Raw genomic sequence first — 72,089 nt, forward strand, 5'->3', positions numbered from 1 at the left:
ACGTCTTATTGTTACTGTTTGCAGATTTGCATTCTTTGCAGCCCACTGTTCAATATCCTTTTCATTTATACAAAAGCAGTAAATTATACCAACAGCAATTGTCAAATATACTTGACAAATATAAATGTACATTGAAACATACGGAGATAACGAACGGTATTTAAGATCAAAAGTGCATAAAACAATACAAAATAGGAGCATCTAGTAAACACGGACCTCGAAAACATCAGAGGCTGGATCAGGTGCCATCCTTTGCCGCCATGTAAAAGGTGAAGGCAGATAACAGTAATAAATTGTAAGAACGCAAAACCCACAGTAAACAATGCAAAAAATACAGACCCCTGGATACACCAAAGGGGGGATCATGTGCCTTGGAGAAGTAAGGATCTCCTGTTGACCGGTCATACTCACCGTGAGCCCTAACATTTGACCTACCTTTTATGTACTGAGTACTCTTTTAGTCAAAGTTACTTTAAAAGCAATGACCTTAATGTGGTATCAAGTACAATGTATGTCAGTTTATAAAACGACATAAGGAAGTACATACGTCAGTACCCAGCCTCGGTTTAAATATTGGTCGGACTCGTTGCATGCTCTTGCCTATCGAATAAGTAGACATAAACACCATACATACATGCAGGTGATCTTGGAATATTACTACATAAATAATTGGTTTAAAATAAGCAAACAAGATGCGTTTTTACATAAAGGTTGCTGGTCCTTCTGATGAGACCTCCAAACCGAGGCCCCGTGTCACGGCAGGCATTGACAAGATAAAGATCACTGCTCATTGGTCCTGAGTGTCGAGTAAAAGTATATGTTGACGTCTCTATTTATGAAAAAATTCTTTCATACGTTTGTCGTATGTTAGCTATGTCAGCCATTATCATTGATCGTCAGTGAAATGAAGACCGTCTGTGAATTTGTCATATAGTTTAGAACTAAGTCGGCCATAATAAGTACTTAAAAATCCAAATGAGAAACGGAATGACAAACTCAGTTTTGTCTTTAATTTAGAAATCACAAGGATAGTACAAGTCGACATTATATACTCGTATATATGAGATCAACTATTGTGAACTGAAAAAAATGTCCTCGATACTTATAAATATCGATGTAGGCTACAAGGGTTTTCTTCTTTTTATGTAGAATAAATTTTGCTTCATAAGAATGTACGATACGATTTGTGAAATCTACTAATAAATGCCATTGAATAAATGATTATAGGGAAAAAATGTAAAATATACATATATAAAAATAGAGGGGAAAGCGAAATATCGAATATTGTAACGTGAAACATGCATATGTAATTATATATATGTCAATATTTGAGTTTGTCGCCGTGATCAAGTTCATGTCATCATTGCGTCATACGTTTATACTGTAGGTATCCCATTACAACAAACAAAGCTTGTAGCTAAATTCCAGGGACGATCCATTTTAATTTGTCAAAAAATTCATTCGCTACAATCATTAAGTTTATATTTTTTAACAACATCAGCATTTGACGACGTTTTATTAACTAACAACAGTTATTGTCATTCATCTGCTGAATGAATTTAAGTAGAGCGAGGTCAACGTTACCGCTACGTTAATTGCCAAAATTTTCAACTCATTACAGCTACAATGTTCAAAATTTTATCTTTTCTGAAATCAGCTTTTTTTTTTATCTATATACGACCTTTATGGGACATTATCAAGAACTGAACCTCAAAATGGAAATTTCAAATCTATTTGACTGTATTTAATTATTTTATTCATGTAAATATGACTTTGTTATTTTCATGGTTTTGGAGTGAAAGTTCGTATTATCATTTAATTCGCATTAAATTACCAATTCGGATTACCAGTCATTGAAAAAAAATACAATTCTTTTATAAAGCTAATGATGAAGTAGAAAAACAGATGAAAATTTCACTCGTAGAAGCTCTGCTGATCAATGCAGATGCCGAGTAGAACCTAGTAATAAGCTTGATAATTGCTGTGAAATGTCCTTTACTGAAATACATCTACATGCATAGCGTAGATCAATGGACTTTGAATTTAGTAATAGAAAGGACAATGCTGTATATTCGGTTTATCATTCTCACGATCCAGTATAAGTTGATACCGGGGTATTTCTCAAAATCTCAGAGGAGACATATAAGGTTCAAACCCTCTCCCTTTGTACAGGATGACAATAAAGACATTAACATAAGAAAAGGTAAAACTGTATGAAGAATAGAGGATTTGAATAAAAGGCCAACAGGCAACACTCACTTCACCTTGCACGACCTGCTTTTTTCAGAACTAAAATTTTTAAACATTTTCTTTGTTCTTAACTAAACATGGATTGGTGCTCCAACAATCATGAGGTTATTATGGAAATAACGAACATTATTTAACATCAAAAGTCCATCAAACAATACAACTTTGTAAGCAGAGCAAACACGGACCTTTTGAACATCGGATGATGCATCAGGTGTCATGAAGGAGTGAGTATACCCTGCCTATCGGTCACAACCCCGTCTGCTCCTTGCCATGATTGGGAAATAACGGGAAAATCCGTCAATCTTTTGGTGTGTAAATAATGGCCTAACAATTAGTATGAAAAAAGTCAGTCAGTAATTGATTTAATGATAGATTGTGTTTGCTGACAAGGTCATTGTAACGATCATATAACTTACGAAATGATGACTTTAATGAGACTGCTGATATTCTTGTTTTATCAACTTGTTTGTCAAAAACTTACCTCGTTTAGAAATTGTTCATACGTAAAGCGTATAGATATAACGAAAGCTGATTCCACATTTTTTTTAATGTTTCCGTGCTTTATATCATTAGAGTTATAATGGCTATGCTTTCCCACAGGATAAGGATTTTTAGAAGTTTGCAAATTGTGTTTTTTACAAAAATATATTATCTGAATTTTCACCCACCTTTAAGCCAGGGTCTATAAAATTTATATACTATATGCTTAAGTGGCTCTATTACTCTTTGAAAGATATCTTTGAGAAGTTTCCATCCTCTGGAAGAGCCATCACAATGTGCTCTAATTCGTTTCTTCATAGAAGGAAAGATCAGAATAGAAATAAACGTCTTATTTTCATGGATGATACATGATAACCTCTGAGGTTTCGAAATTTCTAGACATCGGAGATGATCTTGCAATATTCACGGAAATGCAAACCTTATTTCTTAAACAATTACCATTTTAAATTGTTGTAAAAGTATAACACTTGAATGTAAATTGTCACTTCGGCGATCTGTTTTGTAAAGTTCATTTGTTGTGACCATTGTTCTACCATACAATCATTTAATTCTAAATATGCCACTTATTCATTGTATACTGGACAATTGAGGGTATATAGAGGAGATATCAAAATGAATACGTTCACTTTTGTTTATATCTCAGGTAGATGGAAATGTGTGCGGGACTGCCCCCTCGGTTTTTCAAACATAATATTCAATGTATTACTATTAATAATAAACATGTTCTTCAGAAAAGTATGTCCCCTTTTTTATAGTATAATAAATTTACACAATGTTATTATTCAAATCTCTTTTGTTGGCTTTAACATTGACAAGTGTTCAAATCAATTCATTATTTTTTAATGGTCTTACCAAGTCGTGTATCATGATGATATTGAAGGAGATATTAACGTGCACGGCATCGTGTTGATTTCTCACAGGTCTGACACTGTTTCTGTAGTTCTTGAACAAGGAGTCGTGTAAATTCACAATATCATCAGAAGACGAACAAACACAGTGATGGACTGTTAAAAAGAAAGAAAAAGAAGAAATTTGACCACTTTAAGCTTTACACTCGTATCAGACTAACGATTTATTTTAAGAAATAAGAATTTTGCAAGATTTCTTTCTCTTACTGGTAAAAAGTGAATTGAAGACTAATGTGTATAGTGATTAACTTTCCCCTTGAAGCCATGGGATCGTGATGATACCTTTCATAACGTCGGAAACGGTGACAGGGAGGAAATGAAGTAAAAAAAAAATCAAAGGTTTTCCTTTTGTTGCCCATTGACAGTCATGGCAAATAAAAGAATAAATTGAAAAGAAAGTGAAAATTTAAAAAGTATATATTTATTTCTTATCTCTATGCCACTTCTTTTTTCTAATAACAGGAATAATGATTTCAAAAATCTTTTCTCTGATTGAACAGGTCTTCCAGACATATTTTGAAAAAAAAATTTTTTTTGTCATATTCATGATTATGGGTCAGTAAAAATGAAAAGAGATACCTAATTTTCAGTTATGCCACACCTGTACTTTTTTCACAATGAAATGGCAAAAGATGAAAAAAAGTATCAAGACAATAAAAGAAAATGAATAATACGTAGATTATTAGAATTTTAAATAAATAAACTAAATATTAAAACTTTGATGCAAAGTACATATATATGAAAATTAACTTTTAAGTTTCTTCTGATATCCAAAGATGCGTACTAGTATATTAACGATAGTTGATAGATTCAAGGTCCTTCCACCCCCATAATTATAATAATTCAAAGTACAAATATTGAATTTATTTTCATTTTAAATAGTTTAAATTGACAAATTAAAACAAAAAACGTAAAGGTCGTCATATTACTTAAGATGGGAGATGTAATAAACAGAAGTATATGTCAACATAAAATCAAACATTTTTTGTAAAGTTTTATAAAAATAATGTAAAAACTATTTGAAATTCCTAATTCCTAATTCCGATGCTGAAAGTTCCAAAATACTTGCTACTTATAAGCTACTTTTGAATTGTAAATATCAAGGAAACTATTTTACATTAGAAGTACAATAAAGAAGATTTATTACCATTGTCAACATTTTTAAAACTTGAATAATTGATAAATTAAAGAAAATACTAGTATTTATATTTTAAGATGTTGCTTCTACTTAACAATACTTATCATTATACCTATTGAAAAGCATTCTTACAAAAGATAATGTTCTATGAATTAGGTATGAATCTAATGGCATCACAGGGGGATGAAAATACCTTTAAAATATTAATATTGTATATACCGGTATCTTTGTTTTGAGATAATGATTATAATTAAATTTTGTTGCGGTTATAAATTTAAACATTTGTAGAGAAAAATGACAAGAAAACTTTCAAAACTTAATTGGAAAGCTTTGTAATTTAGTGTTCTTTCTTAAAAACTATTGCTGCTTTCGCAGTTGTTCGTGGCATGTCTGAAAATTGGTACTGTGTCAGAATAAGTTGCCAGCCCCAAGAATCTGTGTCTAGTATACCAGTATATATTCTCTAAATGCATACTGCACTTTAATTAAAAAAAAAAAGTTTTGTATCTTAAAAATAATTTCTATGTAAAAAAAACTTACCGCCATAAAAAATCGAGAAACTGACAATAAGATTCCGTAGGTTGTTAATCCTAACTGTGGAGACGACCATCCTTAATCATAACACGTACATATCCAAAGAACTTTGGCCAATTTGGTAGAATCGTTATCCATACCGATCAATAGCACGAAGAAATCTTTTCCGTCACGAGTAAATGCAAGAAAGGCGCCAATTAAGGAGATTTTTTTTTAAATAAAAAAAGTATTCTAAAAAATAAGAATTTTTCGCACAGCACACTGCCTACATAGAAAGGGTTGCCTGGCAACAATATTTTAATTGATAAAGCCTTTCAGGTTGTATTAAAACAATTCTTGGGAGAAAAATAGTGTACGTGTTGTCGCTGAACTAAAAGCAAATATATATATTGGTAACAGGCGACTGATCATTATATAGGAGTCCTCTTTAGTGCATCTTGGGATCCACGTGTCAAAGAATGACGCTTTGTTGAAGAACACTTTTCTACGAAGATTTTGTCAACCCCCAAACACGTGACAGTCTCATAGCAACATCTTACTCGATTTTATCCTACAAACCGCTTCATAAAAAGGAAGCTTTATTTCATATGGCTGTTTTCGATAAACTAAATGCAATGTGATTTTAAAAAAAAGATTTTATATGTATTATTTCAACCAACCAAACTGTATATAGAAAGGCAAATTCTTCTTCTTCTTTTTTTAAAATGTTTTTTTTTTGGTTTTTTGTTTTTTGTTTTTCTTTTTTTTTTTTTTTTTTTTTTTTGGTTTTTGTTTTAAGCTCCACTAGTCAAAGACTAAAAGAGCTTAAAAGATAGTAAAATGTCTTTTTGTCTGTAAACATTTTTTCAAAATTGCTACTCCTCCCATTACTCCCTCTAAAGTTTAAGTCTGATTTTAATATAATTAAGTTCAGTAAAGATACAAAATTATATATACACGTATATATACTTATAATATATGCCTTTAATTTATTCAATGTGTTGGTACGGTAACCAAAAATTGAAAATTCAGTAAATTGTTTTCAAAACTCTACTTCTCGTAAAGTTAAAAAGCTAAAATAAACAAGTAGAATACACTGAGAAACACATCTATATATAAATCGATATTTGATTTCGATAACCGGTTTAGCCATGGTATCGATTATAGAAATTTTATTGAATTTCAAAACGCTACCCCTCCTATGGTTTAATTTTGTTTCAGTATAACTAAGTACACGGGTAGTCTACACTAAGATGCAGAATGATGCTTATTGGTATTTTATTTCGATGACAATGGTAACCAATAAAGAAATTTCACTGATTTTCTTTCAATGAAACATATGGAGATTATGAACAGTATGCAAGATCAAAAGTCCATCAAACAATACAAAAAAGGGGTAGAACAAACACAGACCTCCAGATCATCAGAGGTTGGATCAGGTGTCATGGAGGAATGAGCATCCCCTGCGGACAGGTCACACCCGCCGTGTGTTCTTGTCTCGAGAAAATTCGTCGTAAATTCACTGTATATATAATGGACTGACAATTAGTATGAAACTTCAGTCACCATGTGACTCAATGATAAATTGTACCACGTATTTGCTAACAAGGCCAATTTATCGACCATAAAACTTATGAAATGATGACTTAAACGAGACCGCTGATATTCTTGTTTCATCAACTTGTTTGTCAATAATTAACCTCGTTTTAGAAATTGTTAATACTTAGAGCATGTTGTTGCTTGTTGAATCAACTAAGATACTAGTAATATCAACTCTGTATGTAGGTGATGAAGGTATATATCTGCTTAAGTAAGGGAAGTTGACGATTGAAAAGTTAAAATAATCACGTTTACCATAGATTTTTGTTGTGAGAGTACCATTAACGTCTTTTTCAAGTAAAATATCCCAATTTGAAACAGATGTGTCAGACACCGTGGTATCTTTTGTCTCAAACTGACCAGGATATATCACATCGACATAAAAATGGAAATTACCATTGACAATACTTCGTCGAAATATCTTAATATGGAATTGAAGGCCATAGCAAAGTGCATTCTTTTTTTCACGTAAAAGATTTTTTTTACAAATTCTGCATGCTTCAAATGAATTCAAAAATTCATACAAAATTAAGTGTGCTAATAACAGGGCGCAATTGGTACTGATGAAAATTCCATTAAATTGTTGGAACACCTGGTCTCCAAAAAGCATGTAGGTATTGTCAATCAGAAACTAGTATTATTTTAAATCAAGTTTCGAAGTAATTTACAAATGACCAATGACAAGGTAAATAAATTTTCGAGTTCCATTTATATTGAAAAAGCAGTTGTCAATGATATCAAAAAGCCTGGACTTTAAAGTATCTGAGGGAATGGTTGTGTATAAAGTGAAAAAAGTCTTAACTTTTTAAGCTTTTGATTTTGGTAAAATCTTGTGATTTCCCGACCAAATTTTACAAATTGTTCAAAAGTTCGTTGGAATTTTTAAGTATCCACATCTGATTATTACACCTCTTCGTGAATATATTGTTGAAGAGTAAACTTTAAGTTTCTCCTTCACTGCTGTTAATATCTTTGAGAGGAGTAAAGAATGAGGCTTGGTAAAGCATTCACTGGAAACCTCTATGTATCTTTATTTGTTAGGATTTTCATGAAGTTTCGAATTCGTTATATCTAATATACATATGGTATAAATGCAGACTTCTCTAATATCTTTTCAACTTAGCGTTAACTTATAGAGTTATATAGTATATCTATATATCGAAATTTGGTAGAAATATTAAACGATAGATTCAACAACAAATTTACTTTTTGTTTTGAACGCTGGAAACCAATTTCTCTCTATAAAATAGGTCCAGTCCCTCTGAATAACTGTGGTGAAGTGCAATTGAACCCAACAAGCGAATCTTACATCTCAAGGCACTATTTGTCTCTGCAAGGTGAACTTTGTTACACAAATCAGACGCCTACGTTCTATAATAAATGGACAAGTTGTTGTAATTAATTTGTACTTTTATGAAAGAAAATTAATCTGAATTTGCGGGGAATGAAGTAAACCAGAGAACTCTAATGATTGATCAATTTATTATCCTATATACATTTGTAAGTTTATATGGAATATTTAAGCAAATGAATAACCATTAACTAAGTCAACAGAAATTATTTCCAAACAAGAAAAGGTAATTTTGAAGAGAATATCAATTTTATATTGTAGAAATGTTTATATAAAATGTTTACAAATGTACTTAATTTTTCACAATTTCAATCCCTAAGGTGAAACACGGGGTCATAGAGCATGCTCAAGGTAACAGAATTACATTGTTCTCAAAATTTTCCTTTTTACAATGTAGATTACTTTTGATAAAAATGTACAATTTGTTGAACCTTCTTGTATGTTCATCACTGTCATCGATATTGTCTTTTACTTTCCATAACTCTCGCCTGGAAAACTACGTTATCCGGACTGTGAGCGATGTAGGCCCGAGTTCTTGTAAACTAGAATGCTACGCCTCCTCGGATTGTGCGTCCGTTAACTACAAATGGAAGACTTATTTCTGCGAGATAAGTGCCGACGACAGGGCATTGGGTACAGTGCGAACGTCTAAGTCTTATCACTACTCATCCCTTGCCGACATTAAACAAGTAAGTTATTCTTGCACATCAGTATAAATTTTCATTTAGAAATCATTGCTCAATGTGGATTTGTGGATTCCTAGGACAAATGATATGTCAAGAAAGGGAAGGCGGTAAGGCCATGGTAAATTATTTCTATGCTTAACATCCACTAATTCATCTTAAAGTTACCCTTCTATCTGATTAAAAGAAACATCTATAAAACAATTTCAAAAAATATTATAAATACACCTTTGTATTAGCTAATTAATGGGAAAAAGTCATGCATTGTAATTTACTTTTAAATTTTCAGAATTTTTTTTTATTATACACACAATTAACTTGCTCCAAAATAATAGTGCGAAAGTTCGGTCACCTTACATGTAATTTTTGACTGATAGATACCTGTCAATGTATAAAATGTCCAAAATATAAATGTACGATAGACGAAAAAAAATTGATACACTTGTTTTTGTTTTTCAATGGATTTTTATATTTAAAAAATCTGCCGCTTGGGGGCTTTAAACAAGGAATTAGTTTACTGTGGACTTATCAGTTAAGGATCACTATAGTGCTGAATTCTCAACAATCCAAACAGTCTTTATTTTTATAGCTTTCATCAATGATTCATTACATTTGTACATTCTGATAATATAAATCTAAGAACTTTATTAAATTTAAACTAGGAAGACTCTTTAATACAATATTTTTTTATGAAATATAAGGAGATAACAAACGGTATTCAAGCTCAAAAGTCAATTTGATAATACAAAACGGAGCAGACCAAACAAGGATCTTCAAAATATCAGTTGGGATCAGGTGAAGTATGCAGATGATGAAGGTATATTGCTGCATGAGTAAGAGAAGTTGACGATTGAAAAACTTTTTTTATTCTTGGTTGTTTGATTACCATTAACGTATTTTTCAAGTATAATATCCAAATATGAAACAGATGTGTCTCTGACTTTGTGGTATCTTTAATCTAAACCTCACCGGGATATATCGTATCAACATAGGAAATGAAATAACCATTGTTAATTGACAATACGTCGTCGATATATCAAAATATCGAATTGAAGGCCAGAGAAAGTGTGTTCTTCTTTTCACTTATAAGATTCTAGGCAAATTCTGTCTCATATGAATACAAAAATAGATCTGCTAATAACAGGCCTCAATTTGTACCCATGGAATTCCAATAGATTGTTGAAAGACCTAGTCTCACACACAGACATTGTCAATCAAAAACTCAAGAATTTTTTTTATGTCAACATCAAAGTACTTGTAATTGAATGATTTTAAGAAAATAATTTTGCAAATGACCGATGACAAGGTTTTAATTTATTGTAAGGGAATGGTTGTGTATAAAGGTAAACGGTTTTGAATGCATTATGCAATAAATAAATACTGCTGAGGAAATTCGGTATTTATACGCTATTTCGGTGCAGAACTATTATTTATTTTAAATTTTTTTCACAGGAATTTGAGGACCCCTGTGATGGCATAAAATGTGGACCACAGAGTAAATGCGTCCAAACATTTAGTGGAATTCATTGCATTATTTCAGGTATGGTGCATAAAGCTGTAAAAATGGACGTCACATTGCTAGAATAATTCTACATTAATACTACAGAAATAACGATGAAAGAAAAAACTCTTTATCTTGTAAAAATCGCCTTTATCTTGTAAAGATCATAGTAGCAATACTTACCATTAGGCCTAAATATATTTTAATACATATATTTGCAATTAAAAAGACACCTATATTTAAACTTAGAATGTGGGGAACCCTATACCGTGTTCAATTCAAACACGACTTTCCAGTCCAGTAAGCGGGCCTTAGGTACAGTACTTACCTATGAGTGTAACAATGTAACGTGGCCAAGAGGTGATCTTACCTCCACATGTCATCTTAACGGAAGTTGGTCCAATGTCACGGGGCGATGCCAAGACAAGGGTAAAACCATGACCTCCTAAGTATCATTATTTACTTATGTCATTCACAAATGAAACATACATTATTTTAACAAATCTTTATTATAAAGAACCATGATAATCGGATACCAGTGTGTAAATATATCGAATATGTTAGATCGAGTTTATACTACCAATGATAATAAGATATTTTACTTACTCTCAATCACTTTTAGAGAAATTTGTAAAGAAATAAATCTAAACTATAAAGTTTGTTTTTTGTTTGTTGATATGCGGATTAAAGAATTGCACCCATTTAGAAAAAAAAACATAAGTCTCTTACACGGATAATTATGTATAATTGTTTTTCTGCAATGTCGCAATGTTAATTCCTACATTGATTCCAGACGAATGTCCTGATACATTCCATCATAATAAAGAAGACAGACTCTGTATATACTTCTCCAATGAATTAAAGACTTGGGATGATGCTGATAATGTATGCAAAACGTACTCACAACGACTTATTAATATCAACACTCCCGCACAAGTCACTTTGTTAAAGAATTACATAAGAAGTAAGTCAAAGTCAAGTTTGTTGTTACTAAAAAAATTGAAAGCAGATATAGTTCCAGGTTGAATTTTTTATCAGTCTTAAGAGATCCATCATCATGTTGAAAATGTTATCATAAATTTTGCATTAACCTCTCCCTAGTAAAACCACAATGACATTGCTTTGCACACCAATGCAGAGTATCAAATAAATCTGAATACGTGAAATATTGCAATCATTTTAGTGGTGTTGAACCCTATCCATTTTCTCTTTCAGATTTGGTTCTTTGAATATGCATCATATACATTTAAATGTCGAAAAAATGGATTTAGTTTCATCAATTGCTTACAGATGTATTAAGTTGCAGATGTATCAATAAAATTCTGTAAGGGTGATTGATATATAAAAATGCACAGCCTTGATCTACACGTATCCGCCTAAAAATATTGTATCTACGATTCAGGTCTTTTTTAAAATGACAAAACTGTTTTACTTAACAAAATAATTTAAGTTAGTTTTGTTTTGAAGGCTTGGGAGGTGTGGAAGACACTGATGATATTTACATTGGAGGGAGGCTGGAGAGTGGTGTCTATAAATGGGTGGCCACAGACGAGGTCATTGACCCCTCTGTATGGGACGATGGGTATCCGAATTCTATGAAAGTCTGCACACAGTTCCATGACACTCAACACCTCAGAGACAAAGAGTGTACAAAGCTTTACAAGTTTGCCTGTGGGGCATTTTATTAAATATTGATGAAAAAAAGTCGATATATCTGAATTTCGAATAGAAAACCACAGCCAGCGTTTTCTTCTCAAATAAATTTTTAAAAAATGAATTTTGCAACAAAGGAATAAAAAAAACAATCGATTATTAAAGGAGTGTATAAGTACCCTTTGGAATTCTGATGGTTTGTTGGAAGACTTTGTCTCCGAAGACGACGTGAATGTTGTTAATGATGAGCTCCAGCATCCTTAAAATCAACTACTGAGTATTTGAGTGTTGAATTAGATTAATTTTAAGAAAACTCTTTTGATGATGGCCAATTAAAAAATCTGAAAATTCCCGGGTTTCATTTTTACTGAAGAAGCAATTGTTTTTTTTATCAAAAGGTCTAGTTTTCAATCAATCATGAAGGAACTGTTATAAAATTAAAAAAGTGTTTTAAAAAAGTCTTTTTACGTTTTGATGTTATTTTTTAAAAAAATCAAATTTTGATTTCAATTTCTCTGAAATTCTTTGAAATTTTTGGAAGTGTTTCATCACATTGCGTCTAAAGTTTCTCCCCAACAAACATGGAGTAAAAATATGATTTTAAAAGAGCATTTGTTGAAACTGGCAATGCTTCTTTGTTTTTTAAGATTTCAATGAGTTTTAGGAATGCAGATCACGTGAGACAAATAGAACTTTAAATTATACAACACTGAACTTTGATTTTGTTGATTTTCATCATTAAAAACTGAACTGTGAGTATAGTATTTTCAGAGGTTAAAAAAACCCAAGATCTTCTATAATACAGCTTTATGCTGTGTGAGCCTTACAAACAAAAACAGCATTGTTACTAGCTTTGTCTGCTGGAACCATAACATTTTGTTCATGTAGTCTCTTTCTTCGATTTCTCTCGAGATCAATCACCTCCGATTTTTGACGCCAATTTTAATTTCCAGCGTTAAATCATTAGCCTGATGATGTCATAACGACTTCAGTAGCATTGTGACGTCATCAGGATTTCAGCTCATTCTTGCAGTATTATCTAACTCCAAAGAAAATTCAAACCTTAGAAATTATAATATACATCAGTATAATAAAACACTTATCCACTGGTTGTGAGTGGGATAGCTCTTTCATCAAACCCTTGACAATAAATTCGTGATAGTAAATATTGTCCTAAATTAAAAACTACTACTACTACTACTACTACTGTGCCTTACTATTTAATATATAGTAATTTATATCATATACTATATGATAAAGTTTAAAAAATAAAAAGAATTGATGGATTCAAAATTGTAAATAGGTGTACATGTATGTAACTTTTGATTTGTAGTTTAGTTATATAGTGCTAGTTCTTTTGTGTTTTCCCTATTTTTTAATTTTTTTTTCTTTCTTTTTTTTGGTCTCAAAGAAGGAACTGGTCGTCCCAAAATTTTGGGAATTATTTATCGTGCCGTTGTTAATTATTTATTTCAGTGTTTTGAATTTGTAAATGTACACAAAGCCATATCTGAATCAATGTGTAACAAATCTTGTACCGAATGTCCTCAGTTATTATACATAAATATACAGTAACCCTCACCTTTTTTCATAAGGTATCCTTGTTGTGTTTAAATAAAAAGTCGAATAAAAGTGAGTTTTGTTTTGATTTATTTTCATACAAAGTAAAAAATAAAAGCTTAAAGATTAATGTAAAATAAAATGAAGCAAAAACATTCAAAGTTCTTTGAAGTCTAAGAAACAGCATCTTAAAAATTGAGCCAATAAATATCTATTTGAGAATTTGAGTTTCCTGTAATCTAGCCTACAATTCTAAAGCTTATTACATGATATGAAATTGTAACAATGAAACAAACTTTTACACTATGCGTTATAGAAAAAATAAAGTAATAAATAGAACTAAAATACCTTTTAAGTATAAGAACATGCATTATGTGCCTCAAAATGCCATTGGCATTTCCTGAAAATACATGTATATCAGATTTCGTAATTTACCCATTTTTTATATGACTACAGCTGAGCGTTTTAGAAATATAATGGGCTAATAAACGTAAGTTTTTGATAAGGCGACATTTTAATGAGCATTTTTAGTTATCAAGTGCTGCTTCTCAGTCAGTCTATGAAGACTGGACTTACCAGAAGTAACATTGGCAATTGTATTATCACACATTGAGGTAGTTTTACTTTTTCCTATTTAAGGGACTAATCAGGAGCCTTTTTGGCACAATTTTACTTAGTTAACACAGAAATTAACAAAAATCTTATCAACACACTATTTATTTATTTAATTTTTTTCCACTGAAGCACATGTCAAAAGTAATAAACATCTATACACCAAAAAAAAAAAAAGACCACAACATGTTACCATAAAAGAGTTTGTAATAAATTATTCTCCTTTTTAAAGGTAAAAAAAAAAATACATGTAAGAATAACAATGACTTTATACTCCATTAAGATCACAGAGTATAAGTTTAAATATATATATTTTTAAAAGCGCAATGAACACTTAAGGATAAATAACACAAACAAACTTTTTTCAGAAATCAGCATTATTTCTCATAGATTCACATTTAAATTGACAACCTAAATAATGTTTACAAAGTAGAGTGGGAGTATTTTATAAGATTTTGTCATAAAGTTAAAAAATTGTGCAAAATTTTGTATGGAATTATATAGAGTGCAAAATAAAATCTCAAATCTAAGCACCAAGGAAAACCTACGATTTCTTTATATTTCAGGGATTTATTATTTATATCAATACAAATCAAAATCAGTCAAAAAATATATATCAACCCGCACATCCATTTTTTGTTTGTGGTAAGTACCCTTAAGTATGTCAACAATAACGTTATTATCATACATTAATAAACAAGGTAGTCTGTATGCTAAAGCATATTACATAAGCTTGATACCTAAGATAAAATTAAATGAACGCAGCTAATTTGAAATTGTTCAAGCAATAAAATACAAATTGATACAATTTATATTCAAACACTTCATGCACACTCTGCCAACAAACGCTTGACTAGCTTTAACATTCAAGCACCAGAAGTGGGCACCGGCATTCTATTTGGGAAGGTAACATGCCACTATCGTAAAGTTTATAAAAATTCACAGCTTGATGCTTTCATGAAGTTTTGCTTATTAGTAGGCTCTTTTGAACAGCCATTGTTACTTTTTCTGTAATTAAAGAAAACAAACTAAACATTAAAATAAAGACAAAGTAACACTATAGAATGACATTTTATATAGCAATTATTAACATATTATTAAATAATAAAAAAAATCAACGTCAAATAAATTAAAACCTTTATCACCATAATCAATGTATCATTTATTCGTTAATCATAATCCAATATTTTTAATATAAACATTTATTTTCTTTTATATATTATTATATAAAAATATATATATGTCTTTTTATCAACAGTTAAAAAGTAATTTCGGCAGACATTGTAAGCTTTGACAATCAAGAAAAATAAAACTTCTAAGAATGTTTCCAACTCGATAAAAAGGCGAATGAAATCTTATGTTAGATCACTTCCTAGTAACTTTTAGATGACATATATGGAGATAACGAAAAGTATTCAAAATCAAAAGTTCATTCAAACGATGGAAATCAGGAGCAAAGCAAACATGGGCCTCTTAAACAACAGAGCATGGACCAGGTGATATGGAGGAGCAAGTATCACCTGCCGACCACATACACTCGCCGTATGCTCCTCGTCGTAGTCCGGAAAGAACGGCAAATCTGTCTCGACATTTGTGTAAATAATGGTTTATCAATTTGTATGGAAAACTTCAAACATCAGTCAGCATTGACTTACAGATAAATTGTATTTGCTGACAAGGTCATTGTATCGATCCAAAAACTTATGACATAATGACTTTAAACGAGACTGCTCAGATTCTTGTTTTATCAACTTGTTTGCAAATAAATTACCTCGTTTTATAAATTGTTCATACGCAGGACATGCTCTTGGGTATTGAATCAACAAGAAATTTAAACCTTATATGCAGGAGATGAAGGCATATTGCTGCACTGGTAAAAGAAGTTGACACGTTGAAGAGTTACATGTAAAGTCATGAAGTTTATCAGTAAGTTTGGTTGTTGGATTACCAATAATCTACTTTTCAAGAAAAATATCCAAATGTGGAAAAGATGTGTCAGAGTCTTTTGAATTTTCTTAGACTCACTGGGATATATGTTTTTTGACATATGAATGGAAATACACTGCAACTATTGTTGATAATGAAATATGTCAAATTGAATGCTACAACAAGTGTTTTCTTTTAATTTTTGCATGTATAAGATATTTAGTAAATAGTGCTTCATATGAATACAAAAATAGCTTAGAGGTCTTCTAATAAAGAGACATAATTGACAATACACATGCGATTCAACATTTAAAATCATTAATGGATAACATACATATATTTACTATGTCTCAAAATATATAACTATTGCTGCCTTGTCTATGACAAATTTAACTAGAACTGTCCAATAGGGACAAATACCCCCGCTGTGTTTTTTCAGAGTAGGTGCCAATTCACAAATATTTTATGGATCTATTAAGAGGTGTTCACTATTGTCTTAAAACAAATTGGGTGAAAATATAATTGCATGCTCGTTAATTTTTTTCAATTTATGAATCTAAGGTGCAACCAAATAAAACATCAATACTAATACACTGTAACATTTTTTTTAATTTCATTAAAAAAAGAAATTGCAATTATTTGTCATGCTACTCTGAAAAATAATTGTTGAAAAAAGAAATATTATACAGAATCAAATTAATCTTTATAACTTTATATCAAATTCATTTTAAAAATAATAAAGTGCCCAACCACAGCATGATACTCCAGTCAAATATTGTTCATTCAATTAATATAAACAGTTTAGAGTGTGAGGAAATCATGGCAACCTTTAAAAGGATTTCCATAATTTTTCTTATTCCTTTTGATATTTGTTTACACATCTCCTGTGGTGTAAGCATTAATTATAACAAATAATCATCAAATGGTTGCATTATACCTTGACAAATGCTCCTCCCCCACAAACACACACATATGCATATATCTTTCATGTGGGACATGATGCTCTGAAATTTGTTACTTGATATTTTAATTTTTTTTTTAATATATCAATTTAACTAATTAGTATTAAAAACTTAATCAATAACAAATTGATTTTAGAAATAGAAGGCTGGCCATCAAATGACATATGCTATTTAAACTGACCAGCAGTTCCTCTGTCTAATTCCCAAAGGACCTTAATCAGAGATAACAGCTAACAGAAATGATTGAGACAGCTAGCTTTTCTATATTGAACTCATTAATTAATCTTTGACTGGATGCATGTCCACTGATAAATGCCAAGGGATGCAATTTTCTGTTATCAAAATTCTCCTTGACCAGTGCTTGATATAAATTATACCCTTGGGAGAGGTAGATTATCTCTTATAAAATAACATTTGACATGGATTGCTGTAAAGTAAATAATGAAAAAATATTATTTTCTTAATTTAACATTTTTTAAACAGGGATACAGAAACACTCTTACATTTTTGGGATTGTGTAATTCAATAGTAAAAGACATGTTTCTTTTTAAAATTTCACTTAAATTAAAGGTCATGGTGACCTTAAAATAGGTTGTGACAAACCTTCTACCCAAGATGCATAAACTGTCCAAGTTTGATGATTGTCAGTTTAATAGTTTTCTAGTTAAGAGCCAAACAAAACCATAAAATAAAAAAGAAAAAATGCCTGTAAAATGCAGAAAAATTATCCAATCATAATGAAAATATCAGGTGCACAACTTCATATGATGAATAATAAGTGTACAAATTTTCAGACAAATCCATCCCATAGTTTCTGAGAAACGGTCCGGACAAAATCTTGTCTACAGACGGACGGACAGACAGACGGACATGCTGATTCCAATATACCCCCCTAAACTTCGTTTGCGGGGGTATAATAAAAACTTACTGCTTATTCGTTTGTATGCTTCTGGTTTAGACTTCCATGAAACACCGAACCAGTACACGGGAGCCCCTGCTGCTATTATAACTAGGGCCAGTCCAATTCTCTCCGGCTTCTGATAGAGCGCAAATAGTAGCACCAAAAACTGGTACAGTAAGACAAAGATGGCGTTCACTAAAGACGTCTGCAATCAAAAACTCATTATAATTCAGATTATGTGAAAGAAGTAATCGAAATTGCATACTACGAAATTATTTCCTTTTTTTTGAAAGATATGAGAACGAAACATAATATCTGAAAACGTCATCTCTCAATTGACAGTATCCTTGACAATGAACTTTTAAAACCAAGTACTAGTATTTACTCAATGACTATCCCACACCAATATTGTGAAATATGGATGAACGTATAATCTTTTAACCAAAATAGTCTTCCTAACATTAATGAAGATGTCAATGGGAATTAGGAAGTTTATACCTACCTTGTATGGTCTTGGAAGTTTTGGTTGTTTCCAGCGAAGATAAAGCAATGCTGAAACTACAAACAACGTCATCACAGAGGAAAAAGCCTGGATAAATTGCATAAATATTTCAATACCACCTGAGAAGAGCATCACAGCACCCCATGCTGCCTGAAAAGTAACACTTATTATAAGCTTATTCTCCTTATAAATTGTACATTTCCAGCTAAAAAGCAGCTCTATGCAACAGAAGATTAAAATACCGTAAAAATAATACGAAAATTGAAGAATAAAAGCAACTTCAACAGTGGATTTAAAATTAAAGAATACCAAACTTCTTTAGGATGACGGGATTATAGAACCTTGCTTAAAGATACTTTACTCTGAAAGAAAAGCTTCCAAAACACTGAAACAGATTACCTTAAGAAATATAGCTGGCCATGGAGTTAAATATTGCATGTGAAGCATTCCAAATATGGTTGGCATATGGCCATTTCTAGCACCAGCGAAAACGACTCTAGAATGTCCCATTATGGACGCATTTAGGACACCCACTGCGGACATCCCGACCAATATAGACACGATAGGAGAAAGGAACGGAAAGTGGACTTGGGTAAAGGTCTACAATAACAAATAAAAGGGGTGGGAAATCCGACAGAAAGAATACATAGGTTACCAATATTTATTTATTTGAGTTTGTTTTAATTTGAATAAAACAAATTCAAGCTCCGCCTATTAGTATAAATATTAATATTTAATGTTCTTTTCTAATGAAGTATAAGAACTTACGAGTGCCACAGCATTCGATGAAACGAATTGTGTAGGAGTGAGAACAAGAAAATACGAGATGTTTACGAGAACATATTGTACTATGACGATTGTGAAGGAAATGTACACAGCACGTGGAATGTCTCTATAAAATAAAAGAATTGATATACATGTATGTTCAAAAAGAAACATCGACATTATTCTTTTTTATGTAATACGCAAAACCTGAGTATATAATATGACAACCTGAATTTCTCTAATGTTATTGTGTATCAATATAAATTGTCTTCATGCCCAAGCTTTAGAATTTACCTTGATGGTTCTTTAACTTCTTCCATCAAACCACAGACGATTTGCCTTAAAATGTTAAAATTACTCTAAAGAGAACCCATACATTTCAAAATACTTAACATTGCGCTAATTTTTTTTCCATTTCTTTTCTTGTAAATTATATTATCAGGAATAAAAGTTTTTTTTACTGCAAACTCACCAACCCCCATACACAAACAGAGAATAAAATATGCCCAGTGCTATGGAGCCTGGGTCTGTAGAGGTGTTCTCAAAAACGTCTTCAAAGTTGCTCTTCGTTTCATGTCCTAACAAACAGAAAGGAATTGTATATACCTATTTACTGAAACAATAAGTCTGATACCGTTCAAGTTTAAAAATCACCTTTTTAATTAAAGATAGTGTTAGTAAAAAGGAAGGAACAAAAAAAAAGTAATTAAAACCTGTATGAGTTGATAGGAAACTTGAAAGATATCCTGTTTAGATTAAGAGTACAAAAATGTAGTTGTGCAAAGGGAAACGTTTATTGATTTTAGGATCAAAAAGGCAATGTCATTAGTTACATGTTTCACCAGAAAACCTGAAAAGTTTTATCTGTAAGTATATATAGGATACAAGAGAAAAATACATTCTGGTTATGTTGATATAAAGTATATAATGACTGGAAATTATTACCTTTACTATTTAACAGCTGCATTCTAACCATAGAACACACAGTTATGTTAAAACTGTTTCAATATAAGGAAAAAACAATTATCAAGGATTACATATAAATGCTAGTATTTATGTACAGTCCATGGTACTTTGTTGGGGTTTTCTGTACATGTACATTTCTAGTTTTATCCAAAGATTGTTTACCTTGTTCACTCAAAGTCTGTTACTTTTTGTGGTTTTAAAATACAGTAAAAATAGAATCTTGGTATAAATTTATTACTTTTGTAAAATCAGCAAAAACATATATTATTAAAATGAACAAATTAAGCATGTATGTGCATTTATAAACATTTTTAAAGCTTAGTACATCTGAGAGCATATTTTAATATAAATGTTAATGGAAAGTGTTCCAATAAGAACTGTGTCAGCAACAAACTGTACAATATACCAGTACACAATGACAAAAATGCACATGTTAGTGCAGACATTTTACCCAGTATTATTTCAATTAGAACTGTGTCAGCAAAAAACTAAAATATGCCAGTACACAATGACAAAAAATGTACATGTTAGTGCATATATTAAAACCAGTTAGGGACATTGTTCCAATTACAACTGTGTCCGCAGAAAACTAAAATATGCCAGCACACAATGAAAAAGTTGATTTACCTCTGCTAAGAACCACTACTCCTAGGGTAATTATGAAGATAAGGCCCACAACTTTGCTGGCTGTGAGAAATGTCTGCACTTTGGTGACATACTTCATGTAGATACAGTTTAAAACTACAAGAGTGGCTGCAATAAAAATAAACCAAAGTTTATCAGTGATTAAGTTTCTCTAAAGTTTCAGAAAAAAAAATCATGACATCTGCTGCTCATTGGAATTTACACTGTAACAGGTAAATGAACATGAAATTTCAATTGAAACATGAACATTATATTTCTGGTACCAATCTTTCCTTTATACTCTCTCTCTCTTTCTCTCTCTCTCTCTCTCTTTCTTTCAAACAGATAGTATAAAAACATCTTGTCTCTGTATATTATAAATCTGATTATTAGCATAATTAGCAAGTGCAAAATAAATGTTGTGAGCTCAAAAGACATACATACAGTCATGTAAAAAAGGGGAAAAAATCAAACTGAATTCTGCACAAATGGTCAAAAAAATTTTTGTTTAAGGCTGTTTAAAATTAAAACTACGTTTAACGTCACCCGCGCGCGTAGGTTTATGAGAAATTCGTCTTTGAAAAAAACAAACAATTCGGAATTCCGTATGTCCGTTCCGGTTTGGTTCTTCAATTAGCGACTGAATTCTGCTTCCCGTAGTGACAGAAAATGTGCTTTGATAGCTGCAGTTACGGCAGTTTGTGTCTTATTAATGAAAACTAGAGAATTAAAGAGTTTGGGACCATAAATGTAAGTAAAAAATAGATTATTTTATGATTATATTAATGACAAAGTCTTGTTTGTTGATTTTTTTTTTGTCAGTCTTCGAATCATATGTACAGACTGACAGTGACAGACTCTCAGTTCGTGATTCTATTGGCTGAACTTTTCATTGTATTTTGGAGAGAATCGAAAAACTTTTTTTACTGAGTGGAAACTGTGTCAAAAACCAAGATTTATATACAGTGAAAAGCATCATTTAAATCTTACTAATATGTTTCATATTAAAAATATTTCTGTAAAAATCGAAAGGAACAGTAATGAGTAAAGTAATTGATTTCTTCATAATTTATGTACCTACAAATAGCTACAATTTTTGGGAAAGATAATATACTTGTCATAACCATTTGAGCAGGGAGAAGCTTACCGAAGATAGGGCCTTTCAAGTGAAGGAGAGTAAGGAAAGTGGTTGGGGTATTCCAAGATGTGAAGAATCCTGTCTTTTGTGTGGAATTCAAGGTATTAAAGATAATCTAACAACTATCAGTATGGTCCAAATATTAGTATTCACACTTTCAAAACTTAATGCTAGTAGATCTAGTACTAAGAAAAAATACGACATAATTCAATTTGAGGATATTTCAACATGAACACTTTTAAATATTGTCATCAATAATTTTGATTGTAGATATTGATCAACTTTTCCCACAAGAAGAAGCATTTGCCTCCAGGGTACCATGGACGTGTGGCAATATAAATCCAAAGGACAACTGAGGCCTAGTTAAAAGCCACTTTCCTGCACATTCAGTCTCAGACTACATTGTTTGCTAACAATAGGACTCAAACTGATTTACATACTAAGGAAAAACTCTGCTAGGGAAATTAATCTTAAGTGTCATATCAATTAAATGCTCTTATTACTTAATTGTAATGTTTTTAATGTACTGAATAGGTTGATTTGAATAAATTCACAATCGTTTGAAAATTTTGTTTGTTTATTTTTTTCCTCCCTCCCTCGTAGGTTTTGAACTTTAGATGTGACGTTAAACGTAGAATTAACTTTAAACTGCCTAAAGGTACTTGGACACAGATTTGAAGTTAATTATTTTCTCATTTTTTCTGTATAATATCACGAATTATATATTTTAATAGCATTTCACACAAAAATTAATTAAAAATCTTATTTCGTTTAAAAGTCATTAAAACTTTAAATTTTTTGACGGGTTTGATTGACACATCCTTGCACTTTCACAAATTTTAACTTTATTCTTAATCCTTAGGAAAAGTGGCAATTTTGATGTGTTTTAATGAGAAATATTAAAACTTTTATCAAGAAAAATAATTTTATTCAGAGTAGAAATGTTAGAAAGCAAAACATCTTCACAAGTATCGTCATTCCGAACTAAGAGGTGCGTGCAGAATTTAGCAAATCGAGCACACTCGTGTTATGTACACAGTTTTTGTAAACAGGGCTCGAGTTCTGTTATTTTTTATATACTCAACAAAAAAAGAAACGCATATTCATATTAAACATGATAATCTAAGTTTTCAGTTTAAACCTTAATTTTTAATTTAAAGTGTGTTGTGATAAAAATCAAAGTCGTATGTTCCAAAGTGTTCCAAATTGACAAGTTAAGCTGATGTCATTGACGTCGCCTTCAAATTGTAGAGGCATACGTCTTTACCAATTCATATGTCCTTTGCAACCTCTCAGCGCTAACTAGTGGATTTCCAGTGTACGGTCGTCGTACACGAATACCAGCTCCTCTCAGGCTTTTCCGAACAATTTGTGCCTTCTATGCTGATTTCAGCAGTTTGTATACAACAGTTCCCAGCCGTTTGCGCAGGTGATAATGGAGGATGTGATGGTACTTTCTGGGGGTGGTAACCCGCGAACGGCGAGTTCTAGGTCTGTCATCTCTGTTCCTAGCTGGTGGAGACGTGCATTTAACTGCTGCAAAGTCGATTGATGTACACCAAATGCAGTTGCAACTTCCAGTTGCGTAGTTCTGGTTAGAATCATTGATAGAGCCTTATTGCGTTCATCTTTGTTTAGGCGTGGCATTGCAGCATCAACATTGCAATCAAAGCAAAAATATGGGTTTAATAGGAGCGTATATTGTTTCTCTAAATCCTAAATTTCATTGAAAATAGACCCTCAATTTACAAGAAATCATGCAAAACACTATTTTCATAAACATTATTGATCAAGGGAAATAATTCAACAATTGGGGTTTAAAAGCCCATGGTGTACATTAAATAGGTCACAGGTATTTAATGATAAAAAAGATAATTGTTCCATATACTTTTTCAAAATTTATTTGATGAGTTAAAATTATGCGTTTCTTTTTTTGTTGAGTATATTTCGAATTCACCGGGTGCGTTCAATCGTCACAGTCTGCTTACCACAGCTGCACGGACTGACAATATATTGTGCGTTTGTTTTGCTTTCGAACGTGTCTACTCTGAATTTTCTGGATTATAGTATTAATATTTTTCATTTATACAAAACGAGATTGCCACTTTTCCTAAGGATTAAGAATAAAATTAAATTTGTGAGAGTGCAACGATATGTCAATTAAACCAACCGAAAAATTTGAAATTTCAATATCTTTTAAACGAAATAAGATTTTTAATTAATTTTTGTGTGAAATGCTATTAAAATATATAAGTCGTAATATCATAGAGAAAGTAATAACTTCAAATCTGTGTCCAAGTACCTTTAAGTTCCAAACATTTCTAAACAGTGATCCTCACAACATTCATTTAATATTTTGGAGGCTGTTTGACTGCACTGACATTAATATCATTGGTTTGGCCCATGGATATCAGCCTGGGTAACACACTCTACAGAGCACCTGAGTAGTGATGCAGCATCCCGGGTTCGATTCCCGGTCCAGTCATACATTTTTTCCTTTACACTTTTGGGAATTTACACATCTTGAATTTTTTTTCTTATCTTTCAGTCAATTACATATAGCCTTTCAATGACAAGCCCAAAATGATTGGTGCAATGAGAGAAAGCAAGGCTAAGAAAAAAAAATTTGCAGTTTTTCAGGCGACTCACATTTATGGGCATGACTCCACAATCAGGATGAGGATGTTGTGAGGATGAGAATTAATATGTTACATATGCAGGTTCCATGTGTACTAATATAATATAGTTGATGTGATATCTCTGTCTATAGTGAATGTGGACATGTATCACCTTTCACCTTCCAGTAATGTGCAGAATGAAGATTTACATCTAAGTTAGAAATATTTATCAATGCTTTTGGTTTATCAAGTAAAAAATTACAACGGCACTCACCCAAAAAGTGGTATCTTAAAACATATTAATTTATCTTTATAAAGTTTTGTGAATAAAATGCTTTTAGGTTTGTAAAAATGATCAAATGATTATTCTGCTAAAAGTGTGCATACTTACTTAGTATCCAAGCACCAAGAATTTTTACACCAAGAGCAGGAGGCTCACAATCAAGTGGGAAGAAAGGTTTCAGAATGTACACAGAAGCTGTGTAACATAAATATGCCCAAAACGGTCCGATTATCAATACTGTGTATCCCCACATGATGATAAACCCTGACATTCCACCAAAAACATTGGTGACATAAGCATAGGGACCACCAGAAGACGGAAAAACAGTAGCAAGCTCGACAAAACAAAGGCAGACACTGATGTTTAACAAACCAGCAAATACCCACACAATAATCGTTAATCCGATCGATCCGACTGTAGAAAAAATGACACTTGGTGAAATGAAAATAGAGATATGCCCTGTCACAGCAACCAGGACTGCAACACAGTGCAGCAAGTTTATACTCTTTTTCATTCGAATTTCCTGTGTCTCTATTTGAACGTTAGTTTGATCTGCCATTTTACCCTTTTTTACCCTTCTTCTAATAAATGTATAATAGCCAAATGATATCTTTGTCCATATTTTGACCTGTATGTCAAGTGTCAATCCACTTATCTCATTTTATCTCTAAAAATCCCATAGCTGTGTTGGCTTGTCATAAAAATAATCACACCAGGATGTATGAATGCGTCTCAAAGTAACAGAATGATTCACGTTTGGAAATGTAGTATCCGGCAAGTAACCTTTACCCTTGATTTATAAATAGTTAATTTTACGTTTGCATAAAATGGATTTGAACCTAGAGGAGGGTTTCTGGAATGCTACAGGTAAGTATTTTACTTAATTTATACAAATTACTAGTACCTCTCCCCCTTTTCGCGAGAGACTGTCTATGTAGGGCCTACCTTTACGACATTGTTCATTAGACGAAAACCCAATCTGATTTTAATATATTTAGTTGGTCCTTTAAAAACTTTGGATTTTTAGTACTATTGCACATTTATAAAATAACAGTAATATTATTTACTGCATCATTGCACACTGTAGCAAGCAAAGATTCATCTGATTATAAACCGTTCACCCACTGAGTAAACTTACAGGTCTAAGTACTAAGTGATAACATTGATAATGTAATACACTATTAACAGAACTTTATTTTTCAGTAGAGTTTAATAATTTATTTATCATATTTTTACTTATAATAAATTTATATAAGCTGGGGAGTGTCTGTTATCATTGATTTCAACCATTGTGGATCTCGGATCGAAATCTTACTTGAAAAGAATTTTATTTAGATGTTTATAATTTATAATTAGTATATTATACAGTTATGGAATGGGTACGAGAGAAATAGCAAATTTATGGTTCCCCGAGGGAGGAAACTATTCCTGCCGAGGGGAACCATAAATTTGCTATTTCCCGAGTTCCCATTCCATAACTGTTTTATTATACCGAAACAATCATAGGCAATTTAATATTTTTTTTTACCAGATATTCCGACATTTAAAAAAAAAAACAATTAGTATGAAAAAATCAGCCAGCATTTGACTCAAATGATACCGGTAAATTGTATTTGCTGACAAGGCCATTGTATCGACCATTTTTTTTTATTTCTATATTTAATTTTATCTCGGACAAAGAGATTGGAACTGTAAATATGAACAAAATAATCTTTTTCTTTTCTCTCGAAAAAAACCTAAATGACCACATAAAAAAACTTTTTAGCATATGGAGAAAAATAAGAATTGTTGTCCTAGACAACCATTTTTAAGCGCTAAGCGCAGCGCAAAGCGCTTTCTGTCGCCGTAAATCTACTTCCGTTCCGGATCCAGTGCCACTAAGCAAGTTAGATAACTCCACTGGTTTTTCTAAAAATATGCAACTGAAATCCCCAACTCTCTTTCGGCTATTTTTGTGTAATACTGAGTTACGTGCAGTTCTAATAATAGGAGTCAATTAGTAGGTAAAGATATGCATGCACATGGTACGAAAATCCACTGTTAGTTGTAAGGCTTATCTCTATACATTGTAGTTCATTTTAAATCGTATCGGCACTCATCACCACTCATCACATGTGTAACATGTTGTTAACAGTTGCTGCATTTATGGCACAAGTATTTTATTGAAACGGTATATTATATGTTATGCGCATTTACTGCAGTGATCAAATAAGTGCATATTTTTAAAACTAAGATGAGATTTTGACAAGTATTTAATTCTTCGATCTGGAATTGAATTATTTAGCAGCACTTATGAAATTGAATTTTAAGGTGCATATGTACGTTCTATAAACGTATATCCATATAAAATATTGTTTCTTCTTCTACGCGTAGACCCTAATTTCAGGCAATGCTACTAAAACAAGTCTTTCTTTTATCACCCTTGCACCATGCAGAGAGCTATTAATGAAGTTGATTTTCGCATCGCAGTATCAATTAATAACAGACTGGAATGCATTCAAGGACTGTCTACACTTTGTGTTGTACTCTATACTTTTACATGAAGTAAATAATTCGCAATGAAAGGCATGCAGTTTGAGGCTGTGGGTACATGTAGGGCACGTGGTGGCTGTGTGCTTTAAAATTGTGTGTGCAGTGCGCAAGATATGGAGCAAAATGAAAAAAACCTTAATTAAACTTTCTTAACAATGGACAGGAAAAGCGCCGTTAAATTGTAAGCAACTAGTGCTAATTGTAACGGGGACCGTTACAGATGTTCCCCAAACGCTCCCCAACTACCTTTTGGTGCCATATTCCCTGTAAGCTTCATTAAATAAGACAAACTCTATTCATCTGAGATTTTAACAACATTTACAAAGAAGTGTACAAAAATCATTTAAACTTTAGCATTGCACGCGTGCACATGTGAATGCATTTCCGTCATGACCATATCATCTTGTCTTCACAATCTGTATTTTTAATACACTGAATATTAAAGTATTTAATCCAAAATTATTTAAAAAATACGCTCATTCAAGTGTATGTTTGATTTTACTCATTTCACGTGCACGCACGTGTATACATGAGCATGGTGACCATACCTTCTTGTAGAAGTCCATTACATCTATCTATGTTCCAAATCCCATCCTGTTTGGTTGAAAACCAAGGGAGTTATAGCTGTTTAAAGTTTCAGCCAATCAGATTGCAGCGCACGTGCATGCACGTGTTTTCATGATAATTGCTTTATTTCATGTTGTAGGAAATCCTAATGCATGGCTATGTTCAAAATTTCAAAGGATTTCGTCAAACAACAAGAAAGATATTGAGACTTTAGTTGCAGTCAATCAGAGCGAAGTGCACGTGCATGCGCGTGAGATCTTGCTATTTTCACCATGTCGTCATGTCTATACTACTAATATATCCTCACATTATGAGTTTCAAAGCATTTCATCTAAAAATAGAACAGTTGTGGCTATATCTACTATATTGGTCATTTCACGTGTTGCACGTGCACGCTCTTGCAAGCACGTGCGCGCAAAATGACCTTGATTCCGCAAATCTACATAACATGTCTACTAACCCTAAAAAGGTTTTACCTACATCGGACGTACAGTTTACAAGATCATTCCCGGACAAAAAAGTTCCAGGAAGAAGAAGAAGAAAAAAAATAATAATAATAAGAAGAAACAGAGTAAAAACAATATGTTCCCCAACTTCGTTTGGGGAACATAAATAGTGTACCCGGTAATACTTGTATTAGGAAACAAATAGTTATGTAAAGATGTGCGCGTGTTGTCGATTTGACTGCTAAGCAACTTAATGAAGACTACATAAAAACAGAATAAAACAATGTTGTATTCCCTCCTAAAACTTTATAACTGCTTGAGATTGATTTACCGTATTTTGCTTCTTGGTCTGCTGAATTATTTATCTTGGAAATAGTAGAAATATTACGGGCAATTGTTTTCGGTTTTCCTTTTCAATTTACACAAGAGTGCTATGGATATTTTTTCCTCTATACACACTTTATGCTTTATGCTTTAGTTAATTAAGAATTATGTAAACGTCGGTAAAAAAAAAAACTGAAGCATTGTGAAGTATTTCAACAATAGTCCAAGAATACTTTTGGGGGTTAATAACATTTTTAATCCAAAGAAGAAAAGTACGAAATTTTTAATTTAAAAAAGGTATTATTCAGATACACACATGTTGTGAGATCAACAGAGAAGACAATTGTTTGGTTGCAAATACATTTATAAATCATGTATATTAAAACCGGAGTTAATGGGATAGCAGCGAATGTTTTATCATCAAACGAAAATGACAAAATAATAATTAAAATATTATATTTTTATACTCAAAAAGGACGTTAACTCTACGGATCCTCGTTTCATTGACATAGTTTAGTCACTTGACGTTGTTACAAACATGATGCCAAAAATAAATAACTATGCTGCACAGCGCCATGAATATGAGGTGTTAAAAATGTATCATTCACAGCTGTAGCTTATTTTAAACAAAATGTAATATATAGTCTAAGTTTTATTTATCATTAATAAATACTGGTCAGTGGACGATCGTGGCGATTGTGTAAATATATTACACAACCAATTGATGTATTTCTTGTTAAATCCTTTCTATAAAACAAAATTTATAAACCACTTACGAATATGTAAAAAAAAAAAAAAAGAAAAAAAAAGAGAGAGAGAATTACTAAAAACAATTTAGTAAGAATCCTTAGTCTAGTATTCGATATTTTTGAGAGGTTTTAATCAAAACTCTAACAAATAATCATGTTATCAATAAGGAATTTTTCATCGACGCAATAAACAAATAACATCTTTATTTTCTAAGTGTAGTTTTTAAAATTCAAGTACTGTCATGTTAATTGTCATGTTGTAAATTTTGTATTTACTGCCACCCGGTAAATTCAAAATTTACAACATGACAGTACAGTCACTAACAGCCAATCTTCAAATTGTAACACTCGTTAACACGGAATGAATTCATTTTTTTAAAACTATCACCATAGCATTTTAGCTAACGGTGTTGCAAAAAATGAGAGGAATTTCAGCAACATTCAGCGACATTTTCAAGTGTTCAAAATTATTTATACGTATACAGTCATGTGCATTTTCCAGCAAATGTATAGCTTTATTTATAATTCTAAATTCTAAACCTCTTTTAGACTCCTATAAGGCGATTGAGAAAGAAAATATTTTTACAGGTTTTATTTTAGAAATACATTGCAGTTTGGACTCAATATCTGTCATTTAATATATTTGGGGGGGGGGGGGGGGGGTTCGTTTTTTTTTATAGAAACGGAGAAATATTTTCTTTCATTTTCATGTATGTAAAATTGATTGATCTTTTGACAGAAGAAACGGCATAAGGCAATCATGCCACTCGTTCGATTTCGACAGCGATGGAGTCAATAAAAGTGTAATTGATGCAAATCACCCATATTCCCAAAACGCCGGCAAGACAATTTACGGCAGCAGACTTCTGGGGGTGGATCCTAGGTTCTTAGCTTTCTTAGTTAGAGAAAAAATAAACGTCTACCCCAGGAAGTAGTCCCTTATGCCCTTAATAGTTCCTGTCAAAAATCTTTATTTATTTACAAAATACGTAAAATGTCAGAGGCACTGGTACCAAAATTCATATTTAAAAAAGTTGGATTGAAGAAAATAAGAAAAAAAATCAGCAGAAAATATTCACTTTAAAATGAAAATGTTTACATAGCCAATCGGGTAACGTCTACCCATTCAGTACTCGTCTCCATCTTGTTCAATCAGGAAATGATGTAAGCGTCCGGGAATTTGGTACCCTTTTATCTATATTTCGACGCGGTACTTCCACAACTACCAGATGCCAATTTGTACTAAGAAAAAATATTTTGAAATTGAACTACGTAAATAATTGAAATACAGCTTTTTATTAAAGAATTACTTTACTATAAATAATTTCCTTCCCTATTTTTGACTTCCAACCCCCCCCCCCCCACAAAAAAAATGGCAGGGGGGGGGGGGCAAATCTTCTAAATAATTGGTATTCTTCCCATAATTTAAACCCAGTAAATTTTAAGATCCCTCCCTCAAACCTGCTGACATTAATTGCTTGGCGCACATCTCCCCGGGGAAGAATCACAGATTAACGTTAATTCGGCTTTTATTGAGTTTGCTATATGGAGAGAATGATAAGGTTTTCTTGGCATGATGTTGAATTTCATATCCCAACGGGAAGACTCATGTTTGATTATGTATCAAACAATTGTGCTCGGCCTAGTACAGCCGCACTCTCAAGATACATGTATTGTATAAATTCCAATACAAAAGGCAATTTAAATTAAATTAAATTAAATCTGATGAATTGCAAAAAGCAATATGCTTAGCGCTTCCCAGTACTTACAGTACTTTGATTTGTACTTGTCAGAATCATTCACACTGTTCATATCTGTTCAGGCCACCAATGGATGGTATTGATTTCTGCATTATTATGCAGCGATAATTTAACGGCGAAAAATGTTCAATGTAATTCATCTTCCTTCCTGAATAAAATTACGAAATTTGAAAATACAATGTTTATAAATATCAATTCTTAAATGTAGATTCAATTATAAATAATGTCGATGTCATCGACATACATGCTAAATTATAGATTACATCAGAACACTTTGACTTTTTTTGCTTTTAAAGACCCTCTCTACAGGAAAACGATATATTTGTTTTGATATTGAGAAAAAATATATTGTATAAAGATATTAATACTGAGCTGATCGTTTTGATTTTCACTATACATGTATGGTATCTAGCATTGTTCAAACACAACATTATCAGTGAATAGAAATCACTGTAATATTTTTTACTTCCATAGAGAAAATACATGTAAATAACACGCTAATATTATAATAATAATTAAATTATATTGGCCTTTTAAAAAAAATGTTAAGAATACTTGAATTGATAACAAAATGAGAAATATACTACACATTTATTAGATTACTCTAACTGTATTCTTTAATGTGCAGCGTAGAGAGGGTTCTTCATTGGTATTGTTACTTTGTTGGTGAATGAACTTCATTTTGTGTGCGTCTGTCTTTTTTATGGACCAGCCATTTTGTTTGTGAATGGCCCTGATTGTTTTTCTTACTTTTTTCATGTTTTATAAGCCACTTTTCTGACGTATGAATTTACAATTTTTATGGTTAAGCCATTTTAATGATTTGAGAACTTTTTTGTCTTTTTCATGGGTTTAGCCACTTTGTTGGTTTACGGAGTAGTGTCAGGGGTTGTAGGAGGTGGTTTTCTGATGGTCGACCTCTACCACAAACCAAAGTGGATATTAAAATATAAGATACAGAAAGACAGTACAAAGGTATGGAAAGAATACATAAAAACTCATTATTTTTTAAAGATGTACTCAATATTTAACAGGTTTTTACGATCTCATATATTCAACAATTTTGAGCTTTTGGCATATCTTATTCTGCGGTTTCCTGTTTCTGTTTCTATAGGTTGATCCAGCGAAGCTTAACAAGCTCTGGCACAACATGTTACTCAATAGTACAGTCATCTTGTTACCGAGCTCAGTGCTGTTTTATCTGGCACTAAAATGGCGAGGATGTGACCTCTCTTTTTCTTTGCCTGGTTGGAGACAATTCATCTTCCATATGATAAGCTGTATTCTCATCGAGGAGATAGTGTTTTATTACAGTCATAGGTAATGTATATAATATATCATTTTCCATTTCCATCCATGAAATCGCTATTTTTTTCCTACTGCTGAAAAAACTGATTTGGTGCATGAAAGGGACTAAGAGAATTCTGGATTTGAAAGGATCAGTAATTGTTTTGTAGGATGCTACACACCCCGTTCTTCTACAAGCATATCCACAAAAAGCATCACGAGTGGACAGCGCCTGTTAGTTTCACCGCCGTGTACGCCCACCCAGTTGAGATGCTTGTCTCTAACCTGATGTCTCTGGTACTCGGACCTCTGATCTGTGGTTCTAACTTTATCACCACCCTTGTCTGGCTGGCTCTGTCTTACGCCGTTACCCTTATACACCACAGCGGATACAACCTGCCCTTTCTTCCGTCTCCAGAGTTTCATGACTTCCATCATCTTAAGTAAGAAATTCCAATCGAACACTATTCTGATCGCAGTATACTAAGCAAGTGACACCAATTTGTTTGTATTTTCATTTTAGGTTTATCGGGAATTATGGCGTCATAGGAGTACTGGATAGATTGCACGAAACAGACATGTTATTCCGGAAGTCTAGACAAGAGTACAAGAAACTTGATAAAAAATAACTTCTGTTTCTTTTATGTTTGATTTCAGTGTAATTTTTTGCTTTGAGGAACTGAATGATTGTTGTTTTTTTTTAAAAAATGAATATTGAATAAAATTGTAAATTACAATATAAGTCAGATGTTTATGAATATTAAATATGTTTCCGAATATGAATGATAAATGTTATCAAATATAACTCAGGTTTTCTAACCTATTGCAAAATGTTAGCGTTTTACCACGGAGTGACGCTAAGCTAAGATGATGGAATGATGGAATTCCAGGGGAAATGAAATCTTTATTGTTCTCCTCTTATCTAAATAAAAAACAGTTAATAAACTGAAATATATCTTCTTGTGATTTAAAATACACGTGGCACTGATATTTCTTTTTAAATACTTTTTATACATACATGTTTTGTCCTTTATGCAACATTTCATATTTTTGTGCTACTTCTTGTACATGCCAGTTAATTGTCAAGAAACAGAATTTATTCAAAATCTATATGGAAAAAAAAACTTGCTGTGGCTTTGAACTTGATATCTAGTTATATCGACGACGTATTATCAATAAAAATAGTTACTTACGGTCCAGTCTTGTATTCCACCATATTTCAAGTTAAAGATTACACCTTGTATTTCCTACAAGTAAACATCGACCATTGCTTCCAAACTTTTCAATTACAAAAAAAAACTTTACATGGCCTAGATATCGAATATCTGAAACATAATCCTCCATCGTGTTTATGTTCTTCTCTGCCCTATAACTATAGTCCTACTGGACACGTTATTACAGGTGATGAAAATATACTTAATAATGAGGACCTTAAATCACTTATTTTAAAAGGTCCTAAATATAGGGAACCCCGATCCTTCAACTGGTGTCGGAATTTCATAAATATTATGGATTCTGTTGAAGATTACGCTAGAGGACGGGCCAGATATGAAAAAGAAGACGTTGAAACCTTGTTCGAATGGATTAAATGTATCAGATGCATGTTAAAATCCTGTATTAAAAGATTGAGGGTCAAAATGAAAACTATCCATTCTTCTGTATTAAAAAAATCCAGAAGTGAAAAAAGAATTAGATAGATTACATGATCAGTACGTACTGGTCCCTGCTGACAAAGCAGGTAACAACATTGTCTTCCTTTGTAAGTCTCATTCTACAAATTGTATTTTAGAAGAACTTGGATTTAATTCTACCAGTGGTAATCCAACTTATACTCATAGTTCCCTATCTAAGGAAGAAATTCCACAAAATGGATGTCAGTTTTGAATATTTTTAAGAACCAAAATGAAGCTGAACTACCATATATATATTGGATTCCGAAACTTCATAAGAATCCTTAAAAACAAATGCTCAACCAAGCCTCTCTCTTTACTCCTTACTAAGATATTGTCAGTAGTGAAGGAAAAACTTCAAGAGTACTGTGCAACAATATATTCAAGAAGTGGTGTAAATCAGATGTGAACACTCAAAAATTCCAAAGAACTTTTGGACAATTTGAAATCACAACATTTTACCGAAATTAACAGCTTAAAAAGTTACTTCTTTTCAACTTTATACACAACAATTCCCTACGATAAATTAAAGTCCAGACTTTTTGATATCATTGACAACTGCTTTTTCAATAAAAATGGAACTCCTAAATTTACTTACCTGAACATTGGTCATTTGCCAAATTATTTTGTTAAAACACATTCTGATTGCATACACAAGTACTCTGAAGTTGACATCAAAAATATGCTTGAGTTTCTAATTGACAATATCTAAGTGGTTTTTGGAGACCAGATCTTTCAACAATCCATTGGAATTCCCATGGGTACCAATTGCATTTCGTTATTAGCAGACTTTTTTTGTATTCATATGAAGCACAATTTATGCAAAATCTTATGCGTGAAAAAAGAAAACACTTGCTGTGGCCTTCAGCTCGATATTTAGATATATCGACGACGTATTGTCAATTAACAATGGTAATTTCCATTCCTATATCTATACGATATATCCTGGTGAGCTTGAGATAAAAGATACCACAGAGTCTGACACATCTGTTTCATACTTGGATATTTTACTTAAAAAAGACGTTAATGGTAATCTAACAACTAAGCTCTATGATAAACGTGATGACTCTAACTTTTCGATCGTCAACTTCCCTTACTTAAGCAGAAATATACCTTCCTCAGCTGCATAAGGAGTTTGTATATCTCAGTTGATTCGATACACAAGAGCATGCTCTACGTATGAACAATTTCTAAAGCGAGGTAAATTATTGACAAACAAGTTGATGAAACAAGAATATCAGGAGTCTCGTTTAAAGTCATCATTTCGTAAGTTCTATGGTCGATACAGTGACCTTGTCAGCAAATACAATTTATCATTGAGTCAAATGATGACTGAAGTTTTTCATACTATTATATATACACTGAACTGACGAATTGACGACGGATTTTTCCGTTATATCCCGATAATGACAAGGAACACACGGCGGGTGTGACGGGTTCGCAGGGGATGCTCACTCCTCCATGGCACCTGATCCCACCTCTGATGTTTTGGAGGTCCTTGTTTGCTCTGCTCCTATTTTTGTACTGCTTTATGGACTTTGACATTGAATACTGTTCGTTATTTCCATATCCTTCATTACTTCCATTCATATGCCAGCTCGATATATATATCACAGAACTTGAAAAAAAAATACCACAGAGCCTGACTGAGCTATTTCATATTTAGGTGCTTTACTTTTTTGTAACTTATTGATTAATCTCATTTACAAAAAATCATTCATTGGTGCTAAGAATTTCTCTACCGGGTATATCTGATAAGGGCCCACAAACTAAATTGTATGACAACTTACCTTTAGTTACATATAAATATTGCATGTAGTTGAGTGTAAACATTGAAAATTTTCACCCCCGAGGTTGACAATGGTTTTCGAGGGTGAAAATTTTCAATGTTACACTCAACTACATGCAATATTTATTATATTATACTGAATGTTTTATACAAATACATATAACAGTAAACCGTTCGCGCATAAATTCTGCGCAGTCGCTATTTTTTGGAATATCACCCGTCGTCAAGCACTGTTGACTGTTGCTACGCTGGAGGGCGTGGCTTCATTATTCAGCGGATAATAGTGCTTTTTAAAAATGTTTCTTGACCAATCAGATTCAATTAATTTACATGAAAGTATAATATTTAGATATATTGACGATGTATTATCAATGAACAACGAATACTTCCATTGATATACCGAGTCTTTATATCACAGTGAGCTAGAAATAAAAGATACCACTAAGTCTCACACAGCGTTTTTCATAAGTAGATATTTTACTAGAAAAAAGCTTACGGTTACCTAACAACAAAACTTTTAGTTAACATTATCATAAGCTTTTCAATCGTTCACTTCCCTTACGGATGTATCACTATACGTGTCACACCTACATACAGAGTTTATGTCTGCAAGTTGATTTGATACTCAAGAGCATGCTCTGTATACAGTCAACAAGTCGATGGATCAAGGATATCAACTGTCTCGTTTGACGTCATCAATTCGCAAGTTTTATGATTGTTAATTACCTTTTTGCAAATACAACCAACCTTTCATTAGGTCAAATTGTCTACGGATTTTCCCCATTTTTCTAGATTATGAGACATTGCGAGTGTGACCGGTTGGTAGGGATTGAACTCCTCCAATGACACCTGATTTCATCTCTGATATTTTTGGAGGTCCGTGTTTGCTGTGGTCCCTATTTGTTATTCTTCAATTAGACTTTGAGTGTGAATTTCGTTTTTATGTCCATAACATTCAAAATTTCTTTCCAAATATTAAAGAAATTCCCCCTTTTTTTTAAAAAAAAAAAAAAAAAGGAATGTTCCAATATAAATTCAGCAATGATACCATATTCGGTAATCTATACAAGCTGAATATGAAGGATATTTTCAATTTATACATTATATAGGACAGATAATCTTTATGTATCTCGTATGTTACATTTGCTTGTAAATAAAGATATATAGAAATAATGTACACAAAATGACATAACGTTAGAAAGAAAGTAGAGATAACAATTCAGGTACAGCGCATATATAGATATGTAGATATACGTTATTAACAAATCTATTCATCCTAAATAGCTAATGATGTATACTGATTTTCGAGAGCTTTTCCGGGTTGTATGGTGTGAGTATATTTTCTAAAACCACAATTATTTCAAGAAAACAAGTTAACTACACATTAATAATCTATTTCAACTGAACTGTTTTATTTATTTTGGGACACAACTTATGACAAACAACTGAATGTATCAATGCTCGATTGTTATTACATCTTATCAAAGCAAGAGATAAATGCAACATCACAACAATTAAATTAAATTTTGCACACGAAAGATTTTAAATCCTCATTTTTTATCAATAAAATATACAGAACGCTTTATTATAGCCACATTTGCGGTTTACCTCTCCATTCTTTCTTTGGTGGGTGGCGGATTCCTGGTGGTGGATCTATACCACAGACCAAGATGGATTCTCAAGTATAAGATCCAAAAGGGGAAAAATCTCATGGTTAGGAACATTCCTTATTTTACTGTAATTTTCAAGAAAACATCATTTTAAACTTTTCTTGCAACTGTTTTAATGCTTTGAGCGGTACAGTATCGGTTAGAATAAGGGCTTGTTTATAAAAATTGGAATCTCTATGACGTTTGCCTTCGTTTCAGATAGAGAAAAGGCGGCTTTGGGATTTATTTAACAATGTAATTCTCAATAGCACCATTATCTTGTTGCCAGGGGCTGTTGTGTTTTACTTTCTGTTAAAATGGCGTGATGCAGATCTCACTTTTACATCACCCTCCATCACTGTATTTTTGCTTCACTTTTCTGGATTCATTATAATAGAGGAAATAGGATTTTATTACGCACATAGGTAATACAAATAAAAATATCAAGGAAAAATAATGTAGAGTAGTTTGATTTCTTTTATGTTTTTAATAAAAATCTAAATCATATCAGATATATCCGTTTTAACTTTTAAAAAATCCTATAATTCAATTTTCAAAATTTTCAATTAGAAAGAATGTTTGGATCTATATTTAATAAAGATTCATGCACTCTTCATCTTTTCATACTTCATAGGCTTCTGCACTCATCGTTCCTCTACAAGCGAATACACAAGAAGCATCACGAATGGACCGCCCCTGTTGGACTAACTGCAGTATATGCTCACCCTGTAGAAATGCTGGTCTCCAACCTTATTCCGTTTTTGTGCGGACCAGTGGTATTCGGAAGTAACCTTGTGACCTCATTATGGTGGTTTGCTATCGCATTCACTGTTACCATTATACACCATAGCGGATACCATTTACCATTGCTACCATCGCCAGAATTTCATGACTTCCATCATTTAAAGCAAGTATAACTAAATATGCCAAATGCTTAGAACTGAAGATTACACGTCTAATAGTTGGTTGATTTTCCAAACAAATTTGTCTTCTTATTTTTCCAGATTTACTGGGAATTACGGCGTTCTTGGGGTTTTGGATAGATTACATGGTACAGATAAACTGTTTCGCGAGAGCTCAAGGTTCAAGAAACATCGAGTTATTTTTTCTGCCGCGGCTTTAACATAATCTGTTGGACATGTAGTGGATATAATTTAAGCAATATGTATACTTTGTTCGAAGGATGTAATAATCGAAAAAAAATTTTTATAAAGCTGGCAAAGTTGCACAGGGTCTGCTTTTGTGAATACCTTATAAAATTCTCTCGTGAAAAAATACTACAATGAATACAGAGTATGCATTTGAAAAAGAGTCAAGTTTTCTTTAAATGCAGAAAAGTGTTCATCATAAAATGAATACTTGAGAGTGCTTCAAGCGGATTAAAACAGTTATCTTTCGCAGATTTAGGATAAAAAATGGTACAAAAGCTTCCTTTTGTAATTTCATCTGAATTGTAAGTTTAGTTTCTACAGTCACTCTGTAAATTTACAACATAGAATTTGTTGTTTAGATGTTCAACAATTCTCCCCTCTCAAAAATATCAGCTGCTGTGAAAGAGAAACATTATATTTATTGGCTGTAATGTATAAAGTGTCATAACTCTAAAGTGGATTCTTTAAAATATAAAATCATATGTTAGCATCAATTTCTTTTATATTATTATCCAATATGATTTTTCTTTACTATGTATACAACTATCAGAAAAAATTATATATATTAAAAAGAAGACATTGGATATCATGGGCAAATGCTTCTTCAATAAAAAATAGAACTCAAACAATTTTCTTACCTTATGATTGGTATTTTTCATGGATCCTTTCAAAAAAAATTAGCTAACATTTGTAAAACCAATTATCTTTCTGTGTTCAGTTATTCAGGAGTGAAAAAAGAATTAGATAGATTACACGATCAGTATGTACTGATCCCTGCTGACAAAGCAAGTAACAACATTGTCTGTGTTTGTACATGTAAGGTTCATTGTTTAAATTACTAGTATATGCTAGAAGAACTGGGGTTTAATTCTACTAGTGGTAATCCAACTTATGCTCACAAATCCCTTTCTAAGGAAGAAATTCTTCAAACTCATAATATATCAGTTTTGAATATTTTTAATATCCCAAAACAACCAAAATGAATTTGAATTATTATATCGATATTGGATTCTAAAACTTCAAAAAATCCTTGAAACAAAGGTACAGAGAAGAAGATTTATGAATCTCGGCCCTGGTACCTGTAAAAGTTCTACTGAAACTATTTCTTTACTCCTCACTAACATTTTAATGGTTGTGAAGGAGAAACTTCATGTACTGCGCAACAATATATTCCAGAAGTGGTGTAAATCAATCATATGTGAATGCTTAAAACTTCTAAGGAACTCTTGCAAAATATGAAATCACAAAATTTTACCAAAATCATCAGCATAAAAACTTGGACTATTCAACTTCATATACAACCATCCCCCACGATTAGTTCAAGTCCAGACTTTTTTGATATCATAGACAGCTGCTTTTTTCAATAAAAAGGAACTCGTGAATTGAATTACCTTGCCATGGTCATTTGCAAAATTATTTTGTAAAAGAAACAATCTGATTGTACACACAAGTATTCTGAAGTTGATATTAAAAAGATGCTCGAGTTTCTGATTGATGATAGCTACGTGCTTTTTGAAGACCAGGTCTTTCAATAAAATATTGGAATTCCCATCGATACCAATTGCACCTTACTATTAGCAGCCCTATTCATATGAGGCAAAAATATTAAACTTGGAAAAAGAAAACCCTTGTTGTGGCTTTCAACTCGACATTTAATACGACATACCGTTAATTATCAATTAACAATGGTTATTTCCATTCTTATGTCGATGCGATATATCCCGATGAGCTTGAAATGAAAGATACTACAGAGTTTGACACATGTTTCATATTTGGATATTTTACTTGAAAACGACGTTAATGGTAATCAAACAACCAAACTTTATGACATGACGACCTTAACTATATCAAACGTTAACTTCCCTTATTTATGTAGCAACAAACCTTCATCACCTGTATACTTAGTGAATATCTCTCGGTTGATTCGATACATACGAGATACTCTATGTATGAACAATTTCTAAGACGAGGTAAATTACTGACAACCAAGTTGTTGAAACAGGAATATCGGAAACCTCTTTCAAGTCCTCGTTTCGTAAGTTCTATGGTTGATACAATGACCTTTGCAGCAATTACAATTTATCAAGTAGTCAAATTCTGACTGATGATTTTTTTAATACTGATTGTTAAATCATTGTTTACATACTGAATTGTCGACGAGTTTTTTTTTGTTATTTACCGATCATGATAAGGAGCACACAGTTGGTTTGATCGGTCGGCAGGGGATGTTCACTCCTCTATGGCACCTGACCCCATCTCCGGTGTTTTGGAGGTCCGTGTTTGCTCCGCTCCTAATTTGTATTTTTGAATGGACTTTGGGACTTGAATACTGATAGATATCTCCATATATTTCATTCATACTTTAACGTTTTTCATACACTCGCGTCTCTGTCCTTGCAAATAAAAAAAGAACTAAATCAGAATATCCTTGCAAAAGACCCCCAAAACCTTTTAGTTTTCCCCCCTTCATTTTTACTGCCAAAATTTTGCCAAAATGACATGCGGTAAATTTGAATTGACCGGATGAGAGTGCAAAAATTCTGCATTTGCTCTCACCCAGCAAAATTCAAAATTTAGTACATGACAAAATATGGATAAATTCAGCATAAAACGGGCATCAATCAATCCAGCTATCACCTGCCTCATGTAAATCGTGCACAAACAATTCCCCATCAAGGCATTCTAAGAATGCTATAAATATCTGTCAGATAATTATCTCCCTTTCTCCATTGGTAAAAAAAGACAACAACGTAATGATTTAAATTTTTCATTTTTAATTGAAAATTTAAAAGCAAGTCATATGTAACTATTACTATTTTCTATCTCTCACACGTTTATTCTTTTATGACAAAAATCAATAAGGTATAATTCTATTTGCAAGCATTTAAGAAGTTTACTATTAATCAAATTATCCTTATTTTCTGACTGTCACAATTGCAATTCAAGTTCAATAACTCGACGCATTCTGTTTATATCGTTGTAAATATGCTGGCAAGGCAGTTTCCAATAAATGGAATAGTCAGTCTTCGTAAGGTGTTTTAAAATACTAAGGATCAGCATTGTGCTGTACAGGTATAATAAATGTTTTCCTTTTTGGCTTACTAATACTTCTCCACTAAATAATTTAGGAAAGTATATGTACATATCTCAGTATTAAAAGCAAGATATTTAATATAAAAGTCCGTATACATACCATTGAAGCATATACTACATGCTGACATTACTACAAAAGTGCAAAATTTTTAAAAACAGCTACATTAAGATGAGTACAAAAATCTCATTTCAAATACATGTACCTATTGTTTGGCAAAACTTCATAAGTTTATATTCGCACAAACAATATGTGAAATGAAAAAAAAATAAGTTACGGTAAAAGTTGTATAAATACAAGCACATTAATAGAGTATTTTAGCACAAGCCGTTTGATGCCAACACGTTTCATATTTTGATTACTTACATCGCATTATCCACAAAGCAGTGAAAGCACAACTGGATAACATTCGAGACGATTTCACATTTCCAGACGTACAACTTGGTAAAATAATTGTAAAAAGAATTCAGATGGAAGAATTTTAAAAATATTATTAAAGTAGAAAAGATAAGTTAAATATTTTGTAGAAAATGAACAGCAAACCAAACTATTCCGCCTCGGGGTTCAGGCAGACCCGCAGTGGTAGGCATTGAACCTATTACTAGAACTTTACGAAGAATCTTCCTGTTCAAAGCCTGGGTTGTCTTGGGAGGCTTGATTATAGGACATCAACAGCATCCGGAGTTCGTTGTAGTCGATCTTACCATCCTGGTTTTGGTCACAGTCCCGCAGTAAAGCCTCTCTGCACTGAATCAGGTCGGCTTCGTCGTAATCCTGTCAAATTATGATCTTATAATTACGTATCAATTAAAAAAAATACAAAAGATATAATAGGTGAATCAATGGACCATATAAAAATAAGTCAATCATTATTCATGCTAATTATTTGTCGAGTTATGTCCCTTACCTCCTCCACCAGATCCATTAAGTCCTTCAGAAATCCATTTAATTCTTCATTTTCTATAAAATGACTGTTATCCTGTGGTAAAATAAATACTCAACTTGATATCATTATGGAAGAATAAGATATTTAAGTCGACAAATAAATATACATCTTACATCATATATGCTGAATTCTCTTTTCTATTTTGGTAAGATTATCAGTGATTAGAAGACTAAAATTGTAGCTGTTGCTTACTCGGTCATAAAGACGAAACACTTTATCGATGTCATCTTTCGTCAATTTACTAGCACTCTACAAAGGAAATGAAAATTTCACATGAAACATAAATATTAGAATCTTTTATTCCTGATAAGTATGTATTTAAGCATAAATCCCCACAAATTCCCATAAATCACCAAAACATTTAATGAATTCGGACAAACTTATTTTAAATCATCAACAAGCAGGTTCAACCTTTTAAAAATCTTTCTTTACAACATTCATATAATATTGAATTATACTATTGAAAAAACTGCATGGTACACGTTCAAATGAAAATGTGTTTCTTGGTGGAAATAAATTGAAAAAAATATATTTGAAAAAAAAATATGGCAACATGAGATTTATTTTCATAATTTTTCTTTTAAATTTATCAGAAAGGCCGGGTTGTGCCGGAAGAAAATGGAAAGAACTTGTGCATAGGGTTAATGTATCACCTCGCTACAGGAAATCAGAATTCAATTATTCCTATAAGTCAACGAGCATCGGTAGCATTGAAATGGCATCAAACTCATTAAGGAATGATTCTTTCATTTCAGTCCAAAAATCGTAAAACGCAGATGGAAAAATTTCCAAACACCATAGAGCTGTAGTATTGAAGAACGCATTTACCAAAAAAAAAAATGCTTAAATATTATCATACTATCTGCAATTTTACTTTTGAAATATCGCTGCTTATTTGTGCTTAAGATAGAAACCTTTAAATGTGCATGTGGAGGCACTCTTTTGATCATCCGTTTTTGAGAAAATCAGTATTTTTTCTTGAATAACCTAAAACTGCCCACCCATAGAAAGGCAGGGGCTTCTAACATTTTAAATCCTTGATCGTCAATATCAATTTCATTGCTCTTATTCTGGGCTCAGAATATTTCTGTATTATCTATTTAAGGCAAGCAGTTCCAATTTTGAATGATTATAAAGCTTATATGTATTGATTTATTTCTTTTTCAATAAAAAACTTTTTTATTCAAAAAATAAATATTTCATTTATCAAATTGTCCGTTTAATAAAAAAAAGAGTGAAATTTTATCTAAATAATATATGGAGAAAACGAACAGTAACCAAGTTCAGAGGTCCATCAAACCAATACAAATCGGATAGAGAGCGAACACTGACATAAATAATTATTAGTGATGCGGACATGTGCCATTTAATAAGTACATGTAACACCGTATCAACGGATAACGCGGGGGAGTCGCTAAAAAGTATGGGGGAGTTGTTTTTATGGGCAGCGGTAAGGGCAAAAATTACCATTATGCGAAAACAAACAATTATTTTAATTTCAATGACCATAAAAACTTAACAAATGATATACAATGCATAATCAACAGACTTTTTCGCAGAACAAATATACATTAAAGCAAAGCCAACGACTAAGTACGTAACAAACATATATGAATGCAAAACCAACGATAATCTTTGCAGAACAAACGTACATAAAAACACGACAAACGAAAAACACTTAACAAACGTGCACGCGGTAAATATCTAGTCTTCCCGACACCCGGCTCCCGACGGTCCCGGATTTTTTTTTTTTTTTTTTTTTTTTTTGTCGGTGCACAGAAACTCTTTATACTTCTCAGGCACACTTCTGGGTTTAAAAAAAATTCATATATATATATATACTAACTTTAACAAAATTGTGTATTTATTACTGAATCAGCAGTATCATCCGCCAAAAAGCGGTAAATGTAGTACTCCGTTATAAATGCGAAAACCACTGAAAAAAGGATACCGATGTTTTCGTAGGATCGCGATTAAAAACAACAAACTGAGGTATATTTTTTTTAAATAAATGAAAACCTTCATTTACATGCCAGATAATTTGTATGCACAAAAATTACTCACACATTTTTTTTTCGCTTAGAACTCGATGCCACATCATGTTTATGTTCCCTGGCTCTACAACATGGACGTGGCTCTACCTCGGATCCCCCTTTAATTTTTCCTTTTTTTTTTTTTTTTGGATAATTTATCTTAAAAATTTCAAATGAAAGAAAAGAATTTACATAAAATGAAGAAAAAATATCATTCTCCTGAAGGCCGTTTCAACATTTTTTTTCGTTGTTGTTACATAAAATGGTTTTCCCCAATTCTTTAAATATTACAAGAATCTATTATGATTACTTTTAATTACAGTGACATATCATATGACAGGCACGCAGCAACATTTCAAAAATTTAAGAGTAAGGTCAAAAAAGGGTTATGTAGTACATGTATATTAGGGGAAAAAATGGTACTGAAAGAACTTGAACCTAATCACCCACCCACCCCCCCCCCCCCCCCCCAAAAAAAAAAAAAAACACCCTCACATACCCTCAATCACACACACGAAATAGGATTTTCGAATTTGGGCTATATCATTTTAGTTTCCTTTTTATTTTTGCTTGTCAAGGTTTTAAAATCTTTTTTTCAGCTAGATTGAAATTTTTTCTCTGGTTGCCCCCCCCCCCCCTCCTTTCAAAAACAATGCTACGTCAATGTATAACAATGCAATACTTTCATTTTGCATGGTTTTACCATAAGTACAATGCTAGATTTAACTATTTTTATGAAAATTTTGATAAAAATCTTTTTTGAAATCTACTAATTCCATCTTTTCCTAAGTATTAAGAATAAAATTAAAATTTGTGAGAGTGCTAGGATGTGTCAATCAAACCTGTCTAAAAATTTGAAGTTTTAATAGCTTTTAGATGAAATAAGATTTTTAATATAATTTTGTGTGAAATGCTATTAAATATATACAGGTCGTACCATTATACAGAAAATATTACCTTCAAATCTGTGTCCATGCACCTTTTAGTACCTACGACACCTTGCGTCTCTCTGTATCGATGTCCCTTTTTGGTTTTCATATTTATAACGGTGTACTATATTTACCGCTTTTTGGCTCCAGGTGATTCTGCTGATTCAGTAATAAATACACAAATTTGATTAAGTTTTTACATATCATTGAATTCATTTCAAAACTAATTTTTCTGAAAAGTTTGAGGAGTTTCTGTGCACCGACACAAAAGAAATCGCCAAATAAAAAAAAATCGCCAAAAAAAAAAAAAAAAAAAAAAATCCGAGACTGTCGGGAGCCGGGTGTTGGGAAGACTAGATTTACCGCCTGCACGTTTGTTAAGTTTTTTTCGTTTGTCGTGTTATGTACGTTTGTTCTGCAAAGATGATCGTTGGTTTTGCATTCATATATGTTTGTTACGTACGTGGTCGTTGGTTTTGCTTTAATGTATATTTGTTCTGCGAAAAGGTCTGTTGATTATGCTTTGTATATCATTTGTTAAGTTTTTGTGGTCATTGAAATTAAAATAATTGTTTGTTTTCTCATAATGGTAATTTTTGCCCTTTCCGCTGCCCATACGTTTTCAATCAATGTATGTGAGGGGGGGGGTTAGATTTTCACCGCTTCGGAGTCAGAAGAGATGTGAGTCACGTCTTTTTTTGGTATATGTAAGATGTATTTACAAAAAATAAATAGCCCACGGAAGGTAGCAATAGTTGAGCTTTGTCTTGGTCATTTGTCCGGCTAGCATATACGTCTAGTTTTCTCAAACACTTCGAAACTATTCGACAGATTTCCTATTTACGTTGATCGAGTGGTTAAAACATGCATAATTTGCACAATCTACAACTTGTGAGGGGATTCCAAAAAGGAAAAAGCAAAAGGAAACGTTAATCTTTCAAATGCAACAATTAAAACTTGTCTAGACTTAATAAAAATTATTGATGAAAACATTTTCTCTTCAGACAGTAAGGGTTACGTAGGGGGGGGGGGGGTGTTCGATATGTGGAAAACACAACGCATACTTGGTGTTGTTTTTATGTATTTTTAAATACTGCTGTCTTCCCAGACACTGCATGCAAATTTACTCGTAGTAATCTTATAAATCGATTTTGGGTTAATTCCTTTATATTTATATCCACTGAATATTTTCTCCTTTATTTCTTAAGAAAATTCATTGCGTTAATCACTGCATGAACTACATTTGGCATGTCGCCTTTACAGATTTCTTGATCAGTGGCTGTTCCATCAATGAAACGTATACAGACGTTCGCATCATCAATACAATAATTAATCTTTTTAATCCTACTTTGAATGATAAATTAAACAGATATAAATATAAACAATAAAATGTCTTTCTTTGTTATTATTGGAATTAACGGTCGCAGCTATTGCAGAAAAAAATTACATAACCCGTTTACGCGGGTTATGTAATTTTTCAGCAACAGCTGCTTCCGTTAATTCAAGTAATAACAAAGAAAGAAAGCATTTTATTGTTTAAATAAATTGGAGTTTCGACAACAGATTTTTTTCTGTTGCTTCATCAGTCCAAGAAAAACAAGAGGCCCAGGGGCCATATCGCTTACCTGAGCAATTGGCTAGGAAAAAACACAGATCAGATCAGAACTGAAAGTAAACTGGGGGGGGGGGGGGGGGGGGGGGGGGGGGGGGGCACTTGAATTTTACATCTCCCCCCCCAGGGGATCATGATTTGAACAAACTTGAATCTACACTACCTGATTCCCTATAAATACAACGAAGCCTGGCTTTGAAGTACTTGAAAAGAAGATTTTAAAAGATTTCCCTTTATGTTCCTATGTAAAACTTTGATCTGCCATTTTGGCCCCACCCTACCCCCGGGGGTCATGATTTGAACAAACTTGAATATACACTACCTGAGGATGATTCCACATGAGTTTCATCTTTCCTGGCCCAGTGGTACTTGAGAAGAAGATTTTTAAAGATTTTTCCCATATATTCCTTTGTAAAACTTTGATCGGCCATTTTGGCCCAAACCTTTCCCCGAGGTCATGATTTGAACAAACTTGAATCTACACTACCTGAGGATGATTCCACATGAGTTTCATCTTTCCTGACCCAAAGGTTCTTGAGAAGAAGATTTTTAAAGATTTTCCCTATATATTCCTATGTAAAACTTTGATCGGCCATTTTGGCCCCACCCTACCCCCGGGGGTCATGATTTGAACAAACTTGAATCTACACTACCTGAGGATGATCCCAAATGAGTTTCATCTTTCCTGGCCCAGTGGTTATTTAGAAGAAGATTTTTACAGATTTTTCCTATATATTCCTATGTAAAACTTTGATCGGCCATTTTGGCCCCACCCTTCCCCCGGGGGTCATGATTTGAACAAACTTGAATCTACACTACCTGAGGATGATTCCACATGAGTTTCATCTTTCCTGGCCCAGTGGTTCTTGAGAAGAAGATTTTTAAAGATTTTTCCTATATATTCCTTTGTAAAACTTTGATCGGCCATTTTGGAATCTACCCCTGAGGATGATCCCACATAGTTTCATCTTTCCTGGCCCAGTGGTTCTTGAGAAGAAGATTTTTAAAAAAATTTTCTATATATTCCTATGTAAAACTTTGATCGGCCACAAAATTAATTCTACGCTATCTGAGGATGATTCAACATGAGTTTCATCTTTCCTGACCCAGTGGTTCTTGAGAAGAAGATTTTTTAAAAATGTCATTAATTTTCTCCAATTCATAATTATCTCCCCTTGGAAAAGGGCCTGGCCCTTCATTTGAACAAACATGAATCCCCTTTACCCAAGGATACTTTGTACCAAGTTTGGTTGAATTTGGCCCAGTGGTTCTTGAGAAGAAGATGAAAATGTCAAAAGTTTACGACGACAACAACGACAACGACAACGACAACAACGACAACGACAACAACGCCGACAGACAACGGACAAATTTTGATCAGAAAAGCTCACTTGAGCCTTCGGCTCAGGTGAGCTAAAAATCATCAATACACATGTACAATTGGATTTTGCCGGTTTATATCTTCGGAGTACATGTGCTTCGGGTCAAGATCCTCCCCTCAATATGTACTTTTCTTACATCACAAAAATATATCATTTCCAAACATGACAGCCTCTCCATTAAAAAAAGAACAATCAGATTTATGATATCAACCATTCGTTTGTTATTAGAAAATGGGAAATCTCTGTCGCGTCAGTCCCGCCCCTTGACTTTTTTTTTGGGGGGGGGGGGGTTAGAATATTCTCTCAATTTGGTCAGCAGATAACATTTATAATTAAATAATTAAATTATTTATTGATCATACAAAGTAACACATCTTCAGGAATCAACGAATTACTATGTTAAATGAGAATATTTGGGATAATCTGGGGTTAGGTTAATACACATATGGTTCATATACAAGAAGAATACTAAAGACATGACTGAATTGCATATTTCCCCACGCGCTGGAAATGCATGTCTTCTGTATGATAAATATAAAAGGCGAAGCGTAAAAAATAATCAAATCCTAACTTTGAACAGAACAAATACCAAAATATTCTTCACTGTATACTTTTAATAATATAATACCCTCCCTTAGCTCTTTGCAGGTATATACAGTTCCTCAGAATATGATACCCCATTAACCCCCCCCCCTTTTTCGCACTTTCGTGAACACATACAATGACGGGTTGTTTCATATCAGACTCAGTAAAGGAAAACAGTATGTTTTTAAAAATTATTTCAATAAAGTCAGAATTTCATACTTTTAAACCTGTAAATTTCTTAAAACTGATACTTCAAATGCACAGCCATCAATTAAGATTGAAATAAAGAAATACTAATATTCAAAAAGTTTTGGAGAGGGGAAACCAGCACTATATAAATTCACAGACAGTGTTCGAAGGCAATATGCGTTTTGTCGGACCGAAGAACTAAACTGTTTGCCGAGGCTGTTAGGTCGAAGGCAGTTAGTCTTGTTAAAGGGTTGGCAAAAGGCATTTTTGTGCAAAAACACTTTCGATAAATGATTTGCGATAACTTTTACTGTTTATTATGATATTATCACGATGAAATTTTGTGGAAGGAGGCTACAACAGAGTTTCTCAACCTAATATAACTATGATTTAACTTTTTTGCAACAAAAAGTTGGAAGGCCACTTCATACTACGTGTCTGTTTCGTGAAATATATGTCAAAATTATTATTCCATGTAAGAACAGGCTAAACAAAGAAATATTCAAATACCATGCCCACATCCCGAAATATATTCTTTGGAAGAGTTTATTTATGTTATGTGTGAAGGAAAGTGGCAAAGCTGAAATCCCCTCCCCCTTCATATTTGTAGTTATTTTTTCTTCCGATCGACATTAGCTGCCTAATGGTATTTTATTTAAAATGCTAAAATTTTTGGAATATGCCACTGCTCATTCGTGCAGAAACCATATCAAATGTACATGAAGTAATGTATACGAAGTGCTGGTATACACTCATGCACTTCACAAGAGGTACGATAAAAACATGTTTTTATTTTTACTGGTAAATATTGCTTCTATAGATTTTTATTTATGTTATATTTTACTAAAATTATCAAAATAAGGGTAAGGAAGCATTTAGCAATGGAGAAGTCTAAATTTAAAATGATAGTACCATTCAATTGTGCGACTCCCCTATGCATTGTGTTTTTCTAGAAACGACTCCCCCTACGTAACCCTTACTGTCTGAAGCGAAAATGTCTTAATTATTAATTTCTAATAAGTCTAGACAAGTTTTAATTGTTGCATTTGAAAGATTAACGTTTCCTTTTGCTGTTTTAACTGTCAAAATCCCCACACAAGTCGTAGATTGTGCGAATCATGCATGTTTTAACAACTCGATCAACGTAAATAGGAAATCTGTCGAATAGTTTCGAAGTGTTTGAGAAAACTAGACGTAATTGCTAGCCGGACAAATGACCAAGACAAAGCTCAACTATTGCTACCTTCCGTGGGCTATTTATTTTTTTGTAAATACATCTTATATATACCAAAAAAAGACGTGACCCACATCTCTTCTGACTCCGAAGCGGTGAAAATCTACTCCCCCATGCGTTGAAAACGAGTCCCCCATACTTTTTAGCGACTCCCCCGCGTTACCCGTTGTATACGGTGTGTAAGCATCCCCTGTCGTCTGATCACCCTCTCCCAGGTGCTCCTCGTCACGAACGGGGAAACAAAATAGACCCATAGACATTTCAGTTGGTAAATACATGTCTAAGAATTAGTATAAAAACTTAAATCAGCAGTGCCTTTTGATATATATAATTAAAGATGATGTTTCAAGGATATGATCTTATACTTTTTAGTGCAAAGAAATGCAAGTTCAATGTCTTCATGAACTTTAATATTAAGGTATGGTTCCTTGTAAGTCTAATCTACATGTCATTACTAGATAGATTCCTGTGGCGAAAGTGATGATAAAACTGGCCAACTTAGAAAAGTCAAAGAAAAAAGGCAGGTTGTAAAAGCATGCAAAGACTTACACCAAATACAGAACTGTTCTTTCTGAACTGTCTCTGAAAAGAGTGTCATGTGAGAAATATCTGAAGTATTTTACATGAGAAAGAAAAAAATGATGTCTAGAGATGTCTGTTCTTTCTGATGTTGAAAATTTCAGATACCTCCATTGAAGACAGAAAGGGGAAAAAGTCAAGTAATACTGTTTCTTCAACAGGAAAAAGAGATATTAATTCAGAGTAGAGTGTAAAGTTGGGAATATATTTAGTCAGAACTGAATTGCTAGTGTAGGTTTACTGGCAGAGGAAAACGCTAATCTAAGACCATTCCATTACGATTCACATTTCTAGATGAGATAGTAGACTTTTTATACACAATAAGGGTATATCTAACAGATCAATAACTTCAAACTATTAATTTAATATCTGAGTACGTTTTATACCAATCGATATCATGCCAACTTATATTCGAATTACTCACCTTTCTAGTATTCCTCTGCAATAGGGATCAGAAAAAAGTAGTCGAAGGGACAAGGGGCAATATAATTGTGTTAATTAGACCATGGAAAAATCGTTTATAAAATTTTCCATTTGTATTTTGAAAAGTGGATACAATAAATAATAATATAAGCATGAAACGGGCCATTTTTGTTGGAAGTCTTGAAATTTATAACAAGATAGTTTGCCCTTTCTCTCATAGGTAAAAAGAATATGATTTCCTTTCAATGAAAAGAAAAAATGGGAAAGATTTTGAATGGTATATTGGTCGCAATTTTAAAATACTGTAGACGTACTTTTTTCCACGAGGTCATAATTCCGCGGAATCTCAATTTCTGTTTAATCCGCGTGTAGAAAATTACGCGGATTTCTTAGACTGTCACTATATGCCTTACATTTATATTAAGTACGCTTGGACAAATTTCCGCGGAAAATTTGTGACCGCGTACATAGCGTAAATTTATACCACGCGGAAAAAAGTACTTCTACAGTATATAAAAATGTACCTCATATCCTAGTCTTGTATGTACCAGGGTATATGAAGGTTGGCACATAGGCAAATATTTATTTTGTGAAATATCATATTCCACATGTCTTCCCAAAAAGTTTAATTTTTATTGAAATAGAAAATTTGGTGTTATGACTAAAATAGTCATAACACCAAATTTTCCATTTCAATAAAAATTTGTTGGAAGACACATATATCAAATAATAATAATAAATAAAAAATTAAAAATGTTCAAAGGTGATATCTTTGCTTTCTTTCCTAATGGCAAAAATGAAAACAAGTAAAAAAATAAAAAGGAAAATGCACAGGTTTTTATCCAGTTCTTTCACAATTAAAGCATCGCTGTCATTTTGCTTAACTCAAATATTCAAAATAAATTGAAAAAAAAAGGTTAAAATTGTGTTAATAGGTGATGTGTGAAAAAAATTGATTTTTATATTCATTAACTTATTAATAGATAAAACCGGTATTATACCTTGAATACTGGTCTGCACAAGAAATTCTCTTTGACTGGGAGGAGTCTGAAATAATTGAAGACAGAAAACATAATATACCAAGAAGAGAACATAATAAGACTTCATAATTTGCAAAATTGAAGTTTTAAAACGTGGTTCTTTTAGAAGGTTTTGTTTTATCTTGTTAACAATCATGACTATATTACATTTTCCATCTTTACTACGCAACTACAAATTAATATCTCAAGTCGAAAGTTGATTTTTTTAGTTGTAAATTATCTATGTATGTGTAATTTGAATAAAGCAGCGTTATTTCAGTTTCATTATGCGCTTTATACGTCTTGTTATATACAAATTACTTTAAAAAAGACTTACTTTGCCATTTCACTTAACTGCAGTTTTCCATCTTTATTTCTATCGAATAATTGTAGCTGCAAAACAAAAGTAGCATTGATGAATTTTTCTAAGATCACAAACCAATTAGTTTTGACGGATCAAATTCACCTTGTTTTTCAGATAATCTTTACTTCTCATGTGAAGTACATCTCTGACTTTGAATATACAAATATAGAAAGATGTTTATTGAAAAGGTCGAATTACCATTGGGGTCTAAAGTTAGGGTGGAGGAGGGGTACTACTATCCTATCCTAAAGCATCAGTGATAAATGTATATGCAGTCTCATGCAAATCCCTTGGACTCGACTAGTTACTTGGTTTTATAATTTAGCCGAGTTGGCTATTTTTGGCTTTTAAAATGTTGGATCGGAAGGGTTAGTCGCATGATAATAAATAAAGAAAAAAAAGAGTTTTGCTTTTGAAAGTATTTGCAGAAAATAAAACAAGATGAACAAAGTTTATTTATTTTGATCAAAGTTCAACCAAACAATAGTCTTTCGGTTGATTACAAACACAAGATAATTATCAGACAGGGAATAAAAAAAACATTGTCATTCTCCTCTTTTAAGGTTTTAAATCTACTTCTGTAGTTCTGAAGATTGTTTTTCGTATTGTTGTGTCTTAAGCTTGTCTTTTCGTATCTATATGTCTTGTAAAATTTAATTTTGAACGTTTGTAGGATTTTTTAAGTTTTGTAAAGAAACATACCATCTCTATCCTCTAAACATATCAGTTGATATAAGATCATGTTACTCCTGACTCTTTGCCATATGTCTTAACTAATATAGCACAGTAAGAAATGGGATGATGAACTATCCTTCACATTGAAATTACACATAAATGTAAAAACTATTTGTATTTTTGTAATTTTATCATTTTGAGTCACGGTTTTACTGATTGTATTATTAAGCAATTCTGAGATGATTTATCAGTTCCTTCGACTAGACCATCAATTGGATAATAATCAAGTGTTCTATTCTCAATCCTATTCCGAGATTTTATATAATTCCGTGAACAGATTGTATTGATATCGTCTCCAATGGACAAAATGAATTTGGAATTGCAAAACATAATGGCAAATAAATTCAGAGATCAAGATACCGGCTATCCCTATAGCTTTTTGATACTGGGAAAAAGATTGCCCATTTTGTAAGGTAATACATAATGAATAGAAAATATTTGTCGCATTTACGAGTCTGGAAAAAATATCTGTCCAGAAGAGGATAATTTCGGGTCGTAGAGCAATTAACTTATCATTTTTGTGATCAATACTGCATCGATTAGATCGATACATCGATCAACGATTCATAATTGTTACCTCTAATATGAACAGAGGATGAAAGAATTTCACAATCGAGGTAAATAATTGACATATAAGTTGCTGAAACAATAAAATCAGCAATCTCGTTTAAAGTCATTTTATATGGTCTATACAATTTGTCAGCAAATAAAGTGCGTTATGCACAATAATTTTAGTTTGACCTATTTATGAAAACGCAAACTGTAGCTGCTCTTGAAAATCACAGGAACCTTCTTTTTCACTGACCATTTGATATAAGTTTCATACAGATATATGTTAACTTTTAATATATATACATGTATAAAATACATTTATAAAGATACTACTTTATAAACAGTGTCTGAGAAATTAGAAATGTTACTTGTGTTATGTCGATAATATGTACACATATTTGAAAAAAAAGGCGAGAAGCGATGACTTTATGAGCTTACTTACCACCGTGTCAGTATACGTAATCAGCTGTTCTTCTGTGACGTCATTTTCTCTTTTAGATTGTTTCAGCAAATGAAGCAAAAAGTCCTGAAAAAACATAAATGTACTGTTAATTTAAACTCAAAGAAAATACACTAGCTGTAAAAGATATATTTTGTCTTTGTTTTTTAAAGCATTCAGACTATTGCAAGGGGTAATGAACAAACACAAAAATTGAAACTTGCTTCGAAAATATTTGATTTCCGATGGTAACTGCTTAGATTTGATTATATGATTATTAGTTTTTGTTTTTAGAATTTTTTAAAATTATAATGATTTTAGTCATTTTAGGAGACATGTTGCCTTTAAAGTAGCACAATTTTTATGCACTAGTTTTAATTTAACAATATTGAAAATCAAAGGCAATCCATCGGGCTTTATATTTTACAATAAAGTAAAAGGGAAGAACAATAAAAGAACTGATTCTGGTCTAATCTTTAGACATCTGACATTTTAAAAGAAGATTATTGAATTTTAGACAATAAAATTACACCATTTCTGTTTTTGTAAAATTATGTAACAAGAAATCTATAACGCATGACTAGCTTAATTTGGGCAATTATCTCCAAGGGTACCAAATTTTTTAATCATATATTACCTTTTACATGAGAAACTCTCATATGATTCAAACACAATTGTGGAGAAGTCAGATATAAATTCATTATGTGGAGAGTAAAGGCCCTAAAACATGACTGGTATGCGTTTAATGATTTCGTCGAAAGCCCCAGCCAGTTAATGAATATTCCAATATCAGCCAACTTAACAAGTATTCTATACAGAAGCAAACCTTTAGCTCGTCGCCTTCGATGTATCCGCTTCTGTCTTTATCGAATTCCCTCCAAACCTGAAATTACCGATTCCATACATGCTCAGACGAAAAACGTAATGACAGATGTCAACAGATTGATTATGCAGTCGTGCTATAAAAACAAATTAGCAATTACAAATGGTCGCAAACTTAATCAAGTGTCCAACTCTTGGACGAAATTAATCGGGTAATTGTCGTTATATGGCCACATTTAGGTTGTTTGAACGAAGTCATACCTTCATAAACTCGACACTTGATTCCAAGGGGTTGTCTCTCCGGAAAAGAAGCAGAAAATTTTCTTCGGTCGGTAGAATCTGAGCTAGCTGAAAAATTATTATAAAATTTTAAGTGCATTTACTTCAAAAATATGGAAAAAGAGCACACAAGATACTCCTACCACCCATATGAAAGGGATTTAATAACTAGCATGTTGAGTGTGTGTGGAACATGAATAAATCAAATGAAAAACAATCACTTGCAAATTTTTCACAATACTGATTACTCCGACCATATAATCAAAAGACAATCAACTTCCATGATGTCTCTTAGAGGTAAATGGTCCGGATATTTTATGACAGCCATGTCCATTAATTCTTGAGGTGATTTATGTCATTTTAGTTGTTGGAGAGATGGAAATACTCGATACTTATGTATAGACATGTAGGACAAACGAAAAAAAAAGATACTAATGGAGAAGGGTTATCGTTCAGACAGGTATGACGAAGGACACTCCTGAATGATTGAAATTCAAATAGTGGAACCAACAAAGAGTAAAGAAGTATTGTTGCAGAGTTTATGTTGGTAAGATATAATGAAATGTGAAGAAATCGAACAATGATCTTACTCAACAGTCTAGTTAAACCGTTAAATCCATGTATGGCAAATGAAACAAGAGGCCCATGGGCCACATCGCTCACCTGAGTAACTTGGGTGATGCAGTTCTTTAGCAGATTACCTCTCTTGCTATACCTATCTTGCCCTCCCTCTCCCCCCCCCCCCCTTACATGATTTTAATACTTTAGAATCTACACTACCCAAGGATGCTTCACATAAGGTTCAGCTTTCCTGGCCCAGTGGTTCTTGAGAAGAAGATTTTTAAAGATTTGTTCCATACATTTCTATGTAAAACTTGCATTCCCTATTGTGGCCCCGCCCTACCCCCGGGGGTCATGATTTTAACAATTTAATATCTACACTACCCAAGAATGCTTCCACATAAGTTTCAGCTTTCCTGGTCCGGTAGTTCTTAAGAAGAAGATTTTTAAAGATTTGTTCCATACATTTCTATGTAAAATTTGCATTCCCTATTGATATCTACACTACCCAAGGATGCTTCCACATAAGTTTCAGCTATCCTGGCCCAGTAGTTCTTGAGAAGATTATAAAAGATTTGTTCTATATATTTCTATGTAAAACTTGGATTTCCTATTGTGGCCCCGCCCTACCCCAGGGGGTCATGATTTTAACAATTTAATATCTACACTATCCAAGAATGCTTCAACATAAGTTTCAGCTTTCCTGGCCCAGTGGTTCTTGAGAAGAAGATTTTTTCATGACCCACCCTATTTTTGTCTTTTCTTGATTATCTCCCCTTGGAAGGGGACCTAGCCCTTCATTTTAACAATTTAAACTCCCCCTCACCCAAGGATGCTTTGTACAAAGTTTGGTTAAATTTGGTTCATTGGTTCTTGAGAAGAAGTTGAAAATGTGAAAAGTTTACAGACGGACGGACGGACAGACAAAATGTGATCAGAAAAGCTCACTTGAGCCTTTGGCTCAGGTGAGCTAAAAAAAAAGAGACTACTGCAAAAGGTTAAATCGTTCAGAATGGTTTGACGAAAGTGAAATTTAAAACGTTGTATTTCTCACGCAAACAACTGGTGAAGGAGTGTTGTTGCAGAGATGGTGTCGGCAAGATACAATGAAATGTGAAGATATCGAACAGTAATATTACTCAAAGTTCATTTAAACAGTATAAATTGCAAAACAGAGCCTACAGAAACCTCCATAAACAGATATTGAGATCAAGTGGTAAGGAGATGTAAGCATCCCTTCTCGGCCACTCACCTCCGGAATGTGCATCTCGTCACGATTGGATAAACAGAAAAAATGTAGGCAATTCAATGTAAAAATGATAATTGTTGATTTCATTGTATAAACATTTTTATTTGTTTATAGCTTGCCTCATATCAGAATTCGTAGGCAGAAAATGCTCTTGCGTATCAAATTTCCTGGGAGATAAAATTTTCAAATGGAGGTGATAATACTGCAATAGTATATTGCTACAAAAGTAAGGGTTCAGCTGATAAAAGAAAAGTTGAAATCATCGTGTTTATCAAAAACTACCATTAGTAGTTTGCAAATAATGTCTTTCTCTAGTTACGAGAAAGTCAAGCATCCAATCATCTTTCAATCATTTCGTAAGGTCTACGGTCGATACGATGATCTTGACAGTTATAAGTCAAATGCTGACTAACGATTTTCATACTTACTGTTAGGCCAATATATACATACGGAATTGTCGGCAGATTTTTTTCGTGATTTCTCGATCATGGAACACACGGCGGGAGTGACCGGTGGGGCAGGGGATGCTCACTTCTCCATGGCACTTAATCCCAATTCTGTTGTTTTGGAGGTCCGTGATCGCTCTGCTCCATTTTTGAATTGTTTAATGGAATGTTGAGCTTGAATACTGTTCATTATCTCATTATATGTAATATTTAAAACCTGATATTGGCAGCATTTTTCACGCTCACTTGTTTACTCGTTTACTTGTATATGCTTAGGACACATCTGCTTTGAGCCCTTAGCATGGATTTGGTAGAATGAATGCTAATATTTTAGTGAAAAACAAAGGTCTAAACAATGGTATGAAACACGTCGTCCAAAATGCTAACCAAATCTGTGATTGTAGCTGAAAAGGTGATTCAAGTATATACAGACATTTTACCTTGTTGAAACGCCACTATTAAGCACCCTAGCTTGTCTGTTAGGTTATTATATTACATTAAAAAGTATGGTTAAGAAATTCAAATCATAATTTACCGTCATTATACTATTGATGAGTTCTTACCTCGGCTATATCAATTTTACCATCGCTGTTCTCGTCAAAAGCATTCATTAGCAAAGTTTTCGCATCTGTAAGAGCTGTAGGCGATACTACCTGCAGGAAAAAAAGAAATAATTTTCAATGTACTAAAGAACAAGCAAAATGACATTCTAACAACATATACTAAAACACTAAAAGAGCTGTTAACAAGTTTCAGTAGTCACTTATTTATTAGCTCCATGTCATTTGGCATCGAATTAATATGACGGAGTTTGGTAAAGTTTGTAATCGCTATATTTAAACATACACTACCAACCAGACCCAACCTGACAACAAAGCATTCCCAGAAAGCAGTCCCGGGGACTGCTCTTGGACTGCTTTCTGAAAAAGTGGAACTGCTATGAGACTGCCCTGGGCTGCTCTAAAAAGCAGTCTCAGGAGCACCAGCAGACGCTGGAAACACTTTCTTGGCTTAGCCAGACTATTTTAAATATATAGATCTATACTTGTTTTAGTTTGAGGACAATTGCAGCGTGTCAGAAAGGAATTTAATGAGCAAAGAATCATCTAGAAATCAGGTAGATTAGGGAACCTGGTGAATACGTACCCAAGTGCATTAAAAGATAGTATTACAATCTATAGCGCTCTCAAAATTAAGAAATAAATCGAAGTATTGTCAGCTGAGCGATGGTAGTTAAATTGGTAAGCTGGCTTCTTATACTATGTCCTGGTACAAATAAATGATTGGAAAGGGGCAAATGTCAAGGAGAGATTGAGAGAGGGCCAAACTAGGGGTTATTCATTAGAACATTTTTTTAATTTTAAATATTTATAAGTAACTAAATTGCATGAAATATATTTATGGAAAAAAAGCTATCGTCATCGTTTGTTTTAACTGTCATAACACAAAGGCGTGTAATCTAATAACATGTATAATTAATTAGATATACATGAAATCCAGCACAAATATACTGTGCCAGTCCTTTGGCCTATTGCTAATTCTTAACCCATAACTTCACAAATGCAGGCCAGCACTATTTACAGAGGATTGTAGTCCTTACATCCGTCTTATTCTTTTTCAGACAATAAATACTGAAACAGACCCAACAGAGCATAGATGCTCCACAAGATACCTATGAAGTAATCTGGAAAAGAATCTCTCTTCGAGTTGCCATGTACAAAGATTGGTTTTTAAAAGGTACATGTACTTATTATCATCTTTTATTCCCTTCTCAGTTAAAGTTTGGCTACATGTACAACAACCCAAATCAGCGTTATACAGAGTAATTGATATTTTCATTTTATTAACGAAATGCCTCTAGCAACAAGGCATTGAGAAGGTTGGATTTACAGTGTACGTCTGTTTTATTTTTTCAAAGAGACAGGCAATACGATTTCTTGATTAAACCGTAAATTGTGTAAAGAGGTAATAATGATACTAAAAAAAATAATATATCACAGTCTTTGAATAATTATACACTGAGCATATCTTTGATATCTTTATAAATATCTCAATGATGTTTATAGGATAGATAACGACGCTTGTTAAGTTTAGCATCCAGAGACACCACCCTCGAACCTTTTGTAATTTCCCTTTTGTTATCATTGTTTCTAAAGAAAATTCGGTGGAATATCTGTCAAAGCTAAAATTGATTCCGTAATTAGGCTTTTTGAGGAAAACAGTTCAGCCAGAAGCACAAGGGACGGCAATAATTCAAGCAATCTGGGTGCTACATGGTAGATCAGAATGCCGATAACAGTGGTACAGCCCTTTTACGATCAATGCCTATCTAATTGTATAGAAAAAGGTTGTACTACCGTAACTAAAGGGAGATTAAAGGATCGAAAAATGATTGTGGTCGCCGGGATCGGAATAATGATGTGGACAATTTTCACAATATACCAGACTGTAACGAATATTCTAATGTAACAATATCAACAATATGATGAGGTAAAATAAGGCAACAGGATTCAGTACCAGACATGTACCATAAAAGCAAGCAGAAGTTTTTTTTATGAGAGATAAATATGAAAAGTTCCTTTGAAACTAACAAGCAAGTACTAATCTGTACCAGGGTTGTGAGATGTGGATTTTCCCTCATATAAAAAAGGTAATAATAAATTGTTCATCAATCTTGGCTTTTTAAAAAAAAGTTTTTCTCTTACATGACCCCTTAATAATCTCCATGACCCCCCCCCCCCCCAAAAAAAAAATTCAAACAAGAAAGTTCTTGATACAGCTTTATAATATGATATCAAGGGATATTTATGAGACAGGTAAAATGTCGAAAAAAGCATACCCGCGAAATAATCTACAGAGATAGATCACGGGGACAGTGTTCCCTACTAATCACTTGCTAATAATGCTGTTACCATACAGCCAAAATGGAAAAGCTGCTATAAGAACAAAACTTTGGATTTGGCGATCAAACTACTGTAACTTATGATTTCTCAGGTACTAATAAAAATTGAATATTGTCAAATATCTTAAATCGTGAGATGTGAAATTGTGGTATCCTTCATTAAGAAATTTTATTTCCCCCAATCCTTTGCATGCCAACTTGTAAAAAGTTTAAAAACATATTTTTTCGTATCACTTACCTTGAGGTCCCAAAAGACCTACTGTGAATTTGGTTCGAAATTATAAGATATGTCGATAAAAATAAAACACGTACCTATTGATTTAGTTTCTTTGGATCCTTAGTTATTCCAAAATACTGTGAGTTGTTCATTATTCTTCAACGAATATGAATTAGATTAATGCATAGAATTTGCGTTTATAAATCCTGGAAAAGTAGATTTCTCATTATTTTAATATTCTATAATTCTCATTGAATCGTTTTTTTTAAATATTATTCATTGAAATATGAATTATCACGAATAATTCATTTATATATGAATCGATAACTGGTTTAATGTAAATAACCACCGTTAACGATCGAAAGGACTACACATAAATATACACATCTTGAGGAATAAACTTATTTCATTTCAAAAGTTGTGTGAAATGAGATAGATGCGCAAAAACTAAAAAAAAATCTTAAGAAAGGTTTTATTTGCGTCTCGAAGGATTCAGTACCTTTTTGCAAAGAATAAACAAGATACATTGAAACAGGTTTACCTTTTGAAGAAAAGAATCTCATTTTATCAACAACAAAAAAAGATGTAAATTTATCGAAAAAAAATTATTGTAAAATTCAAACCTATTATATGTGATAAAAGATTCTTTGTTTGTTTGATTTTTTGTTTGATTTTTCATTTAATTGCATTTTATTTTTATTATTATTTGTTAACATAATTCTAATTTATTAAACGACACAAATGAGGAGCAGAGCAAACAAGCACCACTAGAAGTATATATGAGATATAATCAGACGCTATGGAGGGAAGAGCATCCCCTGTCAACCTGTCACAGTCATTGTGTTTTCCTTGTCAAAATCGATAAAAGATAGAAAATCCATAACCAATTCAGTGTGTAAATAATGACCTGATAATTTGTGTGGAAAAAAGGTCAGCATTCGACTTATTAATGATAGATTGAACTTGCTAACAAGACCATTGTTTCGATGACCATAGAACCTGCCAACGAAAGTGATAATATTCTTGTTTCATTGACTTGTTTGTTAATAGCTTACCTCGTTAAGGAAAACGTTTTACGAAGATCCGTTAATACATGTATAGAGCTTGCACATGCGTATCTTACCTACTGGAAGGCATAAACCCTATATGCAGGTGATAAGGGTATACTACTGCATAAGTGAGAAGTTGACGATTGAAAAATCATCGCATTTATCACTGTTTTGTTGTTAGGTTACCAGTAACATATCTTTCTAGTAAAATATCTAAAATATGAAACAAATGTGACAAAATCATTGGAATCTTTATTTTGAGCTCATTTAGACATATGAATGGAAGTAATCATTGTTAATTAATAATACGTTGATGATGTATCTAAATGTCAAATTGGAGGCCAAAGCAAGTGTTTTCTTCTTATGAATAAGTTTTGAATAAATATCAACTTCACAGTACACTGTACTTTTGTGTACAACCAGAATGTAAAAAGTGTTGAAAAGTCATAGGTTTTGGAGTAATTGATTTTGGGTAAAATTTTATGATTTTAAATTTTCTTAAAGTTTCATTTCTAAAAAGAAAAATTTTTAAGCATCCGTGCACATCTGAGTTATATTACATTTCAAATATATTGTTACACAGTAATCAGGAAAGTTCAATACATGTATAAAACTGCGCAAAAAAAGAGGGGAGTATGGAACTTTTGTGAAAAACGTTGCAAAATTTCAAAGGAAAATGATACCTGCAAAACTCCGTACAGTGTATTTTCTATGGAACTAAATTCCCTGCAGGAATATTGTTTGTGTTGTAACCCTTAGTTGAACAGTCTGGCTTGCATTCATGAAGGCGTCATAAAAAAGAAAATCTTTTCTCTTTTATGACGCCTGCACGACAGCAGGCTAACAAAATTAATAATTCTTGTGTGTTTTATATACTCGTGAGGCAGTTTTTATATTGATCGAGATGCATCACCATTTGTCTATGTCAACAGGAAGTTTTGGACTTTTAACACTTGAGTCAATTCTTTGCAATACCCTGCACTTAAAAGTCATAAACCTCTCGGTTTTCCGTCATTCTGTTTTTGAGTGTTGTGATATCTAGGGGTTAAAGTGCCGAAAGACGTAGACATGTATCTGCATAAAATACTTTACCTTTTTTTCGAAATCTGAGGTTTTGCTTTTGTAATTTAAAAATGTTTCGAGGGAGGGGGGGGGGGGTGTCTGAAAATATGTAAAAGATTTTAAGATTATTCTGAAATTAAACATACATAAACACAAATTGACGGAATATATCACTTTATACTTTGTAGTGTAAGCATTTTTTTTTAAAAAAAATGGTCAAATAACCTCTTTTGAAGGTCAGGAATTTGTTACCCATATTTTGATTGTTTTCGGTTGAATTCACAACAATCATAAAGATGTCCAAAAAGTTATGAAATTAACTTTTAGTCATTCATATTTATACAAAATCAAACAACAAGGAGCTTTAATTTATAGCAGACTTCTCATACCGGCACTCTGTATCACAACTAGGAAGCATTAGCTTTTAATGTCCTTCTATGGTTACTTAACCATCCTGGTGAAACAATGAATTTAATTTTTTCCGTAACCAAAATTAAAGAATGCTCCATTAAACGAGTTAGAATAAGATTAAAGAGACAGCATTCGTCAATTTGCTCTCTCTACTGCCATTTTTCTAAGGCTTATGTGTTAAGCTTTGAAACACCAACAAGATTGCAGTTTAGAGTAACTGTTGCTATCATATTTTCACTGGAAATCCCGTCCACGCTATGTCCTGTGATGAAACATAATTTTTAAATTCATGTTTAATTTTTATGGCCGTTGTCAAAATAAAATCCTCACAACAGCCTTTAAGAATATTTTATTTCAAAATATATGGTCCTGTGGCCCGTTTTATGAAAGGACTTAGGACAAAATTTAATTCTTGTATAAATTTTTAATAAACATTATATCGAAAATTATTTTACACTTTTAAAAGGAATGTGGTTATGATATTTTTACACAAACAATTTCAAAGAGAAATATTAATTTTGCAAAATATTACAACAATCTGAAGTTTTTGGTCTTAGTCGTAAGTTCTTTTGCAAAATCCCAGAATAATTGGTTTTGTGTTAATATTGAATACAGGTTCAAAAACAGCAGGTATGTATGTTTACGGAGGTATTTTAGGACCAAGATATGCTAAGGACCATGTTGATAAATGCTGTTTTTTAATCTTATCTTAACTCGTTTGAAGGAGTAATCTTCAAAATTCAAAAGTTTCTAGTCTTGGGGAAAAATCTTAAATATAGTCTAAAGATTGCTAATAGTTTCCCAATCAGCAATGAAAAATGGAGATATCAAACAGTAATTATTTCTAGAAGTCCATTTAAACAGAACAAATCGGGAGCCAGGCAAACATTGACCTTCGAAAACATCAGAGGCGTGGTCTAATGCTTACTCTGATCAAAATATTGTCACTGTAGCTTAGAAGTCTTCTTAGTGTAAAGAATAGATATATCAAATGTATACCCCCCTAGCTGTGAAATATAAAGATTCATACATTCTTGCATTAGAATGATTTTTTTCAAATAATTTTTCATTCATGAGTATCTAAACAAAACTTGAAAGATGATTTTATTTCAATATCGCAAATGCAATAAATTTCAATATCACAAATATTTTTTTTAACATTAAATACATGTTAAGCGGTAAGATCAATTCTCATACAAAAAGAGAAGGTTGTTTGAAGCATGCACCCTCGTTCTATTAACATTTCATTTCATGCCATAATTCCTTTGGAGTAAAAATCAATTCATTATTTATAATCTTCCAACTGAATACCTTTATTTCCAAGATCAGATTATGTCTCAAAAGAGTGACAAATTAAAGACTTGGGTCCTTTGGGCGCTTTGAATTGATGAGAAAATCAATGTATAATAGACTGATTATGACCAATTTTATTGAATATGCACAAGTATGTTCAGCTAACTTGATACTAAAAGATTTCTAACAGACTGTGAGAAATTTGTGAATTATGGTCATGATAAAGCTCAACTAGTACATGTAGTTTAAATAAGAATACAATTATTCGATTAAGTATAAATGAATAATACGTTCATGTATCTTCTAATCTTCACTGACGTGTACTAAATATTTGGGCTTAAATAGAATTCCGATTTGTGTATTTTTCAAGATATTTTCATATATAACAAAATAAAAATTGATTTGCGTTTTTGTATTAAACTCATGAGGTACAAGTAAAATGTAATGTAATCCATTTTTACTTTATAACTAGCACGAAATATACGGAGATAACGAACAGTGTTCCAGTTAAAAAGTCCATAAAACAATACAAAATAAAAGCAAAGCAAACACGGACCGCCAAATAAACAGAAATGGGATCAGAAGTGGAGGAGTGAGCATGCTCTGCCGACCGGTCACATTCGCCGTGTGCTCTTTGTCATGATCGTAAAATAACGGAAAATCCGTCGTCAATTCAGTGTGTAATTTATGGACTAACAATTAGTTTGAAAAACGTCAGTCAGCATTTGAATCAATGATAAACTGTATTCGCTGTTCATTGTATCGACCAATAAACTTACGAAATGATGACTTTGAACGATACTGCTATTATTCATGTTTCATCTACTTGTTTGTCAATAATAACCTTGTTTTAGAAATTGTACATACGTAGAGCATGCTCTTTCATGTGTATCGAATCAACTGACAGATATTAACTACGTATGCAGGTCATGAAAGTATATTATGAATAAGTAAGGGAAGATGACGACTGGAAAGTTAAAGTCATCACGTAAGTCATAGAGCGTCGTTATTAGATTACCATTAATGTATTTTTCAAGTAAAATATCCAAATATGAAACAGATGTGTCAGACTATGGGGTATCTTTTATCTGAAGCTCATCGGGTTATATGGTATCGACTTAAGAAAGGAAATAACCATTGTTGACAATACGTCGTCGGTATATAATTATCTAAATGTTAATTTGAAGGCCACAGCAAGTGTTTTCTTCTTTTCACGTTTAAGATTTTGGACAAATTCTGCTTCATATGAATTCACGTATGTAGCACGAAAACAAGATTTTTTTTTGAAATATAGATTTCGATGATGTAAGATCTAAAGTGCAATATCAACACAAAGAAGGAATGTAGAACGGTAAAAATTAGATCCATTTAATGCGTCCATACTCACAAATTATACATGTATTTGTCGTTTATAATAGTGCAAATGTTGCATAAAAGTACAATATTTTAAAAGGATTAGTTGGATATAATGGCAATCTTGTGTTTGGGTTTAGTCTGACAATCACACGTCCTCATTAGAAATAAATTTTGTATAATGTGTGTTTTTTCCACCACGACACCAAAGGCTCGGCATCAAACGATCGGATCCGATATCAGTGTCCGTACCACCAGCTGTGGTTCATTTGTTGGTCAATATAACTGATGACCACAAGGTGCGTGGTACTGAAGTCGGTAGACAATGTGAAACTACTATATTATCAAATTATCTTAGACCATCGACTGTCTCTTTTTCTTTCTATTACATCAAGAGAAGTCGTTGATTTCTATAATTTTATAATGTCTGTCTTTCAATCAGAGATTGAAATAAATGACATCTCCACCACAGCAAAATTATAAGACGCAATCTTCTATTTCTAATGATTACAGCTGTATAGACCACTATATCGGTATATTTTCTTCTCTGTGCTTCCCCCCCCCCTTTATTTGAGGATCTTTTTTCTTATTTGATTAAAATATACAGCTGTTTTTCAATAAAAATGGAACTCGAAAATTCACTTACTAGTATTTCATTAAAACAATTTATATCCTTACAAGAACGAGAATCGAAATGATAAAAACAAAATGCATAAAAAATTTATTTCAATATTTACTAGTATTTCTTTCTTTAACTCTTTGGAGAAAAACCATCAACGGCAAATTTGCCTCACTTTTCAAACTATATTAGATAAAACTATAATAAAGCCAAATCCTTGTAAATAGACAAATATAATTAATGTCTTTATCATTTTTGAAAGTGTCTCCAAACGGAAAGTCCGATTTCGTAGGGGGCGGGTTGGAGTGGGCGTTGGTTGGATCCAAGTTCTGTCACTACCATTTTTCCCCTAAAAAGGCTACATTACCCTTATTTGACTATACTGCAACAAAAAGTGTGGGGGCTGCCTTTCTAGAACATTTCCTTTAGTAAAATGTTATCTCTTGAAAAAGGTGGAGGGAGCAGGCCCTACACACCCCACCGCCCCGCCCCGATGCTGCATATCAGAAACTACTGTGTTAAGTCTGAATGCATCACACTGTATAAACCTTTCCACGAAACCGTATTTAATCTTGCCAAATTATTAAACTAGTCTAATTTTCATAAAATTGCTTCTTTATTATAGGCAAAATACTGGCAAACAAGTTGGTGGAACAGTATAGTTTAAAGTTAATATTTCGTAAGGTCGTAAGTTCTGTGGTCGATATGATGACCTGGTCAGCAAAAACAACCTAACATTACGTCGAAAGCTGACTGACTTTTGATACAAATTATCAGGCCATTACTGAGTAATTACATATTGAAATTTGTACGGACTTTTCCATTTTTTTCATTCATGACAAGGAGAACAAGTCGAGTGTGACTGGTCGACAGTGAATGTTCACTTCTCCATGACGTCACTTAATTTAGACTCTTGTGTTTTAGCTGTCTGTGTTTGCTCTGCACCTTATTATGTTCCCCAAACGAAGTTGGGGAACATATTGTTTTTACTCTGTTTCTTATTATTATTATGTTCCCCAAACGAAGTTGGGGAACATATTGTTTTTACTCAGTTTCTTATTATTATTATTTTTCTTCTTCTTCTTCCTGGGTACTTTTTTGTCCGGGAGTGATCTTGTAAACTGTTCATCCGACTTAGGTAAAACCTTTTTAGGGTCAGTAGGCATGTTATGTAGATTTGCGGAAGTCATTTTGCGCGCACGTGCTTGCAAGAGCGTGCACGTGCAACACGTGAAATGACCGATTTAATTGACATAGGCGTAACTTTTTACATTTTTTATGAAATGCTTTGAAAATCATCATATTAGGATATATTAGTAACATAGACAATATGACATGGTCAAAATAGCAAGATCTCACGCGCATGCACGTGCACTTCGCTCTGATTGGCTGAAACTAAAGTCTCAATATCTTTCTTGTTTTTTGACAAAATCCTTTGAAATTTTGAACTTTGCCATGCATTAGGATATTCTACAACATGATATATAGCAATTATCTTGAAAACACGTGCATGCACGTGCGCTGCAATCTGATTGGCTAAAACTTTAAATAGGTATAACTCCCTTGGTTATCAACCAAACAGGATGGGATTTGGAACATAGATAGATATAATGGACTTCTACAAGAAAGTATGGTCACCATACACATGCATACACGTGCGTGTACGTGCGCTGCAATCTGATTGGCTTAAACTTTAAATAGGTATAACTCCCTTAGTTTTCAACCAAACGGGGTGGGATTTAGAACATAGATAGATGTAATGGACTTCTACAAGAAGGTATGGTCACCATGCTCATGTATGCACGTGCGTGCACGTGAAATGAGAAAAATCAAAAATACTCTTGAATGAGCGTATTTTTTAACACTTTTGAATTAAATACTTTCATATTTAGTATATTAAAATATATAGATTGTGTAGACATGATGATATGGTCATTATGCACATGCATTCACAAGCGCACGCGTGCAACGCTAAAATTTGAATGAACTTGGTAGACTTCTAGGTAAACGTTGTTAAAGTCTCAAATGCATAGCGTTTGTCTTATTTAATGAAGCTTACAAGGAATATGGCACCAAAAGGGAGTTGGGGAGCGTTTGGGGAACATCTGTAACGGTCCCCGTTACAATTAGCACTAGTTATTTTTCTTCTTCTTCTTCTTCTTCTTCTTCTTCTTCCTGGGTACTTTTTTGTCCGGGAATGATCTCGTAAACTATACATCCGACTAAGGTGAAATGTTTTTAGGGTCAGTAGACATGTTATGTAGATTTGCGGAACGAAGGTCATTTTGCGCGCACGTGCTTGCAAAAGCGTGCACGTGCAACATGTGAAATGACCGATTTAATTGATATAGGTGTAACTTTTTAAATTTTTGATGAAATGCTTTGAAACTTATAATATAAGGATATATTAGAAGCATAGACAATATGACATGGTCAAAATAGCAAGATCTCACGCACATGCACGTGCGCTTTCCTCTGATTGGCTGAAACTAAAGACTCAATATCTTTCTTATTTTTTGACGAAATCCTTTGAAATTTTGAAAATAGCCATGCATTAGGATATCCTACAACAAGATATATAGCAATTATCATGAAAACACGTGCATGCACGTGTGCTGCAATCTGATTGGCTTAAACTTTAAATAGCTATAACTCCCTTGATTTTCAACCAAACAGGATGGGATTTGGAACATTGATAGATATACTAGACTACTACAAGAAAACATGGTCACCATGCACATGCATACACGTGCATGTACGTGCGCTGCAATCTGATTGGCTGAAACTTTAAACAGCTATAATTCCCTTGGTTTTCAACCAAACGGGGTGGGATTTAGAACATAGATAGATGTAACGGACATCTACAAGACGATATGGTCACCATGCTCAAGTATGCACGTGCGTGCACGTGAAATAAGCAAAATAAAAAAAACACTTGAATGAGCGTATCTTTTTGATACTTTTGGATTAAATGCTTTAATATTTATTATATAAAAATATATAGATTGTGTAGACAAGATGATATGGTCATTACGCACATGCATTCACATGTGCACGCAAAATTTGAATGAACTTTGTACACTTCTGGGTAAACGTTATTAAAGTCTCAAATGCATCGAGTTTGTCTTATTTAATGAAGCTTACAGGGAATATGGCACCAAAAGGGAGTTCAAGTGTAACGCTTTTCCCCGTTACAATTAGCACTAGTTTGTTTTGTTGCAGTGGACTTTTGCGCTTAATGTTACATTCAATCTCAATTGTCTATTGGAATCAACCAACCCAGAGAATCAGACTCATATAGCACAGAGACTCATAGGATCAGCATAGGTCAATTTAATCTTATAAAAGTTTGATAAGATTAAACTACTCCAATACTTATACTCAGAGACTTATGTGATCAAACTAGTCAAATCCTCAATGAGTCTGATAGGATCAACTTGTCTAATAAAAGATTCTGAAATTATAAAACTCGATCAGACAAATAGAGTTCTAGTTTTGTGAAGAGTTTGAATGGTTTACACTACTCCAGTCTTACAAGGAGTCTGGTCGAGTCAAACTTGTCTAATCCTCTAAGTGCCTGATAGGATCAAACTAGTCCAATCATGTTAACAAATTTAGCAATAAACAACCATAACATGACACCAATGATATTCATGCAATTACACAGATGAATTATATAATGTTAGCAATCAGAGTCATGTAATAAGCGAATCAAATGCTATTCATCAGCATTACTCCTTTGTTATATTTATTAATGAAGCTTTAATTTTCCGTCACTTTATGGAAATATTAGCACAACACTTAGTCTCGTCGATCAGATAAGGCAAGTCATTATTTGTGATAGTAATCCGATTACAAGGAGTCAGTGATATACGACTTACCAACGTAGAAGCTATTGTCAAGAATTCCATAGAAGTAAATTTATTATTAATTTGTCACCCATCACTAAAATTTCTATTCCACTTTAATCAGTAAAACAAAGCCTGTCATTAGAACTAGAGCTTGCAATTCTATCATTGAAAAGTCACTGTCAGATACATATTCTTCCGAAGAAAAATTTATGGTTTCGGTTTACATATTGATTTAGAAACATTCTCTTGTTTTACTAAAATGCATACACTTTTTAGCTCACCTGAGCCAAAGGCTCAAGTGAGCTTTTCTGATCACAATTTGTCCGTTGTCTGTCGTTGTTGTCGTCGTCGTTGTCGTCGTTGTAAACTTTTTACATTTTCGACTTCTTCTCAAGAACCGCTGGGCCAATTTCAACCAAACTTGCCACAAAGCATCCTTGGGTGAAGGGGATTCAAGTTTGTTCAAATGAAGGGCAACGCCCTAATTCAAGGGGAGATCAAAGTTTTAATTAATGGAAATTTGGAAAAATCTTTTAAAAATCTTCTTCTCAAGAACCACTGTGCCAGGAAAGATGAAACTTATGGGGAAACATCATCAGGTAGTGTAGATTCAAATTTGTTCAAATCATGACCCCTGGGGGTAGGGTGGGGCCACAATGGCCGACCAAAGTTTTACATAGAAATATATAGGAAAATTCTTTAAAAATTTTCTTCTCAAGAGTAACAAAGCCATCATTGATCATATTTATTTGGAAGCATCCTCAGGTAGTGTAGATTCAAGTTTGTTCAAATCATGACCCCCGGGGGTAGGGCGGGGCCACAATGGGTAATCAAAGTTTTACATAGAAATATATAGGAAAATTCTTTAAAAATCTTCTTCTCAAGAATAACAAAGCCATAATTGATCATATTTATATGGAAACATCCTCTGGTAGTGTAGATTCAATTTTGTTCAAATCATGACCCCCGGGGGAAGGGCGGGGCC

General features: G+C 32.8%; 4 protein-coding genes, 1 long non-coding RNA gene and 1 pseudogene across 6 annotated transcripts; 4 read left to right on the top strand and 2 right to left on the bottom strand.

Annotated features, from left to right (window-relative positions):
- The first annotated feature begins 8,673 nt into the window (after positions 1-8,673).
- On the top strand, positions 8,674-12,518 carry LOC134251521 (uncharacterized). Its single transcript, XM_062733934.1, has 5 exons — positions 8,674-8,949; positions 10,396-10,483; positions 10,694-10,873; positions 11,238-11,408; positions 11,912-12,518. Exons 1-5 carry the CDS (start codon positions 8,674-8,676, stop codon positions 12,130-12,132), a joined length of 936 nt encoding a protein of 311 aa, XP_062589918.1. The 3' UTR covers positions 12,133-12,518.
- A 2,246-nt stretch (positions 12,519-14,764) lies between these two features.
- On the bottom strand, positions 14,765-25,645 carry LOC134251522 (large neutral amino acids transporter small subunit 2-like). The gene is made up of 9 exons (XM_062733935.1): positions 25,063-25,645; positions 20,919-21,044; positions 19,798-19,903; positions 19,620-19,664; positions 19,329-19,452; positions 18,960-19,160; positions 18,561-18,710; positions 18,086-18,263; positions 14,765-15,277 (listed from the first exon to the last, which is right to left on the bottom strand). The coding sequence occupies exons 1-9, from the start codon at positions 25,511-25,513 to the stop codon at positions 15,225-15,227; spliced, it is 1,434 nt and encodes a 477-aa protein (XP_062589919.1). The 5' UTR covers positions 25,514-25,645; the 3' UTR covers positions 14,765-15,224.
- LOC134251524 (uncharacterized) lies at positions 21,590-22,581 on the top strand. The gene is made up of 3 exons (XR_009988765.1): positions 21,590-21,665; positions 22,051-22,154; positions 22,324-22,581. It is a non-coding gene; the product is annotated as an uncharacterized LOC134251524 (long non-coding RNA).
- Positions 25,646-25,671: 26 nt separating the features above from the next.
- Positions 25,672-33,570, top strand: LOC134251523 (fatty acid hydroxylase domain-containing protein 2-like). The gene is made up of 5 exons (XM_062733936.1): positions 25,672-25,821; positions 32,189-32,307; positions 32,447-32,652; positions 32,790-33,062; positions 33,143-33,570. The coding sequence occupies exons 1-5, from the start codon at positions 25,782-25,784 to the stop codon at positions 33,246-33,248; spliced, it is 744 nt and encodes a 247-aa protein (XP_062589920.1). The 5' UTR covers positions 25,672-25,781; the 3' UTR covers positions 33,249-33,570.
- Positions 33,571-37,261: 3,691 nt separating this feature from the next.
- Positions 37,262-38,955, top strand: LOC134251526 (fatty acid hydroxylase domain-containing protein 2-like). 2 transcript variants are annotated; one of them, XM_062733937.1, is made up of 5 exons: positions 37,262-37,408; positions 37,670-37,815; positions 37,947-38,152; positions 38,362-38,634; positions 38,732-38,955. In XM_062733937.1, exons 1-5 carry the CDS (start codon positions 37,366-37,368, stop codon positions 38,853-38,855), a joined length of 792 nt encoding a protein of 263 aa, XP_062589921.1. In that variant the 5' UTR covers positions 37,262-37,365; the 3' UTR covers positions 38,856-38,955. The 2 variants fall into 2 exon arrangements, with proteins under 2 accessions (XP_062589921.1, XP_062589922.1); XM_062733938.1 differs by having other exon boundaries at positions 37,670-37,791.
- Positions 38,956-41,635: 2,680 nt separating this feature from the next.
- Positions 41,636-72,089, bottom strand: part of LOC134251525 (calbindin-32-like) — a 36,179-nt pseudogene continuing 5,725 nt past the window's right edge.

The sequence above is a fragment of the Saccostrea cucullata genome, unplaced genomic scaffold (assembly GCF_032062105.1).
Source record: "Saccostrea cucullata isolate Sc308-1 unplaced genomic scaffold, CSIRO_AGI_Scuc_v1 ctg1693, whole genome shotgun sequence".
NCBI classification, from domain to species: Eukaryota; Metazoa; Mollusca; class Bivalvia; order Ostreida; family Ostreidae; genus Saccostrea; species Saccostrea cuccullata.

What these genes read in the sequence shown, in the direction of transcription:
- LOC134251521 (XM_062733934.1), top strand. Translation starts at nt 8,674, where the DNA reads ATGTACAATTTGTTGAACCTTCTTGTATGTTCATCACTGTCATCGATA. An exon ending in CCCTTGCCGACATTAAACAA is followed by an intron (nt 8,950 to 10,395) that starts GTAAGTTATTCT and finishes TTTTTTTCACAG; the next exon opens with GAATTTGAGGACCCCTGTGA. An exon ending in GTTAAAGAATTACATAAGAA is followed by an intron (nt 11,409 to 11,911) that starts GTAAGTCAAAGT and finishes TTTGTTTTGAAG; the next exon opens with GCTTGGGAGGTGTGGAAGAC.
- LOC134251522 (XM_062733935.1), bottom strand. Translation starts at nt 25,513, where the DNA reads ATGGCAGATCAAACTAACGTTCAAATAGAGACACAGGAAATTCGAATG. An exon ending in AGTAGTGGTTCTTAGCAGAG is followed by an intron (nt 19,904 to 20,918) that starts GTAAATCAACTT and finishes TCTGTTTGTTAG; the next exon opens with GACATGAAACGAAGAGCAAC. An exon ending in CATCGAATGCTGTGGCACTC is followed by an intron (nt 19,161 to 19,328) that starts GTAAGTTCTTAT and finishes TTGTTATTGTAG; the next exon opens with ACCTTTACCCAAGTCCACTT.
- LOC134251523 (XM_062733936.1), top strand. Translation starts at nt 25,782, where the DNA reads ATGGATTTGAACCTAGAGGAGGGTTTCTGGAATGCTACAG. An exon ending in TACAGAAAGACAGTACAAAG is followed by an intron (nt 32,308 to 32,446) that starts GTATGGAAAGAA and finishes CTGTTTCTATAG; the next exon opens with GTTGATCCAGCGAAGCTTAA. An exon ending in CATGACTTCCATCATCTTAA is followed by an intron (nt 33,063 to 33,142) that starts GTAAGAAATTCC and finishes TTTTCATTTTAG; the next exon opens with GTTTATCGGGAATTATGGCG.
- LOC134251526 (XM_062733937.1), top strand. Translation starts at nt 37,366, where the DNA reads ATGATGTATACTGATTTTCGAGAGCTTTTCCGGGTTGTATGGT. An exon ending in GCTTTTCCGGGTTGTATGGT is followed by an intron (nt 37,409 to 37,669) that starts GTGAGTATATTT and finishes GCTTTATTATAG; the next exon opens with CCACATTTGCGGTTTACCTC. An exon ending in GGAACATTCCTTATTTTACT is followed by an intron (nt 37,816 to 37,946) that starts GTAATTTTCAAG and finishes CCTTCGTTTCAG; the next exon opens with ATAGAGAAAAGGCGGCTTTG.